Genomic DNA, 72,089 nt, shown 5'->3' on the forward strand with positions numbered 1-72,089 from the left:
TTCATGAGGCGTGTGCTAGGCAAGTTCTTGCAATGAAGGTTTCTATACCTTATGCCTGTTGATCTTTCACAGTGCAGAATAAGCACTAAAGGGGGTAGGGGTGTGGCAGGTGAGGGGGGATTAGAGTAAATCTGTAATATCCTTTTCAAATACATCATAAATATTTATTTTTTACTTCACAAGGAAACATTTTTCACATGAAGATTTCCAATGCTAGTAACCTTAAACATTTTGTTTTCCTAGCCATTTTCCTCAGTTTCAATACAACTGAGTTGGGTCATCCTGTCATTACAAATATTTCATCATCATCATGATCTTTATTTCGGCAACATATGCCATAAAAGGTACAAATAACATACATCTCAAACAACTAATGCTAAAAATATAAAAAATATTAAAACATATAAGATAAATGTACAGATATAGGGACCAGCCATTAAACATACTGGTATTGTCAATGTCATAAATTTATAATTTTTACAGTTGTCATACATCTCCAACTAAAAGATATCTCCTCTTGTGCCAAACTATCCCCAAATATTTAGCTAATGCAAATACTATATGCCCAGAGAGGTCGGTCTTAAAGACTCTATATGCATGCAAACATTGAGAGAACCCCAGATTTTTACATACTGGGACAATCCATTTTCTCCGCGCCTGCACATAAGCTTTACAAAAAAACAATATCTGCAAGTCAGTTTCCTGTTCGAATTTGCACCCTGGACAATGGGTCGGGGAAGATTCGGCCCATTTACTAGTATAGGCACGTAAAGGCAAACTGCCATACCTCCATTGGAGATACAGTTTCCTAATAGTTGTTGGGAATATGACATCTAAAACAGTTTCATACCTATAGCTGTCCTTGGTTATTAAAAATGATGCCGTTAAGGTGCCTAGGGCTGTTCCTTGTAGATATACGGCAAGTTTGCTTTCCTTATACTGGGTGATGAGCTGCCTCCGTGTGACCCTGGGGCATGATGACAATGGGTCAGACCATAGGGTGGATAACCCTAACTTCCCTAGTTCTTTCTTTATGTAATTTAACCAGGGAATTTTCCCAACATTTGGGAGAGTAAGAATTTCCTGCCGTTCTAGCCTGTAATTAACTAGCTCTGGTACAGACCAAATCCTGTGCCAGAATATTAGAGGTCGTAGTCCCATGTCTTCATCAAGGGGCCTCAAGCCCAAGTCAAGTCTCATTGGCAACAGGGGGGTGCTAGAGGGAAGTGATAAGAGCTGTCTAATGAATTTATTCTCTATGGCTACTAGATCACGATTGCACATGTAGCCCCAGAGTTCACTTCCATACATGACCGCACCCTTATCCTGTGCTCTGTAGATCTCTAATGGGGGACCAACCGGCTTGGAAGAAGATTTATTTTTAGTGACCAGTTTAAAAATTCCACCTGCTATTTGGGCCAGCTTTAGTTGTGATTTCTCCCGTTGGTGCTCCCACAACATTTTTTCGTTTAGGGTGATTCCCAAGTACTCGAAGGTTCGAACCCTCTCTAGCCTGTTGGCACCAATGTACGGATTAGGGCGAGTTTTGGATGGAGGGTTGAAGACCAGATATTTTGTCTTCAGTGCATTGATCTCGAGGCCATGATCTTTACAAAATGCCTCGAAACCATTGAGAACTCGCTGAATCCCCATTGGCGACTTGGAAAGCAGCAGGGTGTCATCTGCGAACATAATCGCCGGCACCCTGCTGCCTCCAAGTTTGGGGGCGTCGCTGTTTTCAACCCCATTAAGGTGGGCAATTACCCCGTTGACGTAGAGGCAAAACAGGGTCGGTGCAAGCACACAACCCTGTCTTACCCCCCTGCCAACGGGGAATCTATTGGACAGTTTTCCCTCCCTGCCACATCTGACCTGAGCATAGTTATCAGTGTGTAATCTGACAATCATGTTTAAAATATGTTGCGGAACCCCCAGGCCAGAGAGCACGAACCAAAGTTTCCTACAAGTACAAGATCAAAAGCCGCTCGTAGGTCAACGAATACAGTATAGAGGCTGCCACCCTCCAGCTGTACCATTTTCCAAAATAAGATGGCAAGACGAAAGACTTGATCTATAGTGGATACTTTATTCCTGAAGCCGGCTTGATATGGGCTCAGGACTGAGTGGTCTAGCATCCATTCTAACAGGCGATCCAAGATCAGCCTGCAAAAATCTTTTGGGGGACGTCGATTAAGCTGATGGGCCTATAGTTGACTGGGAGAAAAGGTGAACCCCTCTTAAAGATGGGAACAATCTCTGCCCCCAGCCAAGTAATAGGCACCGGCATCCCCTCTAGAATTGCATTAAATAAGACCTGTAGGTAGGGAGCCCAAACAGTGAGTTCATTTTTAAATAAGTCACCAGGGAGTTCATCCAACCCTGGGGCTTTTTCCGTAGCAAGTCTGTCAATAGCTGCCCCAACTTCTGCCAAGGTAAATTTATCCATTTCCAGAAATGGCGTAGGGGTCAAGCCTGCCACTAGATCTTCTTGGTCCCCAGAGAGATCTAAGTTGGCCTGGATATACAGAGATCTAAAGTGATCCTCCCATGCACTGGGTGCGATATTAGCCTCTACTGCCGGAGTGGGATCGGCCGAGCCATTTTTAACAATCTGCCAGAATTTCCGGGCGTCTCGGAGCTTGAGAGCGACCGTCATATCTGTCCAGTTGTTGTTATCCCATTCGATCTTGGCATTGGAAATAAGGTATTTGTACTCCTTCCTCTTAGTTCTAACCTGAGAGATGTTGTCATGTTGCTTCATAGCCGCTAGTAGGTCGGCTTTGGCCTTTCTACAGATGGCGTTGTACCACTAGGCACACATCCCCTTACCTTTTCCTTTCTTTGCCCTCTGCACAGGGTTCAGCACATCAGCTAAGGTGCTACACAACTCCAAGTGAATTGCACCAAGTTCTCTATGGCTCTCCTCAGACGGGGTTGGTGAATGAGGTTATCAACTTTTTGCAAGACTGAAACAGTCTTTGCATACAGCCTCTGGACGTCCTTGGGGTTTGCTATAATTTTGGGCCATTGGATTCTACGCCGGTTAGTGGATAAAATCATGATCGAATCCATGGGATCATCACCGCCCTGCATAGTAACGCCCGGGACAGAAATTTTTAAAATCAGTGCGTTATGATCGCTGTCGTCTCGAGGAGTTACATTAAAATCTACAATTCTGGGTCATTCAGACATTTCCATTCACAAGTATGTAGTCCAGGCGAGAATTATGCCCCGGTTTATTAAAGGTTGATTTGGGGGGGATATCGCCACTTACCCGACCATTACAGGCCCTTAGAGAATTTGTTAGGGTCAGGCAAGTAATTTATGTCGCTAGTGGTGACCAGGACTTCGCTGGCGGGCCAGCCAGTTTAGGAATTCCCCATTGGTCATCCTACTCAGTGGTTGCACCTTCTAAAAATAGAGGGAGAGGCTCAAATTGGCAATTGAAGTCTCCCCCAACCACGTACGGGGTACCCTGGGGAATAGTTTCAAATATTTGGGAATGATCACAACGTTAAAGCTTTTGTGGTCCACATAACATTGACAATATTAACATTCCCTACTCCTAGTGACTTTCCTGCCTCTAGCTGAAGCATGGCAGCTTTTCCTTCTTTGTAAGTTGTTTATTGAGCTCTCGTTCAGTTTAAAGTTACATGCTGAAAAATACATTGTTAGGGCTAGTAACAGAGGTAACTTACACTTGTAATTTACTCCTACACATTTTAGTAACTTTACTACTTTTAGCAATTCTAAAAAACAGTGCAAAGTTACTCAAAAGTGTAGAATTACATGTTGGCCTGCTGCAAAAGGGGGCAGAGCCATGCTTAGAATGGTAAGGTACTACTGCCATAAAAGAACCAAAAGTAAGCCCAGCATCACACAAGACCAACCACTGCTACTACAACACCCTCTCATAGAAAATAAGGGAGGAAGTGACTTAAAACAAAACCCCACAAGAAAAAATAGCAAATCAAAATAAACTATTTATAATTAAAAATAAAAATATAATTTAATTTTCAAACAATGAAAAATAAAACATACTTATTGTTTAATTATAAAAGTACAGGAAACATTTAAAAAGTTTATTAAACTTGGAAAAAGTTATAATAATATTTTTATGTTAGATTTTATTAGAAATGATATGTTTCTATGTAATTCAATTATGGAACAATAAAAACAATCCTACACTTTTAACTTACTCTTGAATTACATCTTTAATTGATTTAAACATATTAAAAGATATTTAAAGTATTTTTCTGAAGTTTAAACTAAAAAGAAAATTCCCACCTAAAGTAAAATTCTGTATATGTTTTTACTATGCATAATTACATATCAAAAGCGATGTATTGCATTATTTCGATTCGTAGTCTTCATTTCGAAACAAGGTTTCATAAAAGATGCATTTAAAACATTTCATACATTAAAAACAGAGAAGAAAAAAAAGGGTATCAGTTAATTCCACATTGTTACAACTTCCATGGATAGATAACCACAAATCTTCATAAGCATGGATAGGGGCTTCGATCATTACTAAAACCATATAAATATATCAATAATTTAAAAAGGCATATAAATTAATATTTACAATTTACAATAGGGTTTCCGTTAGACTAGTATACATCAAATTTCACAGGGTACAACCCATTCACTCTAAATATTTTTCCATAGTAAATAAGCCCTTTTTTCTAGCAACTCACCCTACTCCCTCCCACATTTTCGACTAAGGGCCTGATTTCGATGCTGGGGCACCTCAAAGTCTACTTCCTACTGCCTTACTGTGTCAGAAAGGCCAGCACAGAAAGGCTGTCAGAATCCAACATTGTAATCCCTCAGGCAGAAAGAGCCGCCCTTGGGATTACTGGGCGCTTTCCGAATGGCAGACGTGCTCTCTGAGCCCGTCGGAAGGCATTCGGAAATCCAGTTTGGATTCCTTTCCGACCGACTCTATCCAAATGGGTCGGTCGGAAATTAATCGCCACTGATTACGATGCTGTACTAAATGGCTCTGACCGAGGGTTGGAGCCGTTTACTACGGCATCGTAATCGCCCTCTAAGTAGTATACTTATTTATTTATTTATGCGTTTTTATATAGTGCGGACTTTACCCGAAGGTGTCAGAGCTCTTTACAATAGGAACAGAACTGATACATGAGAACATTACAGGTGAACAAATTACTAAAGCAAACGCTAAGTTACATGAGGCAAAAGTGACAATCGTGAGCAAACAAAATACACGAGGTAGCAAACAGTGCATTACAGGAGGAAAAAGTGACATGTGTGCAGGTTACAAAAGCGTACAAAGTACAAATAGAGGTATAATACTGCAATAAATGGAGGACACTCAAACACAAGAACAAACGTTACTTAGGCAATGGTGGCACTTGTGCAAGTATCGAAAGCAAACAAAATGTAAGAGGTACTAAACAGTCTGTTACAAGAGAAAAGTGACGTGTGCATGTTACAAAAGAGTACCAAACACAGGTAAAAGGGTAGTACTGCAATAAATTGCAGACTCTCAAACCACAGGAACACACTGGGAAGGCACTTCCATAGTCATGGAGAATAGAAATGTTCTATACTAAAAGGTCTTCCTTCAGATAATAGAGAGAGCATGAATTAACGTTGGAAGTGTCTTTGAAGGAGGAGAACTTTGAGATCAGTTTTGAAGGCCTGGGAGGAGGTGGTGGTCCGGAGCTGAGGCGGAAGTGAGTTCCAGATTCTCACTGCGTTGCCTGAAAAGGATTGGGCCATCGATCTTTCCTTCTTGAAAGTGGGAGGTTCAAGCAGTAGATTTTCCGCATTTCGTGATGGTCTAGAGCCTCCAGAGAGTTTCAGTTTATTCGCCAGGTAGCAAGGAGTGGAGGAGTGCAAGGCTTTGTGGGTGATGCGACAGTCTTGTAGATAGATCTTGCCTCGATGGGAAGCCAGAGGAGGGTAGATAACATGGGTGTGATGTGGTCGCTTCTTTTGGCCCCATAAATGAAACGAGCTGCTGAATGGAGAACAGACTTAAGGGGGGACAGGTTTGGATTTGGGGAGGCCAGTAAGAAGAGAATTGCAGTAGTCCAGTCTGGAGAGGACCAGCGATTGGACCAGGGTTTTACGGTCATGCTCCAGGAAGAAGCAACGAATCCCCCAAAGAAGGCGCAGTTGGTATCGAGCAGACTTTGCAATTGAATTAATTTGGGACAATAGATTGAGTTTTGTGTCGAGTATGACACCAAGGGATTTTGCGCTGTCGACAATGATGGGTTTATTGTTCAGTAGATTCATCTGGTCCATCCATGATTGAACCGGGGGAGTAGAAAGTGAGGAGGAGAGGAGGAGGAATTCAGTTTTGGAGGGATTCAGAATCAGTTGATGCCTTGACATGCAGTTTTGAATGGAGTCCAGAGTAGAGCTTAGGACGGAGAGATCGTGAGTAGAGGCAACCTTGAGGTAGATTTGAGTGTTGTCTGCATAGAGATGATAGTGGACCCCGGATTTACTTAGGAGATTTCCCAGTGGTTCCAAGTAGAGATTGAACAATGTGGGTGCAAGTATAGAGCCTTGAGGGACACCTTGACCCACCGCCAAAGGAAATGAAAGACTGTCCGCTATTTTGATCATTTGGGATCTATCAGAGAGGAAGGAAGCAAACCATTTAAGCACAGTGCCCTCCATGCCCATTCTCTGCTGAAGAGTGTTGAGGAGGGTGTTGTGATTGACAGTGTCAAAGGCTGCAGAAAGGTCAAGGAGAATAAGAAGACAAGACCCCCCCGAATCGAGTATCCGCAGCGCGTCATCAATCACTTGCAGCAGGGCTGTTTCAGTGCTGCAATTTTGGATGCAGCAGGACTGAAAGTTGTCAAGAAGATCATTGTCCTTGATATGACGAGAGAGTTGTTTTGCAACACATATTTCTGTGTTCGTCGCAAGTAAGGGTAGGTTAGTGATGGGACGGAAATTGTTGAGGTCATTTGCATCAGCAGTGTTTTTTTTTAGCAGAGGGGTGTCCTGCCCAGTTTTGAAGGGAACAGGAAGGGAGCCTTGACAGAGTGAGAGGTTGACCAGAGTGGTCCAATAGGGAAGAGAATGGGTATAGAAGTCAATGGCAATGGCACTAGGGATGGGGTCAAGAGAATGGTTGGAGGGCTTTGTTTCGAGGATGCACTTGAGGAGGACATCTTCAGAGATGGAGTCGAAGTTCTGCCAAATGACTAGTGATTTGCGCTCCTCTGGAGGGGTAGGATGAGTGACCTGATCCACAAGTGATTTCACTTTTTAGTCGAAGAATACAGCGAAATCCGCAGCTTTCTTTGTAGAATCCTCCAACTTGGAGGTTGGGGGCGAGCAGTTAGTATTCTTGTTGGGCGCTTGCCTCCATTGTTTCTACAGGAGTCTTAGGTGCTTCCTTTCTTCAAAGAGGGATTTATTTAACCAAGGTGCTGAGGGAATGGGCCTTTTCTTTTTGCTTCGGAGAGGAGGGACATTATTGATTTCGACTGCAAGGACTGAGAGGCATTGGGAGGTGAGAACGTCAGCATCTAGGTTCGGGTCTAGCCTTGGAAGTGACAGCAAAGCTGATTCACAGAGGGAAACAGTGTCAATATTTTTAGTGCCACGGAACCAGGAGGTAGCCCTTTTCGGTTGGCCAAGAGTTATAGAGTGCGCTAGGTTAAGAGAGAATGGGATGAGGAGGTGGTCAGACCAGTCTACGTGAATGGGGGTAGCGATAGAAAGCATGCCTGCTTTAGAAATAACAAGGTCCAGGATTGAGCCCTTAGAGTGTGTTGATTCTGTGCAGTGTTGGATAAGATCGTTTGTAGAGAGGAAGGTGGCCAGCAAATTCACGGAAGAGTCTTGCAGAGAGCCCCAGTGGAGATTGAAGTCACCCACAAACGTCTGATTGTCACTTTGCGAGTATTGGTCGCTGATGAAGTCAGTGAGTTCCTCCATAAATGAAGGGCCACTGCCAGGTGGGCGGTAAATGACATGGAATCTGAGGGGTGAGTGGTGGTGTAGTTGAAGCTCAAAAGATAGACATTCAAAAGTGAGGAAGGCGCTGATGGGAGAAGCCTTAAGTTGAAGGGAGTTTCTAAAGATGACTGCAACACCTCCCCAAACTTTGATAGGTCTGTCATTCCTAAAAATAGAATGGCCTGTGGGTAATAGGAGATCAAACATAGAGTGAGAGGTATCGTTGAACCAGGTCTCTGTTAGGAAGACCATGTCACTATTGTGAAGGGTGATGGTATCAGAGATTTCGAGTTTGTGTTTTATTGCCGATCTGCAGTTGTGGAGCAGACAGCGCAGCTCTGTCGAGACTGTTTTGGTGATGGGGGCACTTGGTCTAAGAAGGGTGATAGGGATATTGTACTTATACGGGGGTGCAAGGGAGGGTTTAGGTGGATGCTTGGTTCTGACAGAAGAGATGGTGGAATAGTGTAGATAGTTGGGTTACTCGGAGATGCAGGTTGAAGAAGGGTGGCGTTCAAGGGCTTGTGTGAGTGAACGATGTTTGCAGACGACAGGTTATGCTTGGTTGTGATGGGGTGAGGGGGCGAGGTGCATCTCGTGGGAAGGTGAGAGTTTTCCAAAGGAGTTGAGGTGAATGGGAAAGTGGAAATCTTGGAGCTTAAAAGTGAAATGGAAGCTACAAGCTGGGAAATGAAGGTGATAAGAGAACCTAGCTTAATTTCAAGAGAGAGTAGGGCAGAGCACGGACGATTGGGTGTCTCGATGGCAACAGGAGGGGGTGAAATTGGTGGTGAAAGGTAGGGAGAGGTGGGGGGACAGGAGGAGAGTTGGGGTAAAGGGTTCATAGGTGAGGAAAGGTGGGGGTTGAGAGCGGAGGTTGGTGTATCTGAGGTGAAGGGAGAGTTGTCTTTGTTGGCGTTACATGAATGAAAGGAATTAAGGACATATTTAGGGGGAGATGGGTGCGGATCAAGGCGGTGGGGTTGAATGAGAGGGAGAGGGGAGGACTGTGAGGTATCATAGGAGTGTAGGAGATTTGGGAGGAAAAGAGGGGAGGTGGTTGGAGAAGTCCTGTTGGCTAGGAGAGGTGGCTGTGAGGGAACGGGCATCTGGCAGAGTGAGGGGGTTTGGGAGAAGGGGAAGTTGAAGAAAGGAGATGGTTCTGCTGGGCCCAATGGAGGGAGATGGAAAGGGTTACCAAGGGGGGAAAGGAGGTAGCACAGCATTGCTGGCGAAGTGGGGGATGGAGAGAGATGCAATGGGATTGTGGAGAAATTGGGGTAAGAAGGGGGTAAAGGGGAGGAGGGGGTAAAGAAGAGGGGTAAAATGTAAAATGGAACTTTGAAAAATGCATTTTAGTGCATTTTTCTAAGTTTTTGCAAATTACCATCAAGTACAAATTGATGGTAATTTGCGACTCCTATTACCAAAATCGCTAGATTTTTTTACTTTAGTAAATTGCATTTAAGGAATCTCAATTTGCAATTTCTTAAATGCAATCACAATTTAAGTAATCGCAATTTAGAGATTACTTAAATTGCGATTTTTGCATTTGGAATGATGCATACCAAATGGAAAAATATCGGTTCCAAAGGGGCAGATTCTGAGAATCTTCCCGTTTGCGACTGATTTAGTTTTGATGCATGTGGCCCATCATCTGTTTGTGACATGGGTAGTCATTAAAGGTGAAGGAGAAATTCACACAAGCGCTGAACAATTGAATCGAACTGCTTCTAGGCACTGAGGGAGAGATACAGGATGGAAACAAGCATCAATGGGCCCTAGTTCATAAAAGGCTGACTCCCTGGCATAGATGCAGGTTTTCACAAATGTTTCCAAGATGACTTCTATGAACTATGCTTGGTGCAGATTTCTGGCGGAAAGAATTGATTGGGCGCTCCTGATATCGCGTGAAGTCTGATACCAGGAGGCCGCAAATCAGGAGTTGAGCAGCAGAAGTGCCCTGCTTGTGAAATGATTATTATATAAGGGGCGGGTTTACCATCAGTGTAGTGTTGATCGAAGTTAGTGAATTGCACAGAAATACATGTTTGTAGGTGTTCCCAATATCAACTCCCCACCTCTGGAAAAGGAGTTACTCATACATAAACTTACAGCTGGGGAACAGTATGCATTAGTAAATCCCTTTACAAGTGCAAATATCCCTGGTGAACTACCAAAGTGAATTTCTACTTGTGAATGGAGTCATTTGCACATGTTAGTTGAATGCCTTTGTGAATCGGGTCCTGAATTCTTGCCTGTAAGCTGTCCACTTCTCCTCCTCTGAGGTTTGAAAGACAGTTGCGTATGGTGCTCAATTTGAGCCGGTGGTTGCGGGTCAGGCTCGCTGGCCCTATTTTTTTGGGGACCAGCACTTATTTTCCTCATCAAACTTTGACACAAATGGCAAAAAAAACACAAGGAGTAAAGCAGAAAGAGCGAAACAGAAAGTTTGTGACAAAAGGAGAAAGCAGGAACCCGCAAGGTGAGCTAAATGGGCAGAGAGCTTCTGGTAGTAGATTAAAAAGGCCTAAGGTTGTATTGGCACCCCTCCCATTCATGGGCCCATCTGCGCACCTCCATGCAAAACTTTGAGCCCCAGCACTTATTCTTTTACAAATTAAGCACTAGTTGTGTTGTGTGTACAGCGCCTTCTTGCACTGCAGTCAAGGCAACTGCTAATGTACATTCAGTACAGGCAGTCTTTGACATTTTGTTCTATAAAGACAGAGTCAGGACAATGTGGCCACGGTGATTTATAGGGAGACATTATTTAATAACAAAAAAAATAAAGTCACCACAAGGCAACTGTGTGTCATAAAAGTGACGGGTTAATTGCAGTGCTAAGGGAGGTTGACACAAGGAAACAATGGAGAAAATGGCGCTGCTGTCAAGAGAGGCAGTTCTGTCATGAATGCCCTGGATATCAAGTTTTGAGAGGAGACGGCTTGAATTAATAGCCCATTGGAACCATCACCATCGAGCACGAAATCAAACATCACGTGCCACACGCTCTTCATTTCCCAGCGCCCAGAGTGCACATGCCAAGTAGCACCTAGGTCTGGCATTTCACAGAACGCTACGTTGAATCCATTGACATTTGCATAAGCAATATCCCGTGCTTCACAGTGCGCGCGCGATAAGCCGTCTTCTTTCCTGCGCGGACATTGCCATGCATTTTGACGTGGTGCTACATTTATGTATTTGAAATGCAGCTGCATTTGAAATACAGAAGCAAAGAATCTGGGGTGCTAGAAGGACATATCTAGCTGCCACCTTTCCTTGGAATACAGCTGGAGTGGATCCCCAGACTTTCACTTCGATTCCTGATACTCTTTCTGCTGTCATTATCCTGCCCTGTTTTGTTGAATTTACTATTTTTTCTCTCTAACACTCTCTAACACTTCTTCCGGGTGAATTTTCTTTCTCATGATCAATGGTTCCTAATGTCACTAATTTATAAGCTACTTATGCCCCTCCGGTTTTATATTTATTTATTTTAGTTATTGTTTTACTTTTGCATAGAGTCAAATTATATCGATTTGTTGACATTTTATTGTGTCTATCAGATCAGGGCCAGAGCTACAGGGGATGGATAGACCTGATAATCCTCTGGGTTATTTATACAGCAATATCTGCTCTAGGGTGTGGTCTTTTTGTAAGAGGACCCTGTGCCTGGAAAATGGGAAGTGGGTTTCCAAAGAGGTAGATTTTAAGGTATTTTCTGAATCTGAGGTGTTGAGATGTGTACCACAAACAAGGGTCGAGGTCATTTCAGATGCGGGCCCATAACTTTGAGAGCTCTTCTCCATTCTTTAAATGTTTGGGATTGGTTTAGCAGTAGCAGCATGGATTCTTGAACCTTAAGTTAATCAGAGGTTGATACAGGGAGACCAGATTTTGCATTTAGAAGACTCCTTTACCCTGGAAGGCCTTGCGCTTGGAACACAGTAGCTAAAAGGGGATCATTTGTGGCCCTGGAACCCAGAGAAGGGGCAGCAGAGCGGGGGGTCACATGGTCATGTTTATTTAGATTTAAACTTACTCTGGAAGCCTGGATTTTGATTTTTTGAACTTTTCAGATATGCATCGAGTGCACAATGGCATTAATCTAATTTAGACAAGACTGTCGCTCTTATCAGCTTAATGGGGTGGTAGGTCTGGTGAAGCGGGCAGGCTTTTTACTTAGCATACATAGTTGAAGATTAGTATTTTCACCTCAGGGTTAACATGAGGAACATAGGACTACTCCATATCAAGAGTATTCACAAATATTTTGCTTTATGTGTTTTGGTTGGGGCTTGTCACAGCACAGGCGCCATTTAAATCATAATGGTGGGTTAGTGTTTACATATTTCCAAAATATCATGATCTCAGTTTTATATCCTTTTGGGCACATAAAACCTACATCCAACCACAAGAATATATGTTCTACAGTCTTCTGAGTCTTTCTCAGGCCATAGGTAGATCTGAGTGTCATCAGCATGCATCTGGAACTGAAGCGATATAGGTCGAAAATGCTTACAATATATAGACAATATATATGTGATCTGGAGAGGCTCTAGGTCTGGTCTAGAATCTTTTCACAAAATGGCTGAACAAACAAAACACAAATCTACTACTAAGATTTTCTTTTTTAACCTGTCGATTCAAGAAGATTAGGGGTCCTCTACATGTGCTTGTATACTAATCTTGCAGCTGGCTGTTCATCACTCAGATACAACAGTCATCACCATCTTAACCTCAGGGACAAACTACCATTTGGCCAGTTTCTACATATTTTTATGCAACTGTCCCAAACAAATGGACAATTTTGAAGAGGCTAAAATTCTATATATATGATAGCTAGGGATACCCAACAACCTGGTTAAAAAGTAATTTAAAAGAATATGGCACAATGATCGTGGGTCAAGTAATTGAAAAGAATATGGCGCAATGATCGTGGGTCTCCACTCAGAGTAAAACAAAAAAACAAAGACCTGCGTGTAGTGTCTTGTGAGTTAGAGATGAAAGGACACTTTTGGTTCCTGATGGGCCCATAGAACAGGGACGTAAGTGTGTGGGTATGAGCAACAGAATTCATGATATGAAGGGTTCAGTTCACGGTTACATGCTGATAATTAGAGACGTGTAATACCAAGCTCCATGTGTGGCGTGATCATTTACAAGTACTTGGGCTGAGGCAGGATGCTACAACCGGCAACGAGATAGGGGATTAGGTAAATGCTGTGACCCGAAGAACTGAGAGGGCTCTCCCAAAGAGTTTGCCATGGTCCAGTGAACTGCTCATGCGTGCCACATGTGCCTCAGTCATAGTGAAAATCAACGGTTGGCGTATGTGGAGTCATAGTGCCACTCCAGCCTGTGCTTGGCCTGGGTAGAAAGTCAAGGCCTTACAGAAAGCGTGTTTGCCTTTGACTTATGTCATCTTGAAAATGCCCTTACACATGGCATTTTGAGCCTGTTGGCAGTAAAAAAAGGAACTACAGCAAAAGTCGGTCAGTCAGGGCCTGGGAACCTTTACTCCATTGGTCAGAGAGAAACAAGAAGTATTTTAGGGTGTCCCTGCCTATAAGCTGATGCACCCTTCAAAGCTAGATCCTCGCTCAGCCTTCCTCAGACCACTGCTGGACTTGCACTTGACACCTGTGACTCGTGAGAAGGACATGAGGAGGATGGACCCCCTTCCACTTGAAATCCAAAGACAGAAAGATCTCCAAGGATAATAAGGCTGATCCCTGGGTGGCTCTGGGAACATAAATCTGAACAGGACATTCTTTTGAAGTATACTCTTTGACCAGTGGCAACTGGAACTAGAGTGGACTTACCCTGTTCCAGACACCCTGGGAATGCCTAAGTTCTACCTGTGAGGTCCTAAGGTCCTTGGAAGTATAGCCGAGTGGTTGGTTGGGTATTAAAAGAAGTTTGTTAACTTTTAAAAACATTTGCTCCAGAGCTTCAAGAAGACCAACAGCGAAAAGTAGCCACATGGCAGCTCCACGTCATTGGAATGAATTTCAAGTTTGTCCTGTGGGGAGAAATTGTTTTCTTAAAAAAAAAAAAAAAAGTATTTTTTCAGTTTGCGATTTAGAAACGTTTTCGAGCTTCCCTACTTACTAGGCTGACCATGATCAATCTACCCAGTCCATACCCGGTCCATCTGACCTTCGCTCTATCACTTTTCTGTATAATTTTTTGTATACGTCAGAGCCACCTCGACCAGTGACCACAATTAGCACTTTGTGCTTCTTGGCACTATTTTCTCTCAAATCTTTACAACATTTATATCAGCTGTTCCCCTTATTGGAATTTTTTTATTTTAGTGTCATTTTGTTTGTCAAATGTTACCCATTTTAAAAATTGTGTTATGTTTTCGATGTTGTGGTGTTTCAAAATGATTTACACATTTCCTCTAACTTAAGCCTTTCTGCTCTCTGCCACAGCTACTGAGGGGTTAAACTCAAGGTTAAATTATTGAAACCTTTGACTGAACCTACCAAGACAGTGACTTTGTTACTTATGGTGGAAACCAATCCATCCCATCTAATAAACCATTTTCTCACAGCGAACATTCCACATCAGCCTCAAGATCACCACACAGTGTATTCTGCATAGGATTATCAGGACTTTCTTAGGAAACATTTCTGGCTGAGTGGTTAGTACTCTAAGACCCCTAGTCAAGTATGAACTTTATGTAAATGACTATACAGTATGTGTTAGTATGTGCTATTAGGTTAACCCTATATATTGATATATGACCGTCCTTTATTATTTAGTATTGAAAAAATGAGTTGCTCTAATAAACTGTCTATATTTATTGTTGCCCAACACAGAGAATGCCTTTGGTATGTTTCAGGTTGGATTTGGCTAATACCAGCCCCTAAGTATTTGATTCAATATCTACTCTAAAACAGTGCTTAATTTGTAAAATATTAAGTGCCAGGGCTCTGACCAGGAGGCCACTGCAGCTTGCACCACCTATCGCCCTTTTCATTGCTGCCAAAACAACTACTAACCATCTCTCTTGCATGTAAGTGCGACATTTCAGATTATTCCAAGTCCTCAAAGCTAAAGGAGTGGCGGAGGGGGGGAAGGAATTAGCATTTTTTTAAATGTATATTGCTTTCCTAAACAACTTATACTGCTCATTTCTAAATTACAGAGCAGCGCCACCTTGTGGCAGACTGCCCTAAGTGTGGTGTTGACAATTAGATGTGGGTGCCGAGCACCAGAAACCAAGTAAGTGCCGGTGCTCAGCACCGGAAAGCACCGGCTCAAATTAAGCACTGCAACAGTACTCCTTCAGGAGCTCCTTGTATGTTAATATGTTCATTCCTAAACTCCTGGGGTAAAACTGGGTTTCCCTATTTTGTGTATAGCATATTTGTGGTCTCAAGCTGGACTTTTAGTCACGAAGGAGGCTAATATTTTCCAAGTGCATTTTTAGTTTTTTAGTGACTTAATTTTGCAGAAATGAGTATTCATTCCTTAAACTTCTCATTGGGGATTCATGATCTTCTGGAAGTTTGTGTAAAAGTTATGCTCAGTTGGTTCTGCAGTTTTCATGTATATGTAATTTCGCTGAAAATAGCTGTGCTGAATAACACAGGTTATTTGGAACAGTGTAGCAACAAATACAGATTGAGTCCTTTGGAATTATACTGTGAAGGTAAAATTATTTGTTATTACAACACTACCCTATAGCTGACACTACAGCTCGAAAGTAGAGGCAATCAATAATCACTGTTTCCGACTTGCGTCACCTTCAGCCCTGCAGTAACTCAGAGAAATTCTGAGTTACATGCATGCATGCACGCTAGGCACTACAAACGCATACAAACAGTCACTCGGCTCTGCTCTGAGCAAACAAAACTGTTCATGATATGGCTTCTGAGCTTCTTCTGATGCTCCCCCTTGTGCCACTGCCATTTCCAGCACTCACTCTGTGAACCTGGGCAGACACTTTTTCAATAGATGTCTTCTCATGCATGTGCATGTAAATGCAGCTGCAATGAAAACGAAGAAGCAGGCAACATCCATGTTGTAAAATGATGTATGGGAACACTCTACTGAATCCATCATGCTAGCAGTTCAGGATGAACTAAGAAAGGGAGCAGACCAAGACATCTCGCAGGCCCTAGTGCTCCTGGATTTGTCGGCAGCTTTTGACACCGTCGACCACAACCTACTGGTTGAAGGGGTCGAGAGCACCGGCATCCAGGGCATTCCCCCAAAATGGATCTCCTCCTTCCTCAGCAACCGCCACCAAGCTGTTCGCCTCTCTGACTTCTCCTCCGAAAAAAAGAGACTCACTTGTGGGGTTCCCCAGGGGTCCTCTCTCTCCACGCTCCTATTCAACCTGTACATCCTACCGCTGATCTCTGATCTACGGAAGAGATACGTAGCTATTTTTAACTACGCCGATGACATCCAGCTGGTCTTTACCATTGACTCTTCCTCACACGCAATGGAAACCTTCCAATCCACCATGACGTTCATCAGAAATTGGATGAATCTAAGCCAATTAAAATTAAATCCAGATAAGACCGAGCTGGTTCTCACCAGGTCCTCAGTTAACCCTTGGAACCTCAACTTCTGGCCACCCACTTTGGGCCCTCCTCCCTCCCCAGTCAGCGCGGTCAAAAGCCTCGGTGTCACAATTAGCAGCGATCTCACCTTAAAGACTCAGATCAATACAGTAGTCTCCTCCTGCTTTTTCCATTTACGCAGGATTCGGAAAATAAGTAGATTTCTCTCCTTTGAGGCCCTTGTTCAGGTCACTTTGGCCTTAGTCATGTCACGCATCGATTATGCCAACTCACTATACGCCGGAATCCCCGCCTACCAACTACAAAGGCTCCAACTGGTGCAGAACCAAGCGTCCAGACGGATACACGGGCAACCTAGGTCGCATCACGTAAAACCCCTGCTTAAAAGCCTTCACTGGCTCCCAGTCGCCCAACGCTGTCTCTTCAAATTGGGCTGTCTGATTCACAGAGCCATAGCATCTCATGGGCCTGTCTTCATAGCCAACAGAATTTAGCGCTATGTCCCCCGCCGCGCCCTTCTTTCTGCCAGTTTCAATCTGTTGACCCCTCACTCCTTTAAATGGAAGAAACTGGGCGGACTTCAATTTACGTTTTTGGCACCTCAGTTCTGGAACACACTTCCTCCTGAACTACGTCAAATCGATTCATATCCCATGTTTAGAAAATCTCTTAAAACTTGGCTATTCTCTCAGGCCTCCGATCATTTCCCAATCAGCGCCAAGAAACCGTTGGTGAACGAGCACTCTAGAAATACCTGTTATCATATCATATCATCATATCATATCATATCATGGGCCACAGGCTCCACTGCATCATTTCAATATTTGGATAGTAACTCTCAGAACCCTAGAGGATGTAATCGACCTCCAATGCCTGCTGAAGTAAGAGGGCACAAGTGCATTCAGGCATGAGACAGGCATCTCTATCTCCCCAGTGCTGAAAGCAGCATGCAGAGACCCCGACCTAACAAAGAACATCCCACTGTCCCAGAAGACCAGTCCAGCCCAGGACAGCAGCATTAATGATCATTACCTCCCTGTCCGTCTTCCTGGATGCAGCCCTTACACATGAGATACTTTTCCTTTCTGGCAGAACTAATTCCCTAGCTGAAACCCAAAAAGTTCCCCTAGGATGGCCCCCATTACCCAGGAGCCACCACAAAAGGGAGGAACCACCGAAGCACTTCCTGTAACATACCACGCCAAAAAGGCAACAGGAAAACAGGAAATAGTCAACAGCCATGCCTGGGCGGGAGGGCGAGACTCAGGACTGAATCCAGGAAGACCAGGACTCAGATAATGAAGATTACCAGTAAGTATTGGGGCATTACCGATGAGCTGAAGGTCAGTATGATGGTTTGACCCATTCTCCTGCTTCAGGCTGCAGTCAGGCAACAGAGCTGGTCGTGCTTTACTGCTGAAGGAGGCCGCATGGCCAGAGTTCCACTGGCGAGAGCTGTGCCAAGACAGCGTACAGAGCTGCTGGCACTGGACATCCAGGTGCAGTACGAGGATGGTGGAGACGGGCTGCCAGTGAAGCAGGAGCTCTGGAAACTGGGAGCACGGCCCATGGATCTGGAAGTAGTGGGGCACATCAGGCGTTGATTCCGGTCTGCCGGAACGGAGCCAGGAAGCACACGGGTTCTGCAGGATGGCTGCAGAGGTTGCCACAGAACCTGATACAAATACCACGGAGGTTTTTGCCGAGATGTAGAGCAGCAGCATGCTTCTGAATATGGAGCACAAAGGAGGAAGGCAGCAAATGAACCAAGTATGCAGAGCACTTCTTAGAAGGAAGCTTCCCAGCACGGCTGTTACAATGTAATAGCACAGTGTCAGCACAGTTAGTAGTTCTGTAATGCTTGTAATTTGATGATACATTCTGTCATGCTTTTAATGGGACGATGTACATCCTTTTATAGCACGGCATGACATTTCTCTGTAGAGCTGCACTTCTCTGTACTTTTAATGAAACACCACTGCCACTTCTCAGCAGCACATTTAAAATGACAGTACGCATCGTCTGAGCTTGCCAGCTAAAGCTTTCTTTCATAGGACCACAAGACCTTGCTCAGCAGAGCTGCTGTTCATGAGATGGGATAGAATCCTCCCTTCATTGCAGGTTATTTTTCAGCAGGGCGCCAAGTAACGAGGCAGCAGCAGAACATCTCAGAAGGGGGCATTAATGGCTCAGCTGTGCCGCTTGTCAGGGGTCTGAAAAAAATAAGCCAACAATGGGGCCTGTACTGTTCTTGGACTAGACGCTCCTGCAAAGGTGTGAACCACACATGTGCTAGGTGCACAGCACAACAAAACAAATTCCCTTCAAGCTACCTGTCCAGGTTGTTCATGCCCGAATGAGTCCTTACCGCACTTTTTATTTGCCTGCAAAGCATATAAGGGGAATAGAAGAAGATGGCTGAAACCACTATGTAAAGAGCTGGGAGTCAGACAAGACAGGATGGCATTACGCATCCCTACAACAGATACAACATCCCTAACCATTGTATGTGGGGTTGCAAAGTACCTGGGAAGGGCCTGGCTGATACGTACTAAGCTGTTAAAGAGTAAAATGAGCTAGATAACTGTATTTTTGTCAGATCATATGTGCTTGACCATTTTGCCACAGCACTTTAGGCTTCCGCTGTTCTTCTTTTTATTGTAAATAAGTCTTTTTTAACGCTTTTATTGTCTGTAAATTGGATACATGAATTTTTTATAATTGTTTTATGATCGGAAATGTTTTTACTTTTATGATAACATTTATCGAATAAAGTATTACAACAACAAAACAATACACATTCCTTTCACAGCTCTAACAGGAATGAGATTGTTCCAACTAATCGTGCAGCTAGGGACAGCGTAACCACTGATTTAGGGTTCTTCCTGCCTTTCATGAATTTTTCATTTGGGCATAAACATAGGGACGGATTCCAAAACACTTTTCCGGGTGTGAAGTGGTCTTAAACCAGAAAACGTAATGATGTATTTATGGTGACATGACTATATTACACAAAAGAAAGTAAAAGTGCAAATTGTACATAACCGATGCGTGTGTACATTACAATATTACTCCTCTACGCAACTGGGTTCACAGGCAAATGATTGTGAAGACAACCTTTGAAGGGAAACGGGCTCCCTCAGTCTCTAGCTTGAGACAAAGAGCAGCATGGGGAGACATAGGAAACAAAGTGGATGTGAGGTCTAAAATGGCCCTCAAAAAGGTAAGTAATGAAACTAGCCAAATGCTGAGATTAAACGTGCTGATCTTCTGAAGAAAGCTTTCTATGGAAGAAGGCTTCAGTACATCATCCCAAATCTACCCTGACTTCTCCAATTGTGTAAGCACCATGGCCCAAGGTAGGCAGTCGTGGAGGAATGCTATAAACGATTAAGTAGCTGCTAATCACTTGTCTGCAAGAACTACTTTCATATACTTTAGGCTTCTCATGGTTTTGAACTATACCCAGTGGCGTAGCAAGGGGGGGGGGGCAGCGGGGAACCTGCGTCTCGAGGTGGCAATGGCCACCCTCCCACTCTAATGTGGCCAGCGTGGGGCGGCAATGGCAATCAGAGCAATTGCCAGCACCCCTCCGCTCTTCAATGCTGCCATGGGGCAGCAAACAGAGGGACCGCCATGGGCGGCCAATGGTCTAGCTACGCCACTGGCTATACCAAAGCCTAACAGCCACTGGCATGTGCTGTGGTCACGCATTGCTAGAAAGGTTGGGCTCTCGAAGTTTATGCCACTATAAAGCATACTGCACATTTTTAGTTACATTACCATCTAAGGTCAGTGTGGAGAGATCTACTGAAAGTAATTAACTTTGATTACCTCACTTTGGCAATGTTCTGATGTAGCTACCTACTGCAAGAAATTACTCTTGTTGGTGTCCTTGTCCATAATTGTTGCCTTTATTTAAAGTTGGCTCAAATTCTTCCACCTGCCATGCTTGTGGCAGTTTTGTTGCCTGGTTTCAACCAATTTCCATTTTGTCTTACAATATTGGTAATATTAGTTTACAGATCATGGAAAGAGCAGAAACACGATATGGCTTGGTGGTGTACCCACCCCCCAATAATCATTGTGCAAGACTAGTCTCAAACATGCTGGGAAAATAGTTTGGCGTTGAGCCTACACCCAAAGTAGGTAAGATATTGGGAATGGGCCATCATGGTAATTCAGTCTCTCTTTTGGATATCAGTGTTGCTGCTCCTGTGGTGTCTCCAGTTTCTGACTAGTTCTCCGGAAGTGTCCAATTGCCAATCCTCCGTTGATTAGGTCTATCTTACTCTTCTACCATTTTACTTGATCGAACAGAATTGGGATCAGCATGTGGTTGTGAACATGACAACTCTAGGGCTCTAGCCCATCCTAAACTGCTACTGCAGCTGACGTCTGCTACAACTCAGGTTGAACATTGTATGTTGGCAGTAGGCATTGTAGGGTCCAGGGTGGCAGCTTGTATCATATTGTTCCAAGCCAGAACCTAATTATGCTTTGTGGAAGTGAATTTATCTTGTGGCATGCTTTGGGAGCTATTGTCCTGGTCATGACACAAAGAAAATCACAGGGGCTATTGTAAAGCAGACTGAAGTGGATAGCACACATATATTCCAAGGGTCATCTAATTTGGTCTGTCATCAGAGCAATACAGGTTGACACATTACAATGGCCGCAGGATCACAGTTCCCATACTTTTTTATGCACTTTGACTGCTGTAAATAAGAACAGCCTGAAAGTGTGAGAAATAGGCAAGGTTGCCTTCCAGGCCATCTTTGTTTACAAATACTTAGGGAGGCATTTGAACCCTCCTAGGAATACAGGCATGGAACCCCAAAGGGCCACTCCCCACAATTTAAAGACCTGTGCCCTTAAAGAAGTTTAGATCTCAAGAAAATATCTTTAGTTTAAAGAAATATTACTGGATCTGTCATGGGGGAGCTAAAGAATTATACTCTTAGGAAATAAGACAACAGCTCTTTTAAATATCAGATTGCCTTAGTGTTAGAAATGGGGGTCTCTTGTTGGCAGAGGCATGTACCTTTGTCCAAGTAAGGACTCTTGCTTCTAGTCAGGGTAAGGGGGGTACATACTCTAGATAACCACTGCTCACCCTCTTGGTAGCTTGGCACGAGCAGAAAGGCTTATCCCGAAGACAATGTGTAAAGTATATGTACTCAAAACATGCAGTAATACAGTGATAACACCACAAAGGGACACCACACCAGTTTAGAAAGATAAAGTATCTTTATTTAAACTTCATCTAAACTCAACAAGACCAAAACAACAAAAATCCAACATACAGGTAACCAAATATGAATTTTTGAACAGTAATTCCAAGAATAAAGCATGTAGAAAACATTTAGCTCCACCTGGGGCTATTGCAATGTCATGACAGCAAAAAATCCGAAGTATGCTGCTGACCGCGAGGAGAGTGGTGTAGGGCCAGGATTCACATGGACCCCCCCAAACAAACAGTACCTTGGAACCGAAGTCTATGATGATGCACCGCGTCGTAGAAGTGAGATGTCGGTGCTGAAGACAACCCCAGCTCCCTGTCTGCAACGGGGGAGGCGAGGCATTGTGTCTGCAAGGAGGCGATGTGTTGAGTCCAGGACAGGGGAAAACAGTTGCGTCAGAGGTGACGCGTCGGTTCCGGTGAGGGTGCGAAGTTCGTGGAGTCACCCTCAGTGGTTATCGGCGGCACGATAACAGGATGCAGGCGCTGGCGGTTACTAAGTCAGTGCGCACGCTGATGTTGGGAATGCCGATAACTGCAGGTGTTGACAGACATCAGCAGGCGTTGGAGCTGCGATGCAGCCCAGGCGGTGTGTTGTGCACTCCACGAGCGGAGACCCTGGCCTCGGTGAAGTTCACGGCATCACAGCGGTGTCACTGACGGCGTCGGAGACAGGTTTGCTTTCTTCTGTTAGGTTTCTTCCAGCTCCCAACAGCAGTAACAAACTCCACAGGCCCAAAACTGGAATAGGCACCTTGTGGTAGGTCCGAACTCTCAGCAATAGAGTTCATGGGAACTGGGGGTGAAGTCTGTGTGCCCCTGAGACTTCAGAACAGGGGGCCAGCACACACAGGCCCTTGGTGATTCTCCGTCAAGCAGGTTCACAGCAAAGTTCCAGTCTTTGTCCTTTCCTTGGCAGATGCAGCAACTGCAGGCCAAACGCCACACAGCACACAACAAAGGGGCAGTACTCCTCCTCACAGCGCTCCAGCTCTTCTCCTTGGCAAAGATCCTGAAGTGATCTAAAGTTCAGGGGTATTAGGTCCACTACTTATACCCCATTTTGTCTTTGTTCTCTTGGTGCAAGAGTCTCTTAGCCCAGTCCAAACCAGTTCTGTCCTCACTGGTGCAGTATGACCACAGGGGGTGGAGACAGCATTGCGCAAGGGAGACAGGCCCTATTCAGGTGCAAGGAAAGCTCGTCTCACTACTCTAAATGCAGCCACGCCCTATTCAGTACAGCTCTGAGTCAGCCAGGAAGGGTTAGGCACACCTCACCCCCAATTCCCCAGTGGCTGTCTAAAGTAAATGCACATCCCCAGCTCCTGTCACTCCAAAACCAGACAGTCAATCCACAAACAGGCAGAATGGTTGAACAAGAAAATGCATACTTTCTAAAAATATAATTTTCAAACACACAATTTAAAACCATCTTTACTGTAAGATGTGTTATTAAATTCTGAGTTCAGAGAGCCTAAACTGTATTCTTCTATCTTGTCCCAATGGGAAGTTATCCATCTAAGTAAGATGTTACAAAGTATCTTCAATTCTATCCTATGGGACAGGTAGCCTTTCAATGGTGAAAAATGAAATTGGCAGTATGTTTTATTTTTTCTATTTTAGTTACCATTTCAGTGTTACAGCAATGCAAACATGAAAACTCGCTGTCGCTGTCATTGTTACATTGTTACATTATCTGGATCACGCAATGCACCATAATAGCTTGCATACGGAGATTTGGAAACAGGTGACTGTGATACCCAGGCCGGTCAGCCCACTCTGGTCGGGACTATACCTTGTTCGAGTTGGGATCCAGTAGTTTGGAGTTTGACCCCCGTGTAAGCCCTGAAAGGCCCCGAAATTTCATTGGGGCGTGAGGTGTGTGGCAATGTAGTGGAGTATATTTCGCTGTTAGTGTTGCAAAATGCTAGGCTGTTTAGTCAACTTTGTAACGTGGGAACTGTTTTACGGCCCCAATGTAATGTGATTTCCCTTTTAGCCAGTAATAAACTAAGGGAGACAAACCTCCGGAGTCCTTTGGGGAAGTTTACCACATACCCTAATAAGGCAATCTCAGGCATGGGGATAAGGATAAAATTGCCAGTATTTCACTATCAGGGCATGTCACACCCTACTTTTCACATACACTGGACCCATTCATGGAGGTACCTTGGCCTACCAAGGGGTGCCATACATGTAAGAAAAGGGAAAGTGAGGGCCAGGCAAGTGGGTGTACTTGCCAGATCGACATGGTAGTTCAAAACTGCACACAGACACTGCAGTGGCAGTTCTGAGATGTCTTTTTAGGACAACTCATGTGGGTGGCACAATCAATGCTGCGGGCCTACAAGTAGCATTTGATTTACATACCCTGGCATACTCAGTGCACTTTACTAGAGACTTGCCAGTAAACCAACTATGCCAATCAGGGAGAACCAATTGGAATCACAATTTACACAGGGTGCACTTACACTTTGACACTGACAGCAGTGGCAAGGTGCCCAAAGCATCTAATCCAGCAAAAACTAAATCCAGCACAGTATCAGAAATACAGGAGGCAAAGGCAAAAGGTCAGGGGAAACAACGCCAAAAATGCCAAGTCTAACACTCATCATATGGATAGGTTTCTTCAAGAACAGCAAGAGCAACGTCAATAGAAACAAGCAAACATTTCTCTGATTGACTGTGTGCTGCAGAAATGATGTTCAGTGAAGACGCAGGAGGAGATATCCATTTTGAACAAGATGGTGTTAGGGCTTAAATCAAGATATAGTCAACATAAGCCAGAAAAAATTACTTCTATAAGTGATAGCAAGTTTGTTTCAAGTGCAATAGTGGTTATGTAACCTAATGAATAAATGCGTTATTTACTTATTGTATTTCGTTACTAGAAAATGCTTGAAAATTAGAGTACTGTACACTCTGATCCCACAACCAAAGAGAGCAACATGTTTCCGCACAAATATGCTATATTTGTTAGTCTTCACACAGAATCCTCACTGGACAAGTACTGAAGACTAGCAAAACAGGGCTAGAGGCATAACTGGGTCATAGGTCAGGGAGGAACTTCTCCGGGGCTCTCCCACTCTGCATAGGCACACGAACCAAACCATGCTCAACAGCTTGTTGCTTTGGGACAGAATACCTCCAGCTCCTCTGGAGGAGGTGGAGAGATAAGTCACCCCATTTGTATGTACCTGAGTCTCTATGCATTAGTGAGGGTATACTCCAGCACCTGGCAGCAGACAAGATGGTACATTGAAAAACTGTTGCATGGTGATGAAGGAGAAAAGGACTCATAGAGCTGTGATCAGGTGTGCATGGTAAGTCAGCTAGACTCATGGACGCATTATTACCTCTATTTTCTTGTATTGTAAACATTGCCATGTATGAGTGTTTCACCGCTTATGGTTCCTTACATTTAAGTTAGCTTTTTTCCATCCCCCACATTAGCTATTTGTACATTTTTCTGTCTGGGTAATTGATTCATTTTAGTGCTGGGGCCATTTATGCATATTGCTGTCGGTTGAAGCTTGATATAAAGTACCATTTGGTGCCATTGATGCAAAGCACAACATATTCATGTCTGGGCCAATGCTGTAAATAATTGCTGGAGATATGAAAGCAAATTATTTCCTGAATCATATAGCTGCATGAGACCACTGATTTCTGATGCTGTCAAATGTCAGTGATGCACATTACCGCCTGGCGTCCTTGTTGCATACTGGTGTTTGAGGTTTTTGGTGCAAATGAATGTCTGGGGCCATTAATATATTATTGCTGGGATCACGCCCCAAACTTGCAGTGCCTTCACAGGAACTGCCGTGGCAGGCACATAAATCATTGCTAAGTGGTTGGTGATCTCTAAAAATGGCGGCCTTCTGTCCATCAGCATGATGCACGTAACGTTCTCTGCCACCTTGACAAAGCAAAATAACCCTAAGTCCTAGGTCAGGCCCCTGGTGATAATTTCCAGGATAGTGATGGAGCAAGAACTCGTAGAAAAGAGACTCACTCGAACCCAATTCTCTCATGTAACTTTTAATCCTGTATTAACTTTATTTCGTATAAATTAATATGCACAACATTACATTTATGAGAAAAAGAAGCTTGCCTATGTGTTTTACTTACCAGTAACTCAAGCGTGATTCTAAAATGGCCGCTAACTTAAAATCGTTAGTACGCATGTGTCTACTGCATTTACGTAGTATGAAGTACTTTGCTTGGAGGTAAATACTTGCGCTTGCGCGAATGCTAACAAAAAGGTTGCTTTGAAACTCACATGTTCAGCATCTGCTTTGCTGAAAACGAAAACACGTTATTTTACTAATGCTAACGCAGGGAAAGCATTAATAAGTAAATGAGGTTAGAATAGAAATCGGTGGTATACAGTGAAATTCTTTATTTTTTAAAATAACATTTGGTTTTTTGACTTTATTATTAGTACGTCTTTGGGCCTCCCAAGCTTGACAGAAGTAAGCAGAATCACGTGATTGAAAGATTCATCCTCGCATGCCCATTGAGAGTGAATCCAGAACGATGACTACAAACTTGAATACAAGCCAAGGCCACTGAGTGTCCTGGCCTGGGAACCAAGTGGTGAAGTGTTCACCAGGATGGAAGAAACTGTGAAAGCTATTATAAATGTTGCAAAATAATGTGAATGCAGGTGGGAAATAAGGTTTGAATAAAAAATTAAGGGGATGGGTTTATTAACAAAGGGCTAACTGAAAAGAGTAATATGTAAGCATGGAGTGATGATCACCTTCCCTTGCCTGTCCAATCAGAGTTAGGAGTTTCATGATATTGAAACATTTTTGGGAGGTATGTGAATATTGTAGGGTATAATTGAGGTAGTTCTTAGTTAGTTTGAGAGACGTTGATGCTGAATGCTGCAGAGACCGAGATGCTGTCGGAGTGACGAGGGATGCTGAAGAAGAATAAAATTGTAGAACCATATATCTTAAGCTAATTAATTTAGAAGAAGATTTTGAAAGAATCTCGAGGAGGAAGAGAGTGTCAGAGAGGGGTGCAACGCAAGAGTCGGAGATAGAGAGGTCATCTGTCCTGTTCTGATTCCTGTCCTGAAGCGGTTGGTCACCAGATCTTTCCTTGGGGACCCTTCCCAGCCCCTTGGCCAGGAGGTTGGTTTTCAAACCATACTTGGTAAAAATAAATATTTGTCCGTTTATGTACCTATGTACTTTTCTCTCTATCCTCTCCTTTCATGCATCGATATTGCGTAGTAAAATTAAATGTATTTGATAATTGAATTATTGAATCATCCTTCCATGAATAGTCGGAGACTGTTCTGTACTTTGTAAGTGATTCACATGAAATTAATCTCTTAGATAAAGATTTAAAATACTTCCTGACTCTATGATCATTTAAAATTTGCCAGTGAGTTGATTTATGTCATTTCACCATCGACTAATTCAACTAATTTGGTCCATTGACCAGAGGAAAGAACTTTTTGATCAAGTGTAATATTAGTTAGGAGCCAGAAATAACTAGTCTTGGTATGGTAAGAAATTCATAAGTCAATTGACCCCAGTGGATTTATTTATTTATTTTATTGATTTATACCATTTGTAGAGCGCACTGTAACCCTGCGGGCATCCTGGCACTAAGGCAGCATACGGATCGGAATACTAGACAGATCAGCTGGATGGGCGCCACTGGTATAGAATTGAAGACTCAGGGAACAGACTTTGGGAACGAGCCAGGTCTTTACTTTCTTACGAAATGGCATTAGGTTCTGTGTGCTCCTAATTTTCAAGGGAAGGCTGTTCCAAAGGCGGGCAGCCGCCACACTAAAGGCTCTTCCCCCCATGGTTGCTCTCTTTGTCTTTGGTATCCTGACCGCATAGGCAGATGCAGATCGAAGGTTACAAGTGGGTACGTACCATTGAAATCTGGCTTGGATCGGCTTTGTTCCTTGTCCATGAAGTGCTTTAAACGTTAGGCACAAGGATTTAAACAAGATCCTTTGCGCTACTGGGAGCCAATGAAGCTCCGCTAAGGCCTGTGTTGTCATAGGAGTGATGTGGGCAGCTCAGCGCAAGCTTGGCTGCAGGTGTCTGGACACTCTGGAGTCTGGCGATCAGATACCCCGGGGATTCCAGAAGAAAGGCATTACAGTAATCTAGATGGCTTAAAATAATGCTCCTGACTACTGTGGTTCTTGCCTGGACAGGCAGCAAAGGTAGTATTTTCCGCAGTACTCGAATGAGAGTAAAGCAAGCTCCTACTACTTTGATTACGTGGGACTCCAAGTTCATTTTTACATTAAAGCTGACCCCAGATTGCGTACAGAGCTTACTGGTGCCAGCGAGCCGTTTTCATTTGTTGGCCAGAAATCATTTGGCAATCCTCGAGAGATCTTTCCCACTTTGCAGTGCAGAATCTCTGTCTTTTCCCTGTTGAATTGAAGCGAGTTGCCCTTCAGCCATTTTGCCATTTCAGACATGCAGGCATGAAAGCTTTCCAATGAATCTGCTTGGTCGCCGTCCAGGGACACAATGAGCTGGGTGTCATCGGCGTAATTAATCACACTGATATTATACATTTTGATGATCCCCAGCAATGGTCGCAAGTACACATTAAACAGAATCGGGCTGATGGAAGACCCCTGTGGAACTCCATATTCAGGAGGGAGCGCTACTGCTTGCCACCTGTCAGATAGATAGGAGCACATCCACCCTAGTGCCACCCCTGTCACTCCTGAGGATACCAGCCTTGTCAGAAGAATATCATGGTTGACCGTGTCGAATGCGGCGGACAGATCTTGCAGTACTAAAGTTGCCGATTGCCCCCTGCCCGCCCGAGATTGTCCAAGACGGTCACCAAGGCTGTCTCAGTTCCATGACCCGGTCTAAACCCAAATTGCTCCTCAGCCAGTTTATTATTTCTCTCCAAAAAGAGAGACAATGCCCTGCTGACCAGACACTGCACTATCTTGGTCAGATAAGGCAAGAGGGAGATGGGCCTATAGTTCTTATAGCATCCAGGATCTAGTGTGGGTTTTTTCAGAAGTGGCGTGATAATGCCCTGCTTCCAGCTGGACGGAACCAATCCGTTGATGAGCGATTGGCAGCACAGCTGATGCAGAATGGGGAACAGCTCTGATCCGAGTTCTTTCAGTATCTTATGGGGTCCAAGGGTGACCCAGATGAAATTCCCAGGGCAGTTCAAGTGAATTCCTCTTTCGAGGGTATCGGAAAAATATCCATGATGGCCGTAGATACTACTGGGCAGATGTCCTCGTACCATTTATCACAACTGTCACCCTTCATCTGGTCTGGCTGCCTGGGTGGGGTCGTATCTTTCAGACCTTCCATGATCGTGTTGATTTTTCTTGGAAGAAGAGGTTCAAACCATCACACAGCTCCTGCGTAGGTTTGATTTTACTGTTAATAGAGTCAGGGTGGGTCATATCTCTTACAATCCTAAAGATATCCCGGAATTTATTGGCACTTTTGAGGATAGTAGAGGCGAAGTATTCTGCTTTTGTAGTGGCTATTTCACTTTTGTATTTTATTAAAGCAAGCCTCCAGCTGGCTTTATCTCTTTCTCCATAGTTCTTCCTCCACTGTCTTTCAGCCATTTTGCAGGCCAGTTTCAGATTCCTGCGGTTTTCCGAGTACCAGGGAGCTGAGGAGTTCCCTCTTTTTCTAATATCTTTTAAAGGTGCAATTTCGTCAATCTTCCTGGTAAGCTGCTTACAGAGAGCTGTATAGTTTTCTGTGACTTGTTTCTCCTGGTTAACCAGGGATCCTAGATCGAACAGAGGGCCCGTTTTTGCCTTTCTCAGCAATCCTTTCCAGTCTCGACCACGGAAAGCCCTTTCATGCCCCTTAGCGCGCCTCATCTGATTTAGGATATGCATACTAAAGTTAACCAGATGATGGTCCGTCCATCCCACTAACAGGGTATTCCCCATGGTAATCAGGTCTTCCTCCGCAAATACCATGTCCAAGATGTGCCCCTCCGTGTGTGTTGGTCCGGATACCCATTGTCTCAGGCTCAGATTATCGCAGGACTGAATAAGGTTGTTAAATGCTGTATCCAGCCTACCATTGGCCCACAGATTGCAATCTCCCAGGACCATAAGTCTGGTATGGGTGAGGGCCATATTATTAATTACATTGATCAGCTCATGCTGTTGTTGCGCGTTCATTACTCCCGGTGGTCTGTACCAGACCATACCCATGAGGGGCTGTCCTGTCGGCTCTTTAACGGAAAAACCTAGGAGCTCCGTGCCAGAGACATCATCAATGTCTAATGGGGAAATATCCAGGGTTTCTTTAAAGATAATTCCAGTCCTACCTCCCCCTGGATCTAGGTTTATGAAAGGCTCTGTATCCCACTGGGCATGCTGGATCAAGGTCCATCTCCAGCCCTTCCGTGGTCCAGGTCTCCGTCATAAACAGAATGTCTAGACTATGCGTCTCTACCAACAGTTGTATATCTGTGGAGTGCTTAGGGAGAGATCTCACATTGAGCAGACCACAGTTAAGAGCATCATGTCCCCGTGGGCCGGGCACCATCCCAACCACGTTGCCTGGTAGTGTGAATGTGTGTTTATGGGCCCAGGTGAGCATATGGTATTAGAGTAGCTGTTGCTGGTAACCCGCTGGATCAATAGGAAAGGGTCTATTCTGAATTTTGGAATTCCCACAAGCATAATGATTTATTATATTAATACTTGGGTTTGTATAGCATGGTGAATCACCTGTGAGAGTCTGTGGGCGCTATCCGTAGGCACGGGGAAATTAAGAGCCAGATGTACGACCAATTTTAGCATGTGCAAACGGGTTAGCGACCCATTTGAACATGCTAAAATTGAACTTGCCATGTACTAAAAAATTGTGCTCATCGCAAATGAATTGCGACTCGCAAAAAAGTGTTTAGAGACTCGCTATTTCAAAGGGGTATTCCCTACCAAATAGCGACTCTCCAACCCATGTACGAATGTTTTGCGACCGCAATTGCGGTCGCAAAACACTCGTAAATTACCATCCTTTTGGTAATGGAGTCACAAATGGGAAGGGGTCCCTAAGGGACCCCTTCCCATTTGTGACAGGCTCTGAAAATATTTTTTAGGGGCAGGCAGTGGTCCCAGGGACCACTACCTGCTCTTAAAAATTGAAACTAAAAAGTTTTTATTTTATTTAAATGCATCCCGTTTTCCTTTAACCCCTCGAGCGCTGTGCTGGTGACGGAGTGGTTTCGTCACGGCACGCCTGCCCGCCCACGCTACCGTGATTCCGCACCTGCGTGGTGGTTTTATTGAGCGGGCGGGGCCGTGACAGAACCACTCCGTCACAAGCAGAGCGTGCCCGTGGCTCGTGACGGAGTGGTTCCGTCACGAGCATGGCGGCGCTGTGCGCCCCCCCTTTCCTCCAGCGCCACGGTAAAATTACCACCGCGGCCAAGGGGTCAAAGAAAACAGGCTGCATTAAAAAAATAAAATCGGCTACATTTAAAAGCAGTCCTAGACATGGTGGTCTGCTGAGCCCAGCAGGCCACCATACCTGGGAGGGCCAGCAAATTCCCAATGGGATCGCAAATTGCGAGAGGCTCATTAATATTCATGAGCCCCGCAATTTGGGACCCCATTGGGAATCGTAAACAGTGTTAAACACACTGTTGTACATCCAGTTTTGCGAGTCGCAAAATTGCTGGTCGTACATCTGGCCCTAAGTGATTTGCCCAGAATCACATGATGTTAACCCAACGCCGAGACTTGAATCTGGATCCTCAGCTCCGCTGTCAGCAGCACTGGCCTTTACACCACACCCCCCTAAAGTTGTTTTAGACTTCCAGGAACACCATGCATTGTGAGTGTCAGTGGGACACCCATATTTTAATTCTATTTTAGATTCCTGGAATGCATAAATAGAGGTAAACACGTTTGTAGCTGAAAATTTGTTCAAACATAGAGGCCAAAATCTGTTTTTATTATTTAGATGCAGACGTCGAAGTACCAATGTCAAAAGGGACACAGGACAGAGAAAGGGTGGAAAATGATTAGCAAGATCCCATAGTTTAGTCTACGCAGCAATAATATGTAATTTCTTTATTCAATGTATCAACACTTTATGAACTGACTCTTTCAATATTCCCTCTGATAACGCGGGATTTCTGGTCTATTGTTATCTTACCAGATCCCAGCTCAGGTCGACTGAATCGTTGGTACCTGTCATTGAGTAAAAGGCAATCCACTACTAGGTTAATCAAGAAAGAACTTACACCACTCTAAAGAACCACTTACCACTGGAAAAGGTTAAAAAGTTTAATTTAAAGCCAAAGGTATCTGGAGATACAAACATCTCAGAATAAGATTCAAAAGATATACAGGTATCAATATAAAAAGGTACTCTCTGAATGCTCTCAATCGACAAAAGGAAATTATCAAAAATATCTCAAATACCATGAGAGTTGCAAGAATCGCTGTGAGTTGCAACTTGAGAGTCATTTACAGAAAAGAAAATACAAGTTAGTCTGTCCCTACACTAGACTAAGTGACATCCCTACTTAACAAGATCTTTACCTAAAAAGGTGTCAGCAGTGGTGACTTCCAAAGAAGATCACACACTTCTCTAAGTCTTTGTCTCAAAGTCGAAGTCTTTCAGCTCTCTATCTGCCTACCCATCCGCTCTCTTAAGCTCCTCAGATCATCTGCTCTAACTCCAACCCGGGGTGCTTTCCCTAATACAAAATCACATTTCCAATAGGAACGCCCATGCAGACGCCTCTCACGTGGTGCAGTTTTGAGCGGCTAATTCCGTGCTGGTGCTCCTCTGGACTCTTCATTAAAGTTGACCTTGCTTCCCAGGCTTCTCTCCGACCAAGCGGTACCCCCTAAAATTCCCGAAGACTCCTACAGGCCTGTGCCTGGCGCCTCTGAACAAAAGCCTATTCATTATTACTGATTTAAGTTCCCCTTGCACCTGCAAACAGACACTCTCTCGGTAGGCCCCAAATTCCAGCCTCTACCATATCTAAAAGTCATGAAACATCTTGAACAGACCTATCGTTCGTGCTCTGTGCGACCTCTCCTTAACGAGCTCATGCAGATGAAAGAAGCGACTTTATCTATTCAGGCCTACTAGAATCACATGAAACGGGCCTCTGCAATATGCACATTTAATTTCTTTGTTTAAACAATATTTTAACTAACACACATATATTAAAATATAACACATCTATGTAAAACATATACTTCAATACTATGCCTAATAATATATTTGCAGTAAAATGACATTAGAATCCAAGTCACTAAAAGTATAGCAGCATCTTTCGTTTCTTGTGAAATGCCATGTGGGCTACACATTTTCATGGTTTGCAGAATTACATTTCGTTTCACTTAGCCATCTAACGTGTGACTCCAACGTCATTTTAACATTTCTACAACCTCTACATTAGTTTTTCACACTTGTATATGCATCTCTATTTTAATTAAACACTCATATAATTTCCTCTATATAAGTTGACACTCTTGTATATATTCCACACTAAACTAATACTACGTGCTTGTAAATATGGTGCACTTCTACATTTTCAGATTTATGCTCTCTCAATCCCCCCTTTGCTGACTTACAGTAGTCATCATCATCACAACACCCTTCTAAGGTACAGAGTATCAAACTGAAGTCGTTGCAACCTTCCCTCGTTTCATCTCCTCTAGAGCCCTCAGACTCCTGTACTGATTCTCCTGCATCGCAGCTAATCCCCTTCCCTGCTCGCGCATAGATTTTTGCAACCTGTTTGCTCTATACCATTTGTACAGTTTCACCAATCCCCACAAAGAGATTATACAAATCACTATTATGATGATAGGTTTCAATATGTACCAAATGATATTCTTTCCCAGATTAGCAAACCAACCTCCAACTTTACCCATTCCTTGACCTACCTTTTCCCACACTGTTACCTTAGTCAAATCTTCTATCTCATTGTGTATTTCAGTAATGTTTCGAATGTACTTTTCGAGAGGTTTTGAATTGTCTGGAATGTAAGTGCAACATTCCTGGACCTTCAAAGCCTTACAGACTCCGCCCTCTTTGGCCAACAGAACGTCTAGAGCAAGTCGGTTCTGAAGAACCATTGCCCTTATCGATTGCATCTCTCCCTCCACCAGCATTAAAGATCTAGCAGTACTGGCGGACAACCTATCTACAACTGTTGCCAATCTTCTTATCTTAACATCATTTAGTGCTATCCCTAGAATAGGAAACATTGCACCAAACACATCTCCAACTACCTCCTCAGCGCTTACATCCCTTCTCCCTCTAGCTGATGTTTCTCTCTTTTTGGTCTCTAAGTCCTCAGCATGGTATATTTTGGGGAAGACAATTGCTAAGTAACATGATCCATACCAATTATCTGGTAGTTTCACATATGCATTTCTTCCACAGACAAAATATACATTTGGGATCACCTGCCTTTCTTTCAGGAAATCCTTAGAATAGTACTCTAATTGGAAAGCATGTTCACAATGAACTTCTCCCACAAACACATTCTCATAATATGTTCGACTTCTGTGTATACATAGCTCTCCCCTTTTCTCCCGGTCTAAAGCTATTGGACCACTGCTACCCTTTCTTTGGTGTTCTCTTTCTTCCCGGGTCCAATCTGTTTTCCATTGTCCCGAAGCTTTTAGGATCTTTTGTCTTCTATATCGATCATCCACCTGCCCTATAAACTTTTTCTCAATTTCTGACACTTTACAAGTCAAATTATTTCTTCGGGCATGTGAAGTATCTAATGTTTTCCATGGAATGAAGAATTTCTGTAACCTGTCCTCACACTTATAATAATCCCACTTGTTTAGATGTTTATAATTCGGCACCTCTGGCAGTACCGAATCGAAGTTCGAAAAATAATACTCAAACCCCTCTCGTTCATAAAATATACTCAGCAACAAACTACATGAGATTCCATAGGTCAATGGAAGATGATGGTATCTGATGCCTTCATCTACAGAAGCTGGCAACTGCATACAGACGTAGCAGTTCTTCGCCTCCATGACATCAATATATTCATAAAGCAATTTGGCATAAGCATTCGTTTTAAAATTCCCCTGTGACTCATCTGCATGTAATCTTTTTATTTCAGCATCTAACAAAGCTTTCTCTTTCGCTGTATTTTCCCCCTGTTTACCAATCGTAGGAGGCTTCTGTGTTGGTACACTTTTTGCTTCTTTTTCTGCTTTCACATCATTTTCATGTCCCACTATATAAGATACAGTAACTACTAAAACTATAAGAGAAATCACTACCCCTAAAAGTGTGCCTATTATGCATTTTGCCCTGCGGTTCGGGTTGCCAGCCTCCATGGTCTCAAAACAGTGTAGTTCTGGTTTTCTTTCTCAGCACAGGCTTCTCCAATCTTTTGAACCACACCTGGAAGCTGAAAAATCCTCTCCGCAAAAACAGTCTCTGAGTTCTGTAGCAATAGACAGCCCTAGCCCTTCTCCATCCACTAAAAGGGAAGTCCCTAATTCTTTCTTCTTCCACTCGGCGCTAGGTTATCTTTCAATCAATATTTACAAAGTTCTTTACAAAGTCTTTAATAGTCCGAGACTATGCGTGTTCCCAGAGCTTCCACCACTAGCTCAAATATTTCCATACGAAGAAGGACTCCCTCCAGTATTGGACACCTTGAACAGCAACACGGAAATTCAACAGTCTCAAAGATCAATTTTCTTATTCCGCTCAGGAGAGGAGGATAGACGATGTTGAGTGTCAGCAGTCTTTCGACCTCCAATCCTGGCAACAGGAACCTCACTTCCACTGTGATGATTGGGTCAGTTCTGGTCAGGGTCACTTCCCTCACCCTCCCAGTTCTGCGTCCCGCTGAGGACATCTGTAGCGAGGTAGGTCCACTCAGGAGTAGCGTATCTTCTGCAAGGCACTCGCACCCTCCTTGATCTTCTCGGACCTTTCTGCTCTTGTCCTTGTGCACTTTCTTCTGGATCTGAGTCTTCGGATATAGGAGCAAGAGTTTCCTCTCGAGCTGGCTTCAAGCTTGGCCTCCTTTTTCTTTCAGGCCAGGTAGCCGCTCCACGCCTTGTTCTCCTATTTCTCGTCCGTTCACTCAGTTCTTGATCACTCAACTTGCTCTGTCTCTGAGTTGGTTTCACAACAGCTTTCTCCCTCAGTGGCAACTTCAGTTTCACTGCCGTCCTGTTTTCCTTCCTCTTCTGGATCTGTGACACTCCCAACTTCTTCAGACACCCCCACAGCTTGACTGACCCCCTCTTGTGATTCTTCCTCCGCCACTGGATTTTCGTCTGTGAGAGGAGCTGTTTCTTCCAGGGGTGCTGGAACTCTTCGAGTATGGGAAGCGTGGATCCAATTTGGCAGTCCTCCGCACTTCACGGCAGTGTTCGTGATTAGGACTATCTGGAAAGGCCCCTTCCAGCGCACGTCCAAGCAGTTCTTCCGGACGTGCTTCTTCACCAGCACCCAGTCTCCTGGGCACAGGTCGTGGCACTGATTTCTTGAAGCTGGAACTTCTGCGGCCTGTACCTGAAGAGACACAGAATGAATGGCGTCAGATAACCCCTTGCAGTAATCCAGGATCAGGTCATCTGTAATGTTTAGCAATGCAGCTGTGGGGATAGTTGGAAGTCTCATTGCCCTCCCCATCAACACCTCATGTGGAGAGAGACCTGTCCTCCTGTCGGGTGTGCTACGCATGCTCATAAGGACCAAAGGAAGAGCATCAGGCCAACTTAGGGAAGTTGATGAACACACTTTAGCAATCCGACATTTCAACATCCCATTTATCTGTTCCACGATACCTGAAGCCTCTGGTCGATAGCTACAATGCAATTTCTGATCAATGTTCAATGCAGAGCAAAGCATCTTCACAACTTCGCTGTTAAAATGTGTCCCTCTGTCCGATTCCAGAGAGGCAGGCACCCCGAAGCGCGGTATCAACTCTCTAAGCAACAACTTTGCTACTGTGAGTGTATCGCACCTGCGTGTCGGGTACGCTTCAACCCATCTGGAAAATATGCATACTACCACCAGAACATACCTAAGGCGGTTGACCCTTGACATTTCGATAAAATCCAATTGCATTCTGTTGAAAGGCCCCCCAGACCTCCCAATGTGACTCAGTGTAACCGGTGTTCTTTTCCCTATGTTCAACTGCTGATAAGTGACACATCGTTTACACACTGCTTCTGCTGCAATCCTAAACTTTGGGCAATACCAAGTCTGCCTGAACACCCTCAGCATGGCATCCCTTCCCAAATGCACTGGGCCATGTATCTGTCGTGCCATTGGGCTCGCTAACTCCTCAGGTAACACAGCCCTTCCATCTGCTGAAATCCAAAAATCCATTTCGCTTCTCACACACCCTGCTGTATCCCACGCCTGCTTCTCAGATTCAGGTGCATTGTCTTGCATTTGTTTCAAATCTTCCCAAGTATCGACTGTTTCTAACATCATGCTTAATTCTGTCCTTTCCTGAGCCCCACTTACTTCCACCTCCGTGAAAGAGTAATTATGCTCCGCACAATAGCGGGCAACTTCATCCGCATATCTGTTTCCCTGTGACACAAAATCCGAATTTTTCGTATGAGCTACACAATTTACAACGGCTATTGCAGTTGGACCCTGTAAGGCTTCTAACAACAGCCGCACAAATTCTCCATTTCTGATTGGCGAACCAGAGGAGGTCATGTAACCCCTCTGAGACCACAATTGCCCGAAATCATGAACTACACCGAAACCGTATTGGCTATCAGTATAGATGGTGACTCAAATTTTCTTGCCTGCTGTACAGGCACGTGTCAATGCAATAATTTCTGCTACCTGAGCGGAGTGTACTCCTTCCAGGCAAGCGGCTTCCACAACTCCAGTAATGGTGCAAACGGCATAAGCTGCTCTCAACCGACCAGTATCGTCCCTTAAACATGAACCATCGACAAAGTAAATTTCATCGGGGTCGATCAATGGTTCATACACAATATCTGGTCTGGGCTTCGTGCATAGTTCAGTCACATCAAGGCAATCGTGATCTTCACAGTCTTCGCTTTCTATGTCATTAGGAAGTGGCATCAGAGTAGCAGGATTCAAGACAGAGCACCTCTTACGGGTCACGTTCTCTGCAGCAAGAATAACTTGCTCATAGCGCGTGAGCCTACTGTTGGTCAAGTGCTGGGTCTTGGTCCTGGTCATTAACAGTTCCACAGAATGAGGTACATACACCACTAACTGGTGTCCCATCACTTTGCTTTCACAACGCTCAATGCTGACACCTGTTGCAGCAACGGATTTGAGACATCCGGGCAACGCTGCGGCTACTGGATCTAAGGTAGCCGAAAAGTATGCAACTGGTCTACGGGCATTCCCATGTACTTGCACTAAAACTGACAAAGCACAGCCCTCCCTTTCGCAGCAATAGAGGGAAAATGGCTTTTCATAATCCGGCATCCCCAAAGCCGGAGCACGACACAAGTCATCTCTCAGCTGTAGGAACGCCATCAAGCACTCGTTGTCCCATGGTACCGGATCACTCACCTCCTTGTGCGTCTGTTTCTGTAAGGGTTTTGCTTTCAGTGAAAAGTTAGCTATCCACTGTCGGCAATAACCAACCATTCCTAGAAACATCCTAACTTCTCTCTGTGTTGTAGGCGAGTTCATTTTCATTATCGCCTCTATTCTATCTGGTGACACTTTACGCTTTCCCTTTTCTATCCGATGACCCAAGTACTGTACTTCTGTCAGACAGTTCTGCAATTTACTCGGAGATACCTTGTGTCCATTTTCAGCTAAATGGTTCAGCAAGGCGATGGTGTCTTCCTTGCAAGCCTCTTCTGTTCCTGACGCAACAAGTAGGTCGTCTATGTACTGGACCAGAACCGAATTCTGGGGCAGTACCAGACTTTCAAGATTCTTTTTCAGTAAATGATTAAAGATTGATGGGCTATCTGTGAACCCTTGTGGGATTCTACACCATGTTAAGACGCGATTCTCCATTTTAAACGCGAAAAGATACTGGCTCTCTTCGTCTAATGGGATTGAAAAGAAAGCCTGACAAAGATCTATCACTGTGAACCACTCAGCTTGGAATGGTATCTGAAACAATATTACTGATGGATTCGGTACCACTGGACAACATGAAACAACAATGTTATTAATTTTTCGTAGGTCCTGTACTATTCTAAATTTCCCACTAGGTTTCTGCAAACCCATAATCGGGGAGTTGCATGGACTTCCCACGATTTCTTTCAGTATTCCCTGTTTAATCATAGATCACGGGTTTTATTCCTGCCATCGTCTCTTGGGACAACTTGTATTGTGGCGTTCTTGGATAATCAACATTTGGTTTCACTATGATCTTCACTGGCTCTACCCCTTTGACTAATCCTATCTCTTCTCCTGTAAAATCCCATACTTCTGATGATACTGCTTCGCGTAAGTCCCAAGTATGATCCTCCACAGTTAGAGTAGGATACAGTTCTATGCATGTTCTGGAGTTCACAATTTTGAAGGTAGCATCATCATCTGTCGTTTCTACCTCTACTCCCTGAGGCGTGCAGTATATGGTACAATTTAGTTTGCACAATAAGTCCCTTCCTAACAAACACACAGGGCTTGAATCACATACTACAAACTGATGTTCATTCATGTAATTTCCGATTTTTACTGACACTGGTTCCGTCAAAGGGCTAGTCATTCTCTTGTTTGCGACTCCTACCACCTGAATTGTTTCCCCCGACATTGGTAGATCCGGAACCACTGCTGACCTCAAAGTTGATCGAGTAGCTCCAGTATCCACCAAGAATGTCATAGGACACCCTGCCACTTCAGCCTCAACAAAAGGTCCCCTTTGATCCACTTCCAGAACTGCCCCGAGGGTACAGTCCTCTTCTTTGCTTACTCGTTGGCCAGTCAATGGATCAATGTAATACCCTTTTTCTTCATCTATGAAAAGAGGCATTTGTCTAAAAACCTTTCCCCCGGTCGAAATCTTTGGTGGCTGCGGAAACTGAGCTCGTGGAGCCAAAGTCCCCCCTTTGGCCACCTTGATTCTCGCCACTGGTACCCCTTGAACTGGAACCTCTGGAACCTCTTCCTCTTGCTCTAGTTCTCCATTCTCAGAGTTATAGGGACACTCGCGTCTCCAATGCCCCACCTGCTGACACTGGTGGCACTTTGTCGTTTTCTTTAACGTAGCAATGTCAACTCTAGGTCCCACGCTTTCCTCACTGTTCTTATTCTGATTGCTTGATTTCCGTCTCATTGTCCCTGTACCCTGCTGCTGCTGTCCACCCTTTCCAGCTGACTGCATCTGCACTACCATCAGCTTCTCTTTTAGCTTCTTTGCTTTGGAATCTATTTCGTCACTGCAGTACCTGGCATACCTCAAAATCTCATCTAATGGTCTGTTTGGCCAACAAATCAAATGTTGCTGAATCATCAAACAAATATCAGGTCTCAACCCCAATACAAACTTTGACACAAACTGCCCTATATCCTTGGGGTCCATTACATCGAGTCCACTGTATTGTTTGAATGTTTTCAGCAATCTCTCATAAAACTCATGAACTGTCTCCTTGGGTTCTTGTCTTGTTCGGTCTATTTTTACCCAATCTATGTCTTGTGGTGGGACCTTTTCCTTCAGCCAAGTTATTACTCTTTCATATTTCAACATTACAGTTTCGGACGGTCCATTTGTGGCAACATCCCTTTCGGGTTCTACCGTTGGCCACTCGACACTAGTCTTGCATGCTGTCCACAAATCTCCTGGCACCACAATGTCAAACAAGGTGTTTAAATCAATCCACAATACCTTCGATATTTTCACAAACCTTTCTACCTGCTTATACCACTCAACAGGATTGTCCCTTAACTTCGGAAATGAGTTGGTAAATGCAGCCAAATCTCCCCTACTCCAGGGCACATGCACATAGTTCCCATTCGATATTTCTCTCAAAGGAAATGCCTCCATCTGCATTACCCTTCCTTCCGGAGACATCACACTCGTGCTCCTCCTGACAGTACCCCTTTTGGACCACCTCTCTTCCCACTTGTCCAGATCTCTCCACACTCTTATTCCTATTATCAATTCCCTTATGTGCGTTTTTAACCCTGTAGTTCTCTTCTCATCTAAGTCTTGATCTGAATACTGCAACCTATGGTTACTCTGTAATGTCCTCGTTCTGGACAGGTCTACCATATACTTGTCTGCCAGTCCAGACAGTTTCTCATGAATTGCTCTTGCCTTTCGGGTAATATCTTTTGCTATGAACAGTAACTCATCTTGTTCGTACAGGTCAATCCTTTCTAAGGGCAACGTTCCATCTATTATCTCATCCAGGTCAGATTTTAAGCTAGTGACATCAAGTCTTTTGGCCTTTACTGCAGCTCTCAGTATGCTAGTTCTAGGGGGTCCATTCACATCTCTCCCATCCCAGCTCCGAGTCCTACGTCTAGGCTCAGGTGAGTTATGGGGAGTCCTCCCTTGTTCCCACCTCTCCAGGTCCCATGCCGTTCCATCCTCTCTGGGTGTATGGTGAAACACTTTCCCATTTCTCGTAATCCCACCAGTCCCATCCTGCATGATTTCCCTAGATGCATGGTATGACATTCCGTTATTCCCCCTTTCCTCGTCATTTGCCGGTGGTCCCTGATCTCTCGACCCATGGCAAGATCCTTCACTGTTCCCCGTGCTCCCACGACTCCAGTGCTGTACATTCTCATTAGGTGCATGGTGAGTACATCTAAACCTCTCTCTGTATTCTTGGGTCCGCTGGTCTCCATCGCTTTGAATGAGACGAGACGTCTCCCCACATCTTGTACTTCTCTCACGTCTCTCCTGCTCATTCCCACCGTCTGTGTGACGTATAACTCCTCTACTCTCTGGCCTGTTACCATCCCACTCCTGACTACTTGCACTAGCCCCGCAGTGAGACAATGTTCCGTTGCCTCGGCTTCCCCATTCTGCTTCTGTTCTCGGCCTGCTGGTTGGTGCTTCTGTGGACCCATCCCATTCTCTCAAATCGACCCTCAATTCCTTAAAGGATTTCGGCCGTGGTCCCCTCAGGTCCATCGGTCCTCTCTGACCCCCCTGTTCTGCTGCGGGACCCACTGCTGGATCAAATGGGGTGCTCCACGTCACTGGTCCTGGCAATTGTCTCCAGGCATTTGTCGTGTTATTTCTCCTTTCCATTTCTGCTCTCTCTCTATCTAACCTCATCTGTTCTTCCTCTCTGTCTCTCTCGGGGTTGTAAATCGATACTATAGGACCTATGGTAACGGGTACTTGTAGAGCGTCTGGCAACCCATAGGACTCAACTCTCTCTGTTTCCGGTACCTTCTGCACCACAAACCTTCCGACTACTGTCGGTACTGTACTAGGCTGAGGTGTCTCCTCACCTTTGGGCGATGTCCACTCTGATATAGGAAGTGGTACATATCCCTCTATGGCAGGCCCATCATCCCTTGCGAGTCCCCTATCCTCCATTCTCCCAACGTTCGGAGGCGGTCTATCTATTAGCAACCTATTTATCAAGTTGTCCTCCGACTCGCTCTCTTCATCCTCTTCCATGAGCCTCTGTTCTCCTGTCACCTCTCTCACTGGGTATAACTTATCCACCTCAATAGCCTGTACCCTCCATCTCTTAGCGTCCGCGTCCCATTTGGCATCTCGCACTGCCCTTACTGATCGCTTCAACCTGTCTTGGCGCCTGTTCATATTTCTGTCGTGTGCCGCCCTAAGCCACGCATTAAGGGCCTCAAACTGGGTTGGTCTAGGCGGAGGGTTCAATGAGGACATAATTGATTTCAACCGATGTAACGCCTCTAATTTGAACGTTCCATACTTAGGAAACGTCAGTTCTTCATTCCCTTCCGAAATCTTATTTCATTCACAAATCCATAGTATCGTATGCAAGCCAACATTCGCTGCCATATAGTAAGCTGGTGTACCCTCTGGCGGTGCCTCTTCCCCGTAATAAGAGTTCCTTCTTTTTCTCTTAAAAATCTCTCTCAAACATTTAAAACACTTCATGTTCAAAACCTACAATATTTCTATTTTCTCCGCGTTTGTTTACTTCCCGAAGACAGTCCACCAATCTCAGCTCGGTTCTCGCTAACTGGCCTATCAGAACGCGACTTCTCACTGACGTCACCCCAGCCGCCCAATCTCTGCGCGGCTTTTGCCGACGTCACACCAACCGTCCTATCACGTCGCGGCTCCTCACTAACCGCCCTATCTCAGCGCGACTCTTGTCGACGTCACTCGTCCCCCTTGCAGCATTTCCCCTCCTTTCTCAGCTCGTCTCCGCGTTTATGCATGCGTCCCATTCATACTCCAAAAAATGATTACTTCCGTCCAAGCGATCACTTTTCTTTGACTGTACACCCACAGTCAATCTGTAATTGTCACCTCAACTGGCGAAATGTCTTTCCGTTTACGTCCAGACAATCGCCTTCTCTGATAGGTTACTTACACACAGTAACTTTCGACCAGCGTCCGTTACTCACACACTCACTCTTACACTCCCCCTATCTCGGTCCTGCGGCGGTCAATGGTACCTCATGACCCCCTTACTCTGGTCGACAATTACTCTGGATGTTCGATACACCCGAACCATTTAAGCTCTACCCCGAACTTAAGATTTTACCAGGTTGCGCGCGCTCACAACCTTCTCACAATCACGCTACAGGCATTCAACTCCGCAAGACATTACAATACAAATACAACACAAAACACCGCAATCTGTCCACGCATGACCCTTGTTATACTCACTCTCGTCCGATACTGCTGCTTTTCTCTCTCCGTCAGCGCCTTCTTCGGCAGGCCACCTCTCGAACTCTAGGGACCTTGGGGTAAACTAACCTAGTCTAGATTACCTTCCTCAAGAAGATAACCATCCTCTGCTACCAACTGATAAAGCGGGATTTCTGGTCTATTGTTATCTTACCAGATCCCAGCTCAGGTCGACTGAATCGTTGGTACCTGTCTTTGAGTAAAAGGCAATCCACTACTAGGTTAATCAAGAAAGAACTTACACCACTCTAAAGAACCACTTATCACTGGAAAAGGTTAAAAAGTTTAATTTAAAGCCAAAAGTATCTGGAGATACAAACATCTCAGAATAAGATTCAAAAGATATACAGGTATCAATATAAAAAGGTACTCTCTGAATGCTCTCAATCGACAAAAGGAAATTATCAAAAATATCTCAAATACCATGAGAGTTGCAAGAATCGCTGTGAGTTGCAACTTGAGAGTCATTTACAGAAAAGAAAATACAAGTTAGTCTGTCCCTACACTAGACTAAGTGACATCCCTACTTAACAAGATCTTTACCTAAAAAGGTGTCAGCAGTGGTGACTTCCAAAGAAGATCACACACTTCTCTAAGTCTTTGTCTCAAAGTCGAAGTCTTTCAGCTCTCTATCTGCCTACCCATCCGCTCTCTTAAGCTCCTCAGATCATCTGCTCTAACTCCAACCCGGGGTGCTTTCCCTAATACAAAATCACATTTCCAATAGGAACGCCCATGTAGACGCCTCTCACGTGGTGCAGTTTTGAGCGGCAAATTCCGTGCTGGTGCTCCTCTGGACTCTTCATTAAAGTTGACCTTGCTTCCCAGGCTTCTCTCCGACCAAGCGGTACCCCCTAAAATTCCTGAAGACTCCTACAGGCCTGTGCCTGGCGCCTTTGAACAAAAGCCTATTCATTATTACTGATTTAAGTTCCCCTTGCACCTGCAAACAGACACTCTCTCGGTAGGCCCCAAATTCCAGCCTCTACCATATCTAAAAGTCATAAAACATCTTGAACAGACCTATCGTTCGTGCTCTGTGCGACCTCTCCTTAACGAGCTCATGCAGATCAAAGAAGCGACTTTATCTATTCAGGCCTACTAGAATCACATGAAACGGGCCTCTGCAATATGCACATTTAATTTCTTTGTTTAAACAATATTTTAACTAACACACATATATTAAAATATAACACATCTATGTAAAACATATACTTCAATACTATGCCTAATAATATATTTGCAGTAAAATGACATTAGAATCCAAGTCACTAAAAGTATAGCAGCATCTTTCGTTTCTTGTGAAATGCCATGTGGCCTACACATTTTCATGGTTTGCAGAATTACATTTCGTTTCACTTAGCCATCTAACGTGTGACTCCAACGTCATTTTAACATTTCTACAACCTCTACATTAGTTTTTCACACTTATATATGCATCTCTATTTTAATTAAACACTCATATAATTTCCTCTATATAAGTTGACACTCTTGTATATATTCCACACTAAACTAATACTACGTGCTTGTAAATATGGTGCACTTCTACATTTTCAGATTTATGCTCTCTCACCTCTGACCTTTGTAAATTGCCAGCATCGTGACTCAGATACAGCGCTTGTCCTGTTCTGACCCAGGGGCTATGACCCTGGAGCACAAGTTGAAGATATTACATAACTTCCTGCATCCAGGGGTTAAACATGAATTGAAGGAGAGAAGTACAGGCTAGGATGAAGAAGGATCTGCATTGTAAGAAGGCCAGCACCGCTAAATGTAGGTAACAGACAGAATTCAAGGCTTTGTGATTATATCACTTGTAAAGCTCAGTCATTTACATGCACGTTCACTCTGAGGGAGTGAGCATGACTGGGTGAAACATTTCTAGAGTGCAGGGACTCACGCATAAGGATATTGGTGCTCAAACAGGATGAAGGAAAAAAAGAAAAAAGTTAGACTATGCCCAAAAAAAACAAATGGGATTTTGAAGTGCTGCTAACCTAATAATCATGATTGGCTGTTTCGTGTAGGGCGAAGGGGTACCCTATTCCATTGCTGGAGAGAATTTGAATGAAGAATGACCTGCCTCCAAGTCTTAACTGGGAGTCACTAGACGATGCAACTGTAAAGGAGTACATCAGACGCGTTTGGTGCGGATTCAAGAGAGACAGTGGTTCGCCCGAATTAGCAGCCCTATTTTTCAGGTGCAGTTGCATTCCACACATTAGACAGGGGTGCAATGTCACTAACAAAATTGCTCTTTCGCATCACCTTTAAACTCAGAGAGCTAAACATTCCTAAGCCAGACACAAAAATAATATTGAAAAAACATGCAAGAGTTACAATTACATCATCTGGAAAGAAATGCGACCTGCCCGCACCTCTAGAGAGCTATTCTGGGGGAAACCTGCTGATGGCTCCTGCCTCCGTCTGCTCAGGTCTGTCTAGATTGGGTGTTGCCTCGTTTTACACATAAAAAGCTCTCCAGTTTAAGGACGGGATTAGGCCCGTTTCCACAAGCAGTTAGTGCTGCCCGAGACAGGAAGAAAAGGGCTAATGGAAGCCCTATACTTAGCTCAGACTGGCGCTTAACACAGCTGTGACTAACAAAGAACACAGAGACGGAAAAGTAGGCCCTGCTTTCATTTATTTCTAAATAAAATCAGATTTCAGGACCATAGATAATTAATTACTGGTCTCTGTGTAAATACTTGTAAAGATATAAGGTATGTTAAGAGTGGTTCACATTGTGAAATCGAAACAAACCGCACATGTGGTAGATTTAATGTGGCCATCCGGAAAATGATGTCACAATTGGTCTAAAAACCCAAGCACACATAATCAAACAACGGAACATTACAGAATGGCAATACTTCGCTATTGGTGATTATCACTCACGCTGGACTAGGTAAAGAGACCTGTTTTTGTTTACACTGGATGGTTCCTTTAAGTTGAGCATCCCTACAGTTAACATTGACAGAGGACTCTAGATATGAGGCGTAAGAAGGCAACCTTGCGTGAGCTCTCCAGTTTGACAATTGTTAATTCTGTTGGTAAAGATAGAATTATTTTTAAGCACCCCCTTTTATAACAATCTAACTGCTTATAGTATTCTCACATTATCCGCATCCTGCTGATAGCCACTGTGCTATAATTATTAATCTGTGCACTACATGTCACAAATGGATCTCTGGAATAGTGCAAATTCTACTGATCTATATCATTAGAAAAAAACACGTGACCTGCATGGTACACTCGGCAGTGGATACTTTAACCCATAGGTACTCACAAACATTTTTTCGGGGGCCAAAATATCAGTCTTGCTTGTGGCCGAGGGCCGCACACATGGGCCTGCACCGTGGGGGCGGTGGGAGGGGCGGGATTACGAGGGGCGGGGCTACAGGGGTAAAAAAAATCACCCCCTTTTACCAAAACATTACTAGACCATGCTGTATTTCGAAATGTTATAGATGTATCTGTGTGTTTCTGACCATAGTTTTCCATCTTTGCCTTGTTTTGAGACACCTAGTCCAAGCTCTAAGGAACTCTGTAGCGTAGACACTTGGACACAGCCTTTATTTGTCTCTCAGAAGACAATTAAAACCCCTATGTCTCTTAAACTCGCTCCGAACAACCCTTAATGGCCCTGTTGAGAGTTTACAGTACCAAGCCCCAAGATCATCCAGCAAAACTCAGAAGCGTACATGCAAAATGCATTGACAGAGATAGGTTTCCTGTGCTCTATCCAGCCCGCTGTGCACACCTAAGCTCATGAAACTTACCACATGCATGTAACCCCAGCCAATAAAAGCAATACAAGCATCATTGACACCGGCTGCCATATTCTTAATAGACGCAGACAGTACATGCATAAATGGTCCCATGCTGTAATGTGCATGCATGGGCTCACACAACATGTGCATTCATGTACTCAGGCTGTAATGCACATTTACAACGGCACAATGACCGGGATGATGGGCAAGAGATCTCCTGCCTTCTCACGCTGCCTTCTCCTAGTCAATGAGCTTGTTCAACAATGCAGCAGAGGTATTGTAGTGTCATCTCTAAAATGGCCATCATCTCAGGTAGGTGCATGTCATTTCATAATAATGCATGTATCAGCCAGCATGTCTACTACCAATCGTCCCTGAGCCCTACACTCAATGACTATGCTCATAGGGTCCGCTATGTTCCTATGCATTCACTCTAACCCTGAGCTCTAACTCGGACCCTACCTATGACTGTTTCATGCTTGCCATATTTCTCTACTTTACCCCCTTATCCTACCTCTACACATCACTTTGACATTAATAATTTACTTTTTTCCTGACCCGTCCCACAGCCTGGCACTCTGTCACTTTACTCTTCTCCTATTATTCTACCCTCAATGTACACCACTCCTTATACCTCTCCCCCTACCTATGGTTCTTTCCTTATCTCATAAATGCCTCTCACACTGTCCCTACCCCCACTTTCTATTTCTAGAATCTCATTATTCTACCCCTCTTCACTCTGCTTATACTCATTTCCTGGTCCTTCTATTTCACTATGCTCTTAGCCTGTCATTTTGCACCTACTTTGGCCTCAACTTCTTATACTGCGTTCACTCTCTGCACACCTTGAATTTGTAATGGTACTTCTGCTCTCTCCATCACAGTCTACCCTTATCTGTCTACACCTTTTCGGTGCCACACTTGTCTACCTTATTCAGCATTATTTCTCTCACTCTCTTCATACCCTATCAAACTGCCTACCCTCTTATTGTGCCCTAACACCTCCTCCTACGCCTAACCTCTCATTGCATGTTAATGCACCACTCTACGCCTACCATCTCGTGCGCCCTACTGTGTCACTCAGCGCCTACCCACTCATTGTGCCTGTACATCTTCACTCTACTGAAGGTTTACTCTACTGATAAGCCAGTCCCTTTGTCCTTCCTCCAGTTCTGCTTTATACCTTCGCTGCTTCCCTTCACTTTGCTGCTGGCCCATAACTGTTGTTTCCATTATTGTGTCGCACCCTTCACAATTTCCTTGCCCATGTTCTGACATAGCACTCACCTTCCATATATATCACTCCATATAGTCCTTACGTGTAAAGCAGCCTAATCTTCCTGTCCTTACTCTGTTCCTGCCCCCTGACACTCCTCATAGCCTGCTATACCCTTACTCCCTGCTCATATTTCACATTGCTCCCACTCCCTCGCTCTCTTCTGTTAACCCCTAACCTTTACGTACCTCCTCACTGCGCTTCTCATTCTGCTTTTATGCCTTACTCATACGGAGTCTGCCAGTCCCTCTGTTTTTCCTTTCTCTGTCCCTTCCCCTTACCGCTGCCATTTCATTCTCCCTCTGCCTATTCATCTCTAGGTGCACACTGTGCGCTTGTCCCCTCAACTCTGACTCTTCCTAATGTGTGCCAAAACTAATAAATATTTGCTGTTCAATTCTGCAGCATAAAAGACCTGATGCTATATCTGTGACATGACTCAGACGGGTAGTGCGGTAGTGCTGGATGACTAAAAAGTAATACACTTTGTAAAGCAATGCACAAAGCAAGCTGAATTGCCTGTACAAAAATGTTACTAATATTTTTCACAACACAGGCATATACACGTTTCTCTCAGAATCACACAGTTAAATAAAGTGGGGAAGCTGGGATTTATACACAATTATCCTGCTGGGATGCCTCTGAGGCATTTCATTTTGTGTATAAACTGCACAAGGCTCGAGTCGGGGGTACACGCAGTTACACGGCGTCCCCCCACTCTTTTGACAGGGTGGACGCCGTCCCATCTGCAGAAGCTGGGCCCCAAAGAAATATGCGTAACGGGATCCCGGTGTAATTTTCAGACACCGGGACTCATTCAGCACGTGAGGTTATTTGCATATTGTCAGTCCCCCCACTTCTTTTTATAGGACTTGTGCCCTGAAACTGCATCTCCCCCAATTTCACCTATAAACGTTCCATAGCACCACTGTTATGAAACAAGAGCAATTTTATCATCCAATGCACCTAAAGTGAAGTCACGCCATGAAACAAAAGGCTAGGCGCAGCCCACGGATCCATTTGAGGACTTTACTGGATTCTTATTTTATTTATTCTGTTTACACCACTTGTCTGCTCTGAGACCATGAGGAAGAAAATTCCGGGCTCGGCTGAAACCCTAACCCTGGGCCTTAAATTTAACTACAGAGACAGCTCTGTTTTAGTGGCACAAATTCAGAGATTAAAGAGGCCACACTGTCTGTGACAAGCACTTACAAGCAGGCGTGCAACACCCATGGCTCAAATGGCTTAAGCCCCCCCCCGTCGTGTGTGGCAGCCCGGGATCAGACAGCTTCCCGGGCACACACACAGCAGCACCCGAGCACTTCACAGGTCTTTAAAAGACCATTTGAATGTTAATGAGGCCTTGCTGTTGTTTCACCCCTTCTAAGAGCCCTTCTAAGAGCCCCTGCAGCTCCACTCCATGTTGCCTAAAGATTCAGCCCCCCCCCCGAAATGTGTTATTAGCCCCCCCAAAATTTGGCTCTAGTTGCGCCTCTGCTTACAAGTAGCACAGCCAAGGTACTCAGTGGCAGGGCGAGCGAGTGACGCCACAGAGACAGGTGGGGGCGGGGCTATGGGTGAGCATGCGAGACAATGGTTGCCATCGCAGGACCCTTTCAGCTTTTCCCGGCAAATGCGGCCCGCCGAGGAATTACAACAGGCAGAAATGGTGCCTGCTGATTTTCATGGGGGCTGCATGGAATGACTTGGCGGGCCGCAAGAGGCCCGTGGGCCGTACTTTGAGTACCACCGCTTTAACCAGTTAAGCATTCCCTATGAAATCACTGGTTACAGACATACCTCTGCTATGGGCATGAGCACTAAGATTAGAACGTACAACATGCAGTATGCACACATATTCATTCAGGAACCAGGTATATTAAACCAGAGATGTAACTGAGCTCTCTTTGGTTAGAACTGATGTCCTGTGTTATGTTTCTTTAATAGTTTGTATACCTCGTGCAGTAGCACGAGGAATGTATTATGCATTGCATCATTTATCATTTAAGTGTAGGTTCTATTCTTCTGCCGTTCTCCCGAACAGCCGGCATTCTTTGCTGCGGTTGCCAGAGAGAGAAGGACTGAAGGAGACCTGCTGTATCGATGTTCATTTTACTGGAATAAATCCTTAATCATCCGATTCTGGTGTCCACACTTCTTAACAAAATTTGCGACGATTTGAACATCGAGCCTATGAACCCACGGATTCATTTTCAATCGTATTATGATTTTTCTGCATTCATTTTTTTTTATTTGCGTTGGATTAAAATCTATAATTACTGCTGGCTTCCTACAACAGCGCCACCCACGTGGTAAGACTTTCTCATGAAAGATTTTCAACTATTCTATCTTTTTACTCACTTTTGTTGACTTGCATCTTTCAAACGCCTTGGATAGCGCATGGCGATAGAATCCTTGCGAGCCAAATGCAGGAACGCAGCTGTTTTCCTTTACTGCGCGCTGATGCGTATTTGGTCATTACGCAAGCGTGCATCTTCGTCAGAGGTCACGTATGAGGGCAATTACGTGCCGCCATCTTGGATTTTAAAAAAAATACATCGGAAACCTATTCAATACTGATGAATATGTTTCAGCTCTTAGACTTATTGCTGATGACTGAAAATTTGACCATTTGGAAGATCAGTTAATAAGGGACCAAGTGGTTATGCACACCAGGGATTCATCTATCCAAGACCGTTTATGGATAAATGGCTACTCTGATTTGTAAGATATCCTAGCGCTTGTGAGAAAAGCAGAACTTTCCAGCCGCAGTGCAAAGGCTTTAAAGAATGATAGTAAAGTAGATGACTAAACTGATATCACTGTCAGCAAAATTAAGGATAAATCGGCTGACAACAGCAAGAAATCTAATTCCAAATCGTTAAAGTATGATTAATTTAAAAAGAATGAAAATGTGAAGTGTTATTGTTGTGGCAGTATTTCACATTTAGCCCCTAGCAAATCTTGTCCTGCTTTGAAACAAAAATGCTCTAGTTGTAATATTGTTGGCCATTTCGCTAAAGTGTGTCATAGAAAAAAGTCTGTAAAATTATAAGGTGTTGATGATGAGGAGTCTAGTGCAGATGAAGAAGATCATTTAGTCAGGAGACTCTCTTTGCATACCGTTACAGACACTGAAATTTCTAGCAGTTGCAATTATGATTCCAGAGAGCTATTCCTATTAAATATCATTGATAAAAAGGGGGACAAGAAAAAGAAACCGCTATGTTAATTGTCTTTAGGTGGTGTTAATATCCAAATATACGCAGACTCTGGATCCCATACATAATTGTGAATGAAGAGGTTTGGAAAAGTAAATTTGCTAGTAATGAATTACTCCCTCCTGAAATCCATCCTGAAGGGTTTTCAGGAGAAACAATAGTTATGGTTGTATATCGTTCTCTACTTTTCAGATTCAAAGGAAGGGAATCATTTGGTAAATTATATTTGTCTAGAAAATGCCCTTCAGTATTGGGGTGGAGAAATCAAGGCAACCTTGGCATAATACTCAACCCCAATAGTGATGATCCTGCCATGCTTGTAGATGACAATACTGATTTCTGCAGAGAAATTTTCGATTCCTTACCTAAAGTTTTCAGCAAAGAAATTGGTAAGTTGAATGATTTTAAACATCAAATAATATTAAAGACTGATGCCTGTCATAAAATTCATAAAGTCAGAAATATACCCATACTGTTGAGAAAAGAAGTAGATATCAAACTTGAAAAACTTGTCAAAGCAAACATTACTGAACCGATTGAATCCTCACAATGGATTTCTCCGATTGTCGTTGCGCGCCGCAGAAATGGTAATTTAAGGTTGTGTATTGATCTGAGACATTTAAATAATAACATTGTGGTGGATAAGTTCCCATTACCGAAAATTTCAGAAATGTTGAATTTAACCAAAGATGCTAATTGGTTTTCCAGAATAGACCTATCCGCTGCCTATCATCAAATTTCTCTCAGAAATGACAGCAAACCTTAGACAGCATTCATAACTCCTTCAGGGTGTTATTAATACAAACGATTACCCTTTGGTCTCGCCTCTGCGGCAGCGATTTTTTAGAGAATAATGCATCAACATTTAGGAAGTTTGATAAGGTACGTTGTTTCCAGGATGATATCCTAATTTTTGGAAAAGAGAAACAAGAACACAATGGTACTCTCAAAGAAGTTTTAGGCATTCTGGAGCATAAAGGTTTAACCGTTGAGCACGCAAAATGTAAATTTGCGGTGAAGTCCATTACATATTTAGGACATGTCATTAGTGGGGAGGGGATTTCTACTAAACCTGCTCTGGTAGATTTTGTGTTGAATGCTCCTCATCCAAAAAACAGAGATGAAGTAAGATCTTTTGTTGGATTAGTTGCGTTTTACTCAAAATTTGTGCGAACATTTTCGAGTGAAATTTTCAACATACGTCAGTTACTTAAAAAGAAAAACAAATTTAATTGGTCGGTGGAATGCAAAGAAGAATTTGAAAACATTAAGAAAGCAATTTCTGATGCACCAGCTTTGAGTGCATTTGACCCTGAACTTGAGAATTTTATTACTGTAGATGCCAGTAATAAAGGTTTGGGTGGTGTTCTTTCCCAAATTAATCAAGAAGGGAAGGGATTCATTATTGCTTATGTCTCCCGCGCTTTTTTCACCCACTGAAGAGAAGTTCTCAGGGATTGAGAAAGAAACATTAGCATGTATTTGGTCACTTGAACATTTCAGGGCATTTGTTTGGGGCAAACCGTGCATTATCAGAACTGATCATAAACCTTTGGTAAGATTGCTGACCACAGAGGGATTATTCAATGCGTCTCCTAGGATTGCTAGAATGTCCTTAAGATTACAAGACTACATTTACAAAAAAATGTATGTACCAGGCAAGGAGAATGTAGTCGCCGAGTTTTTTATCACAAATGCCAACTAATCTAACAGACAGTTCTGATCACAAATGGGAGAATATTTAAGTCACATTGGTTCATGATCATGGCTTACTAGGTTTGATAAGAATGGAAAATGGTGTGTGAGAAAGATGACATTATTAAGAAAATGTTCTTATTTGTTACCAGTGGTTGGCCATCTAAAAGTAGTTTACCAGAAGATTTTAAACAATTGTGGGAAGTTTGTAATGGACTTTCTATATCTAATGGGAATATCATGAGGAATGATAAAGTTATCCCTCCGACAAAACTTAGAGAAACTATAGTTAAAATGTGTCACGGAGGCCATGGTGGTATTGTCAAGGCCAAACAAAGGATAAAACAGTGGTACTGGTGCCGGGGATGGTTTTATTTATTGAGAGGTTTATTAGAAATTGTGTCTGGTGTGCTAACTCAGATAAAACTCTTATTACTCTCAAACCTCCCATGGCAGAACCTATAATCCCAAAATCTCCATGACATACTGTAGCAATTGATATAATGGGACCTATTGGTTCTCAGAACAAGTATGTATTAGCTGTGATTGATCTCTTCTCAAGGTGGCCTGTTTTGAAAATTGTTGAAAAGGTCAATTCAGAAGTAGTTATTAAATTCCTTGATTGTGTTTTTGTTGGTGAAGGACTTCCTGCTCTATTAGTTAGTGACAATGGTGTCCAATTTACCTCAAATATTGCCAAGGATTATTTTGACAAAGTGGGAATAAGGCACTGTACCATATCCCTATACAACCCAAGCTGGAATGGCATGATTGAGAGTTTCAACAGAGTATTAAAAAATGCTATACAATCTGCCATCTGTAATAACTGTGATTGGGAGTTTCAATTGTTCAAAACTATTTGGATGTATACAACTTCTCCACATGATGTTTTGGGTGTGTCACCTTTTGAAGTCCTGTTCGCACTAAATGTAATCCAGAATGTATGTTTTATGTTGATAAACCCAGCATTCTCATTGATGTTTTAAGGCCTAGAATTGAGAATAAGCATCTTAAAAACAAAGAAACTTATGACCTGAAACATAATACCAAATTTTATGACGTTAGAGTAGGTTCTTGGGTTAAAGTAAAAAAAAAACTGGAAACTAAAGAAAGGAGAAAGTCAATTTTCTGAACCTCTAAAAGTTGAAAAAATCTTTCGCAATGCTGTTCAACTAAGTGATGGGAAGGTATGGGATTTGAAACATATTGCAATACTTAAAAGTGAAATTCATTTGTATAAGAAAAGTAAAGATTCTGGTTTATCAAGGAAAGCATGTCAGTATTTTATTATTGAAGATGATCCTATTTATACTGATATCACCAAAATGTATGAGTTGGTTGTTCATGATGGTACTATGAATGTTGATCATCCTAATAAAGAGTCCTCTATTGTTGACACTAATGAACACCCTGCTGTTGAATCTTCCACTGTGAAGAGCAGCATGCCTGATACTTGTGTTAATGTTGGGACATCTGGAGCAGTAGTTGATGTTAATATTCCGTTAGATACAACAAAAACTCATAAAGATATTTATGGTACACAAGCAGTCACAATGGAAGAAAGGAACAATGATGTTAGTGACCGTTCTGTGCGTACTCGCATTAAACCTAAGTGGTTAAAAGATTTTGTTTGTGATGAACAATCAAATTGAATCACAATTTCTTTTTATGCTATGTTGATATATATTATTCTGTATTATCTTACTGTTTATATTTTTGTGTTAAGGGGAAGATGTGTTATGTTTTTAATAGTTTGTATACCTCGTGCAGTAGCGCGAGGAATGTATTATGCATTGCATCATTTGTTATCATTTAAATGTAGGTTCTATTCTTCTGCCATTCTCCTTGACAGCCTGGCATTCTTTGCTGCGGATGCCAGAGAGAGAAGGACTGAAGGAGACTTGCTGTATCGATGTTCATTTTACTGGAACAAATCCTTAATCATCTGATTCTGGTGTCCACACTTCTTAACATCCTGCAGTTACATATAGGTGTCTAGGATTGCAAGTAATTTGTGGTGTTAACAGGTTTGAAGTAGTCCCAATGTTTCATGTAACAGACGATAAAACATCTAAGTAGTGATCAAAGTCACAGCAAGAAAGCAGATTTTCCACAGTATTATTGGGTAGATGGTGGGCTATTGGTAGGGGCAAATGTAGGCCTGCCACTGACAATAAGGCCACTAACACATGATAGGACTCAGCATATGTCTTGGAAAATTATTCCTATGCTCAACCCTTCATAACGTGATGTAATGTTCTCACTTATCTCCCTGCATTAGAATGCTTTTGTAATGTTCTCATTTATCTTTGTTAAATCATCCAATCCTTTGTTAAACCCAGGGCACTGGAGTTAGAAGTAACCTCTTCCCCATCCCTGTGCGACAATATCGCAAATTATTTTAATGATAAAATCATAAGGGTCTACGATTCATTTCGGGCCCCTGAGGCCACGGTAAAAGAGGACAAATCCTCACCCCGAGAGGAGAGACCCAGACTTACCAAATTCACCCCTATCTTGTCACAGGAGGCCTTAATAGAAATTCAGAGATGTCACTCTGGAGCCCCAGATGACCCATGCCCCCCCAAACTCTGGAAGGTGGTAGCACCAGTACTGGTGGATGGGCTGTCACATATTTGGAATACCTCCCTGATAACTGGCATTTTTCCAGACAAATGGAAGCATGCAACGCTACTCCCACTGAAAAAAAGCAAAATGGAGACCCGGGCGATTAAAAAAATCTACGCCCCATCTCACTTCTACCTGCCCCAGGCAAAATGCTGGAAAAACTGGTTCAACGTCAACTGACGAGTTACATTGAACTAAATGGAATCCTGCATGATACTCACTCAGGTTTCCGAGCAGGATTTAGTACAGAGTCTGCCCTATTGGAGGTGGATGTGTCGATTAGAAGGTCATTGAATTCAGGGGCTCCGGCGTTGCTGGTGCTCCTGGATCTGTGTGCCGCGTTTGATACGGTTGACCACACTATCCTGGGTATTCGCCTAAAAGAAGCCGGAGTGGAAGGAACTTCTTTCACATGGCTCACCTCCTACCTGAGTGGATGCACTTAGAAAGTCACCCTTATGTCACATGAATCTCAAACGAAACCACTTTGGTGCGGGGTACCCCAGGGCTCAGCACAAGCCCTCTACTCTTCAACATCTACCTAGCTCCTCTGTTTTCTTTGATTGCAAATTGGGGAGTGAAGGCTATTTCTTATGCTGACGACACCCAGCTTGTTTTCTCCTTCAAAGAGCAGACAGTGGATAGATTCAAAAACTTTAAGGGGGCCTACGCGTTATAGCCATATGGATGAACACCAATAAACTAATGTTAAATGCGGAGAAAAGAGAGGTGCTGTTTTTTGGGTAAGGAAATGTGCCTAAATCAGACTTGTGGTGGCCAGCAGAAATGGGCTCCCCACCATCCCCTGCTACCTCGATTCGTAACCTAGGAGTAAAATGGGAAGCAAATCTGACTTTTTTGGCTCAAATCCAACAAGTCTCTGCGACCTGTTTTTGCAAGCTAAAAAATCTTCGAAAAATGTTGCACTTTCTGCCGGATGACTGCCGAGAAACAGTGGTTCACACGACAGTTACATCAAAGCTAGACTATGCCAACGCGCTGTACCTCGGCCTTCCAAAATATGTAATAAATCGCCTCCAGATGATTCAAAATGCGGCGGCCAGACCGGTTTGTAAGACGCCGTTTAGACAACATATCTCCCCGCATTTGAGAAAGCTTCGTTGGCTATCAGTGGAGAGAAGAATCATGTTTAAGGCCTTGACTTTAGCCTATCGGGCCTTAAATGGTAATTGCCCGGTGTATTTGAAAGAGAGACTTCGCCCGTACAAACAAAATCGGGTGTTACGCTCCAACTTCCTCAATCTGCTGCAGACCGCGCGCTTTCAGAGAGCACGGTTGGGAGGTAGAGCCTTCACGGTAAAAACCGCAGCACTGTGGAACTCCCTCCCAGCATCACTGCGAAACACCAAATCGGAAGCATGTTTTAAAAAGGACTTGAAGACATGGCTCCTCAAGACAGTAGCATCTTAGTTCGAAGAAAACACCCGCTATTACGGACGCATCTACCTGGGTTTTTTAGCGCCGGGACACCCCTGTGTTGGGGGTAGCTGTCGCGCTCAATAAATGACACTTATTATTATTATTATTATCTTCATGCATAAGAATGTTATTCAAGTTACTAGGCTACACTGTTTAGTATGTGGAACCATCATCTTATGAAAGGATTGTAAGCAGCAGTTCAGTTAGCAGCTGCAGGACTTTGATGCTGGATGAGGCCTTATGTACTCCTTTGTACCTAATAAACCTACTACTTGACTTACTACTACTGGAAGGCTGTACTTCATTACATTTGGCAATGCTTGGAAGAAGATATTAACCCCACGTGTGTTGGATTTCTACTGCACATTGAAAAACCTCAAAGCATCATCTTTACCTTAGTTTGGAGTCCTGATGTGTGACCTGCTCAAGCAACTTCGGGATAGGAGCGGGGCGCAGGAGAGAGTTGTTCACACTTTTGTGATTCCTGCTGCCGTGACTCTCCTTTGCTACTCGTTTGTGCCATGCTCCGGAGGTTTTCAGCTTTGGTCGAGTGATTTCTGCTGCAGTGCCTCTCTGATTTCCCTGCTGGTTCCGTGAGTAGAGGCAATGTTTTTTTTGTTGTTTTAATTTTGGTATCTTTAATTTATAAACTTGAAGTGTTTTCTCGCGAGCTCGAGTGCAAAGCCTTACACGAGCACGAATACGCTTCACCAAAGTTTGTAGTCTCGAGCAGAAGCACATGACCAAGCGCGTGCATGTTACTCGCAAACTCGAGCGCGAGCACGCTTCACCAACGTTTGTAGTCTCGAGCAGAAGCGCATGACCAAGTCCGTGAATGTTACTTTGACGCTCCAGACTTTAGATCACGTTACCTCATCACGTTTCCTCGCTGTCAACAATGCTTCATACATCTGATAGATAGAAGCACGGAACAGCTGATTTTAATTGCAGCGAATACTGAGACACGCTTCAGCTGACATTCTTTTTCTACTCTGATACGCACCACCACAATGTGCTTCAGCTGATCCTTTGTTTCTAGGGGTCGGCGTAATTTGCGTAATTGCATTACGCAAATCTCTGCGAAATGGTAAAAAATCTCCGCGATCACGAAGAAATTTCACGAACACGTGGAATTGTTTGTTTGCGATGCTTTTTTCCTGTTCGCAATCGCAGTCGGGGGAAATATTTCGCTAACACACATTTTGAGAACCCGAACAAGCAAAAAATTTCGCAAAGTTGCAGAACGTAGAATTTTGGGCAATTTCGCGTTCTCCGCGGAACGCAAATTTACCCAAATTCCGCAACTTCCACGAGCGGAACGGAATTTACCACCCAGGCCTATTTGTTTCACCGCTGATACTCACAGCCTACATTAAAACTAAATTGATGCTTGTCAATAAAATCTCGTTACGCTGATACGCACAGCCAATTGAAAATCAAAATAAGAGCGTGTTTGTGGAACTTCATTACAGCGCTGATGTGCTCAACATATTTACTGACACGCACAGTTGTTGTAAATTGTTGTTTAAGTGTGTCAGATCATACCCTTTACAGCGCTGATACACGCAGCTTACTTCAATATTATACATCATACTTTGCTGACAACTGCCTAACATCGCTGATATGCTCAGCTTATTTTTTTAACATATGCACTGACACACACATTTCTTGCAAATATTATCCGTCAAAGTGTGTCAGCTTATCTTTTTTTACAGCGCTGATACATACAGCTTTCTTCAATATTATAAAGTAATTTTACTTACAGCTCCAACCTCTCAAGATGCAAAATGTTCCTGCACCAACCTTTTTCTTATCATCTCCTGGCGAACCTACTCTCTCTTTGCTCAAGCGGAAAAAGGTTTTCTCTACCTATGTCAGAGTTTGCGGTACTTTCCTTAGCGCAGAAAGGAGAACAACTCTCTTAATGCATTGTCTGGGAGCAGCAGGACAGGAGATTTATGAACATCTTCCTGATCTTCCTGAAAATGAGTCTTCCACTCTCAATGAGTATGAAATTGTAATAAAAAAAACTTAGACTTGCATTATTTGCCAAAACTAAGCACAGTTCTTGAGAGGTACCAATTTGTTCGACGTATGCAAAAAGAAGAAACTGTTGAGCAGTATATTACAGAACTTAGAAAATTAGCATCAACATGCAATTTTGGGGCATCCTTGGAAGAACATCTGCATGATCAAATGATGTTGGGCTGTAATGTTGATAAAGCAAGAGATAATCTCTGGCAGAAAGACAATCCTTCTTTCATGAAGTGATTACGATTGCGAAAACTTATGAGCACTCCAAAGTTTGTTTAGACACTATACATAAAACGTCTCAAGGTGAAAAGGAACATTCTTCTGTTATGAAAGTAAACTATAGCAAGGACCGTAATGACAAGGAGAAGGAAAATAATATTATTCAATCTCCAGCTCAACCCAGTACTTCCAAAAATTTAAAAAGTAACTTTCGTATTCAATCCAGTTCCATGAAATATTTTTCTGGCAAGTGTTATAGATGTGGAAATGCAGGTCATATGGCAAATTTCAAACATTGTCCTGGGTGGAAGGCATCTTGCACTTCTTGTGGATGAAAAGGCCATTTTACCAGGTGCTGCAGATCGGGTAAAGGTCAACGAAACGTAAAGGAGGTAGATCTGTTTGAAGAGGTAACATTTATCAAATCAAAAAATCAGAGGGTGATGCTCCAATTGATGTGGTTATGGTCAATGATGCTCCGGTGAAGATGCTTTTTGATTCTGGGGCAAAAATCACCTTGATACCTAAAATTTATTATGATCAATTGCTTTCAAAGAACATTGTCTTATCAAAACCTGACATAAGTCCGAGAGGATATGGTGGAGAGGTGATACATCTGTTGTGTTGGTTCTGGGGTACAATTAATTATAAAAGCAGTGTTGTTCCAGGTAAGATCTACGTATCCATGAAAGGTGACTCTTTGCTGAGTTGGTTTCATCAACGGGATCTTCATGTTTTCTTAGATCCCAACCGATCACCTTCAGTCTGCCTGGGAGATTTACCCGCTGTCAGTCAAGTTGGGAAAGATTCCAAATCCTGGGTCAACCGTTTTCCACAGGTTTTTTAAAAAGAACAGGGTTGTCTCAAGAACTATATGCATCAGATCAAAATAATTTCTGGTTATCAACCAAAAGCATCACAGGTCAGAGGGGTTCCTTTTGCAATGAGGGACAAGATGAAACTTGAACTAGATCAATTTAAAGCAAATAAAATGATAGAGGAAGTTGAAGCTACTGAAAGGCTTTCTCTCATAGTTATGGCCCGCAAGGCCAATGGAGAGGCCAGGCTATGTGTAGATCTTAGAGAGCTAAATAAAGCAGTGGTTGTGGATCATTATCCACTCCCGAACATCAGTGAGATCTAATGCTCACTTGGTGGTGCCAAACATTTTTCTTCGCTGGACTTGACCTCAGCCTACCACCAAGTGAGGCTACATCCTTCTTCTCAAGATCTAACTTCTTTTATAACGCCCTTCGGTACCTTTACGTTTTTAAGAATGCCCTTTGGTCTGATTTCGGCGGCCTCTGTGCTTCAAAGAGTTATGGAACACATCCTTGAAGGTGTCGAAGGCGTAAAAATATACCAAGACAATGTTTTGGTATTTAGTTCCAACTCTATGGAGCATGATCACAGAATATGTTCAGTCTTGAGAAGAATGAGTGATGCCGGATTAACATTGCGAGCAGACAAATGCAAGTTTGATGTATCTGAAATTGAATATTTGGGTCATCATATATCTTCGAATGGGATCAGACCTAAGTCTGCTTTGGTGGAGTCTATTTCAAAACTCAACACTCCTGAAAATAAAGAAGAACAAGTGAAATTCTTGGGAATGGCAATGTTCTATCATGAGTTTGTTCCAAATGTTGCTAGTTCGACAAGCAATCTTAGGGATCTATTAAAGAAGGGCTGTGAGTTTACTTGGTCGAAGGAGTGTGAGAAGGAATTTAATCACTTAAACATGTGTCTCAACAAAGCTCGAGATCTCAGCAGCTTTGACCCAAAGTATAAATTCTATTTGATGAAGAAAGCCAGCTCCATAGGTTTTGGGATAGTTTTGCTCCAAAAACCTGAAGGATCTGAGAAAGTAGTGTTATTTATGTCAAGGCCTTTAAGAGGTGTGGAGTGTAGCTATTCAGTGATGGAGAGAGAAGCTTTGGCCATTTATTGGGCTATCCAGAAATTAAGAAAGTTTCTTTGGGGAGGTGATTTTGAAGTTTTAATAGAGCACAAGCCTTTGAAGGAACTATTCGAAAAGAAAGGTATTGATTTTGTATCACACCCTATTCGTAAATTGGTGGTTGCCTTGCAGGAATTTAATTTTGTTGTTTCATATTTGCCAGGTGTTAGTAATATTTTGGCAGATTGCTTGTCCAGGTTGGCTGGTATCAATGAAGAAACTCCAGAGGGTGATTATTTTGGTGGTGATGATTGTGATGATGGTGTAGATGTCTGTATTATTAGTGAAGGTGTTATTCATGAGGATGAATGGAGAAGAGCTCTAGGGAAGGATGTTGTTTTAAAGAAAGTGGTAGAGATGGTGGTGAATGGCTGGTGTGATAAGAAGGTGTGTGATCAGACATTGATAGGCTATTGGCAAGTCAAGGATCAACTTACAGTGGTAGATGGAATACTCTTGAGGGGAACCAGACTGATTCCTTTAAATGTTTTAGGGGTCAAAATTATTAAGCCATGCTCATGCGAGTCATATGGGGATTGGTAAAATGAAAGAAAGGTTGAGGAAAGCCTATTGGTGGCCGGGATTGGATGTCTGGATTGAAAGAGAAGTTCAGAATTGCCATGAATGTGCATGCTGTGACAAGAGATTAAAATGTCCGTGGATGGATGTGGCCATAGATATTATGGGTCCAATCAAGTTAAGATCTAGAGATGCTTATGTTCTAGTGTGTATGGACATGTATTCCCGTTGCCCAGAGATTAGGGTTGTGAATACTGTAGTTTCATCTGTGGTTATTGAATTTGCGGACTCTCTTTTTGAAAGAGAAGGCTTCCCTAAGTCTCTGTTATCAGATAATGGGGTACAATTTGCTTCCTCTATAGTGGAAGAGTTTTTGTCTGTGAGAGGAATCAAACACAAGAATGCAGTTCTATACCACCCAGAGAGCAATGGAGATGTTGAAAGGTTTGTAAAGGTTCTGAAAGAAGCTTTGCAGCAGGCTGTTGCATCTGGTGCTGATTGGGAAGCTGCCTTGAGGAGGAAAGTGAGAGAATACAGGTTTACTTCGCACTCGACTACTGGTGTTTCTCGTTTCCAGTTGTTTAAGAAAATAATTCCTTCCACAGAGGTATGTCCCTCTTGGGTTTGTGCAAAGAGGATGTTTGTTGGCAAAAATGCAATTGCTACTGGTGATTGGAAAGAAAGGGAGAGAATGGTCAAGGAGCAGAGGAAATGTAGGTTCGATGTAAGGAAAGCTGTTAAAAAACAAATGTTTCTATAGGTGATTGGGTAAAAATAAAATCTCCCCGCTTAGGCAAAGCAGGCTCAAAGTTCAGTATTTCCTTTAAAGTGATTAAAGTGTTTTCAACAATGCCATTCACACCAATGATCATAAGGTGTGGAATCTTAACAGAGTAGTTAAGGGTCAAGGAGCAGGCTCTCAACCTTACGTTGTTTCAAAGGATAAGGATATCGTGACGCCTGCTAGACCACATAGATTTATTAGAAGACCTACAAGATATCAAGATTAGGTACAATTTGGGTTTTATTAGATAATTATGTTTCTTTAGTTTAATCTATCTCTGCTATTTTGTGTTATTAAGAGGGAGGTGATGTAATGTTCTCACTTATCTCCCTGCATTAGAATGCTTTTGTAATGTTCTCATTTATCTTCATTCATAAGAATGTTATCCAACTTACCAGGCTACACTACTCAAGTTACTAGGCTACACTGTTTAGAATGTGGAACCAGCATTTTATGAAAGGATTGTAAGCAGCAGTTCAGTTAGCAGCTGCAGGACTTTGATGCTGGATGAGGTCTTATGTACTCCTTTGTACTTAATAAACCTACTACTTGACTTACTACTGCTGGAAGGCTGTACTTCATTACAATTGGCTGTGAGCAAACAGGCTTAACTTCAAAGACACGTAGGTAAAGCATTCAAAAACACCATTTCAGCAAATAATTAAGACACAACAGATAATAAAAATCCAACACCAATTTATAAAAATAGGAAATAATTTTATCTTTAAAATGACACCAAAACGAAAAAAAATCCAATGTAGGGAACAGGAGATATGAATTTTCAAAGATTTAATAAAATATAGCACTTTGAAGATTATAGCACAATATTGTGATACCTGCTCGCGATAAAGCGGGCCAAAGTCAAAGTTTCAGGCCGGGCGCGATGGAGCCCTGAGCGGCTACAGGTTGCGACAGGTCCCCGTCTCAATTTCTACCTTCACACTTAAAAACTTTTCTGGAGCTTTTTTCCTCAAGGCCCCTCGAAGCTCCCAGCCAGTCCGGATTCGGTGAGGGTTCGCCGACTTGACTAGTGACGAGGTCCCGGTCAACTTCTCTGGAGTGGACTTAGAACATTTCCCAAGATCGCTTCAGCGGGGCAACTCAGGAATCCAGGCCGGCACGTGATGGAAGGAAGGCTCTCGCGGTTGCTCCCAGTCACCTTTTCTACGAGCGGACTTTGAAACTTTTCTGGAGCTTTTTCTCGCGGGGTCTCTCGATGCTCCTCATGTAGCTGGATCCAGTGCGGGTTCGCCGGCTTCAGATTTTCTCTAGTCCTGGTCAATCTCTGGAAGTTGGAGCGATGGAGCTTTTAGCGAGATGAACCTGGTTGGCTTGGACGGCTCGCGGTTGAAGGAAGGCGGCCTGGCTGGCCAGGTTGAATCAATCCCTTTATGGAGCTTTTTTTTTTATAAAGTTGCTTCAAAGTTCTACAAACTACTTTAACTTTTCCTGAAGTTCCTCAAGGGGTCCTAAAGTATCTCAAACCCACTCCAAGGGTCTGGAAGCTCCAAGATGGTCCTTGAAAGTTGAGGACTTTAGTTCCCACAATCCACTGGTACAAGACCCTTACAAATCCACTGATGGTGTTCCAAGGTGTAGTTTTAGTTGGTGATGTTCCAGATGAGCTCTTTTAACCAGTAGCTTTCAGGGAGTCCACTCTTTATTTCTTTTCCAGCAAGATAATCCACAGGGCTGTAGGTTCAGATGGTACAGTCTCCAGAGGTCAGGCCTTGCACAGCAAAACTTCTCAACAGGGTACTTCTTGCTTCAGTGAGTTTCAAGCAGCAGATCTGGAGGGCTATGCTACTCTCAGATACTTATTCCTAATTCTCTGGGTCAAGCAGGAGATCACTTCTGACCAATGGGAGCAGGGTAACTCCTCCAATATATGACCACATCCTGTAGAGTGTGGCATTATTTTGTCCCAGATTGCATCAAATCTTCCAAATCCATAATGGCTGATTTTCCAGCAACAAAGTAAGAGCTGGCTAAACACACCCCTAGGATGGCTAATTTACTTAGACTCCCCCCTGCATCTGATCTTACCTTCCTTAATCCTACCATCTGCCTAAGGTGGGAAGTTCAGAGCTGTAAATGACAAGAGTCTCTGCTCTCCTCTTTGAAGAACATAGTTTACGACTCCTCCCCCTGGCCTGGCATTCCTATGGAACAGCACACTTCCCTGCCAGCAGAGCTGGTTCACCCCAGGGGCTCTTTATTACCTCTTCAAGGCAGCCTGGCTAATCCACTTAACTCTGACCAATCAGGGCAGACCACTGGAAGGCTGAATTTAAAATTACAAACAAGAAAGTCTTATAACTTCTTGTATGTACACTTTAGGAGAAATTCAACTATATGATATTGTTGGATTTCTTAATACCATTCTGGGAAGTCTTTCTATGGCATTTCGATCCTTATCCCATCAAGAGTTATTAATCAATAACTTCCTAGCATGTTAACAGTTGTAACAGGGGATTTGCAATAGGAAAAATGACCTGGGCAAATTTGCCAGCACCAGGACTTACCAAAACATATACCTGTTCTTCCCTATTTAGTACCCATCACCGGTATTGTGCCTTAATTTCTACCTATTAACAGAGAATTCCCCACTGTCATTAGCGCAGCAACACAACCATTGTGCCACACCTTCTATTTCTTCACCTCTCACTGAGGTCTTTTTTCACTCTTTACCGATCAAGGAAACGGAGGACCGGATAGCTCGGTGCAGCGGTTTTCCCTAGCTAGGTCTGCTGGTTTCCCTTGGCAAAAAGAGGGGGAAACCTTGTATATAACAATCCTCTCACGATGAGGATCTCTGTAATTGTACCCGATCAAGCTGACTGACGTGGCTTTTTCTGAATCTACATGCGTAGCGCTGTCCTGCTTTTCTAATCTTCTACCGAGGTAAGAAATGGCACATTCAGGCCGCCTAGTCCTTGTGCTCAGCCTTTATTTTAGCATACTGACCCTATATCATTATTATTTGTATTTCCAGAGAAACTCTCAGTGCATTGTCACTGTTAATCCACAAAGGGATTCCACAACGCTGTGGCGTAAAATGAATTGAGCCCCTCTGGCCTACCTAGATACCCCATTGGATTGACAGCCTGTCCTCACATTGAGGTAAGAACCTCGGTGAAACTTGTATTTGATTACACAAAGCGCATTGTCCGTTTATCAGTAATTGCAACATTCTTCTTTGCTTCTTTTCTCGCAATCATAGTACCCGGACGGGTCCTCATGTGAGTAAACCTTTTTCCTCTATTCTTCATGTGTGGCACATCGTTTTCACAAGGCTGCGGAATCATAAATTCAGGTGCCTTTTATCCAACAGCCCTTATTTTCCTTTTTTTCGAATTTGTGCTGGTATATGGGCCTAATGCTCTTTTTATTTCATTCCCATTTAAATGTTCCTTCATCAATAGTCCTGAAGAGACCCCACATTGTTTTGAGGGTTGAAACGCTGTTGACAAATAGAAGAAGCGTACCATTTTACCCACACATATCATAGCATATATATCTGCTGTTGACTTGGAATTATTTTGATAATGGTCTACTTGTACAAACTGTGGAAACTTTGTATATAATATTCACATTATGAATTAGGTTTAGGTTCCCTTTGTCACTTGGGACACTATGCACAAATGTTGTTTTGATGTATAATGTTTACTCCTAACTTTATTGTTTTAAATAATCCATAAAATATACTACATTGGAATTGGTGTGTATGTGGTTCCCTCGCGCTCTGCCATTATCTAACCCTCTATATTGCGATTGTGCTTATGGATCATAACCTCATAGTATATCATTTCACAAGAACCACTGTTTTTCCTATATAACAACTACCATGGTTTCTTAGTGAGTAGGGTTCCCCTGTTTCTCTTGAACCTTTGAAAAATGAAGCATCCTTGCCCAACACTCCTGAACTGGCTGCCCCACAAAATCTATCTGACATCCTTGCACAGTCCTTAAAACTCAAGGATCCCTTGTTATTTCTCTCCATTTCGAAACAAACTGAGCTAGTTTGCCTCACAATTGCACCTGAATATATTAACGGTTGTCTCTTAGATGCACCTCCTCCTCTTTTTGCTCTCCTTTCTCCTCTATTTACACATAGTCTTCCTATTTGTCTCTGTGGGAAAAAACCTCCGTGTTCCAACCTGTAACCATATCCATAGGGTCTGTAACCCCGTGAAAAAGAACTCCGAGTGATCCCTTGACCACGACCGGGGAAATGACCCCGTATTCTCCCGGCCCCTCCAAAAACCTTACGGATATCCTTCTGCACTTTTTGCAAAGAGTTGAATGCCCCTACATACTTGGAAATATCTTTCACAAATTTGTCCCCAAATATCAAACCATTGCTTTCTTCACCAAACTCTTTATTTGCCATTTCTCCTAGTTTGGGGTCTATTTTCATCAAAATGCTTTTGTGCCTTTCTATGCACAATGCCGCATTACTGTTACCCAACAAACAAATAGATGTTTGTATCCACTGAAGTATTTTTGCCAAATCAACACCAGTATTGTTTGAATGCGCTTCCTCGCACATATCAGACACTTTGGTTAATGGGCCCAAGACATCCAAGAGTCTATCCTGACATCCTTTAAGACACTTATCTAGCCCCTTCCGTGGGTCTCTTCCACTCTTGCTAAGAAAACAACATCTTTGCATCAAGTTCCGGTGTATAGGCTATCTTTGTCGACAATGTCGGTCTGGGACACTCCAACCTCATTTTTGTCATTACCTCCTTCGGTATTTCCCAACATATCCAGTATGATACATATCTAGCCACATGCTCTGCCGGACTCCATTGAGATGACAGAGGGTGCTGAATTAGTAAAGGATCAAACATTTCTTCACCCTGTGGGTCCACAAAATCACCCAACTCCAACGTAATCTTTTTTTGTCTATTTATATTCTTTCCCTTCTCACATTCATCCTCAGATTCTTCAAATGAAGAGCATGTCATAACCACATCCCCACTAGAGTACGATTCATCACAAATAACAATGGGTCCGATTCACAGAATGAACTTAAGATTCAATCCTAAACTTACTACTATTTTGGTATTCACAGAATGCACTTACTACTTTTGGCATTCACAGAATGAACTTACTACTTTTGGTATTCACAGAAGTTAGGATTTTGTCTTAAGTTTGTCTTAAACTTAAGACAGACTTAAGACAGACTTAAGACAGACTTAAGACAAAATGCTAACTTCTGTGAATACCAAAAGTAGTAAGTTCATTCTGTGAATGCCAAAAGTAGTAAGTGCATTCTGTGAATAGCAAAATAGTAGTAAGTTTAGGATTGAGTCTTAAATTCATTCTGTGAATCGGGCCCAATATTATGATTCTTAATTTTTGCTTTGCAAGCATTCCCTTTAGTCTATATAGCATTTTATGCCTCTGGAACCTTACGTCCAGACCCTTTTGTTTCTTTATGTTTCCTTTTGATTACCTTTTTCAAACTCAGTAACTTTGAACCACTTGCCACTGGTTCAATCTCTCATCCTCAGTGTTCCCTAAATCAACCTTCTCCTTCATATGTCTTTCTACACAACTATCAATCTTCTTGTCTAATCTACCAGTCCGTTATTCAAACATTTTGTCCATATATTCCTTAATCTTCTCATCAAAACTCTTTCCCTTCTCTTCTTCCATATTTGCTTTTCGTTATGTTTTTTACACCTCTTTAATATAATTCCTACACTTATCTAAAAAAAAATACTCTCCTCCGTTATATTAGCTGATTCAAATGAAGCTGACAAACACCTCACAGCGCTTACAAGAAAAGAACGGTGTTCCTAATCCCTAAAAATGTCCTCCATTTTCCTATTTAGTATACATTAAGTTTTCCCAAATCATCTAAAATGGCTGCTGCATGCAACGCAATGCAGGCGGCCTCATTTGCAAAATTGTTTTCTACACGCACTCTTCAGAAAGCACGCTTCCACCTCCACTGTGCATCAGACGACCTCTCGTGACACCGTCACAAGTCACGTCAGTGTCTCCTGTTATCAATACACAGCTGCATGCGAACCCCTAGCGCTCAGCTTGAGCTGGTAAGCATTTTTTTAAATCTCCTGCCGCTCTCCAATGTCTCTCAAACCACTGTTACACCGCAACAACCTTTTCGAAATAACAACTTATCCTGCACGAAAGCTAACAATTCATTTTAACCAAATGTAAGCAAAAAATACACAGCCCTTTGCTAACTCTAACTCTAAAAATTATGGTATCACAAAAAAGCTGTTCATTCTTCCACAATATCACCTCTAAAAACACTTAATAACTAACAAGCCCATTTCTTATATTCAAAACATACTTTCTCTGTATTCAACAAACATCAAGCTCTCTACCGCATAAGTAAACTGAAATGCTACTTATCGGTGTATGAGCAGCAACAAAAGAAGGAAGAGGGCTGCATGTTCTAGGATATTATGCATGTTGCTAGAGTTGTAGATTCTAAGATGTTCTAAAGTTCTTAGTAGTAATAAAAGAGGAATGCATAATATTCAGACTCCAGGATATTACGGCATGGATTAGCAAATTTAGCGGCACAAATATGGAAATTTAGCAGCACAAATATGGAAATTTAGCAGCATTTGTTTTGCACTTTATTTTACTCACAATCATTAATTTTCCGCCTGAAATCAATTGAAGCTTTTAGCAGAGTATTCCACTTTGAAATAGTCTTGTTTAAAGTGTCTGCAGCTCTACGGAAGCACTGCACGAGTCCTAACCTAACCTCGTGGGAGGGAGCTGTATTTATCCCTGGGATGTTCTAGTGCCATATATGCACCCCTATTGGAGCACCGCTGCCTATGGATCCGAGAGGCAGGACACCTCTTCCTCAGGCACCCTCTTTTGCCAATTGCAGGTGCCACTGATGCCCCGCAACATTGGTAGCAACATAATATTTATTTTTTTCAATTCGCTGCAAAGATATTGGTAACAGATGACAAATGTGACGGTAAATGTGTTCTAGGTTACTCAATTGGTTACATAGAGGATGCATTTTAAAATATCTTACAGGGTTAAGATACCTGTTGTAGAGGCCATTGTGTGCAGTGCAATTTCGAATGTTGAAATAAGAAAGCCCTCCTACTGCCTGCACATTGCTGCACCCAGCCAAATACAAACAACTTGCAGGCGCTGCTGAATTATCAGACACCAGGAAAAAATCAGCATCCTTCTCTGGGAAATTAGCTGCCGGAAGTGAGATCAGGTGGGTTCCTCCTACTTTCCAGCACTGGTTGCCATCTCCAAAGAAATTGATAGTTCATGTAGCCTGAAAATTGTAGTTTTCTTGTCGGTTACGTTGAACAGTGCATTCTGCGCAGACAGGAAACCTTTCGTCATGCAGCACCAAGGTTCAATGGCCACTGCCCGTCTTCCCTTTCCTTGGAATTTTGTGAGCCGAGTATTGACACCCTGAGGCCTGCAAAGCCTATCCAATAAGGCACACATACTGACATCGCAGACAGCTGTACTGTCAACACAGACCTAAAAAAATGCTGTTATTTCCATTTCAATCGTTGACTCATTCCTTCTCTCTCTTTGTTTTCTTGCTTTTCTGTTATTTTTCTCAATCCTTGTCACATTTCTTTCTTTACTCTGTTTTCATTGCCCCTTCCCTTTCTCTTCTCTTTATTTCCTTCCTCCCCTTTCTCTTTTCTCGTTTTCAGTTTCGTTCTTGCTTCCATCACTTCTCATCCCTATAATTCCCACTCCAGTGCTTCTTATCATTCTCTTTCAAATTCTCTTTCCTCCTTACTCGCCTGGTTCTCCTCTTCATTGTTTTTTCTCTCTTTTTCACTCCAATTTTCTGCCTTGATTCTTTTCAGTGCACGGCTCTTCCTTTCTTGCCTTTCCCTCCTGCTTTCAGTTTGCCCAACCTCCATCTCCGAACTACTAGCCATTTTCTCTTCTCTCCCCTCAGTATCTCTCTTCCTTTCCTTCTGTCTCTTTAACTCACCCTTCCTATCCCTGTCCCTTCTTATTCCCTCTTCTCATCTCCCTGGGTTACTTCTCTTCTTCTCCCCACGTCTCCGCCTCTCTAGCTTTCACTCTACCCCTTTTATTCCTTGTCTCAGGCGTCCCTCCTCTTCCTCTGTCTTTCATCCTTCTATACACTGTTCACTCTTTCTCGGGTCCTTTTAGTTCTCTTCCTCGCTCCTCTTTACCTTCTGGCTGTCATTTCCTCCGCAAATTTAGCTCCTTCCCTCCCCATCTTTCACTTATTCCTTCCTGCCCCGCTCACGCATTCACTTCCCGCAATTCTCCTTTGTCTTCCCATCTCTTCTATCTTTGTCTCTCATTCGTATTTCATCTCCCCACCTCTCATCCTCTTCTCTTCCCTCCTCTTTGCCTCCCTCCTCCGCTTCCGTTCTTAGTCATTTATTGTGTACAAAATGTTCAAGAATGTACTGGCATGTCCACTATCGAAAACTATGAAGATAACTTGAATTACCATAATTTACTGGTACAGGTGCTCGAAGAAAGACTATGCACTGCAGCATGATGTAAGAAAACAAATTTCACTACATCCCATGCAGTCTCATTGCCTTACATCTGGAACACTTTCTTTATTGGCCAGAACCCATTCATTCCTGAACATGCTGAATCTAGTGAAAATAGCTTAAGTGGGAACTGCATTTTCTTTGTCAGATGTATTGATAGCATGGCAAACAAGCATCTAAAAAGTTCTAAAATTCAACAAATGACAGGAGTGTGGACACGTTTTTCAAGCCACTTCAGCTCCTTCCTGGAAAGTTTCAGGATGATCTGACAAGTGGGGGTTGAGAAAAAGGGGGTCCCAAAAACGCAATTTCCCCCACAAATTACATAGAGAATTTTTGAACAGCAATACAGAGAAAACTGCTGAACTCAATTACACCAAATTTGAAAGAAAGCTAGATCTTTACTCGTAAGGTGTGCTTTTTGTGATTTGTGTAAATCTGTTAGGTAATGTTTGAGAAATTAA

This window comes from Lissotriton helveticus, chromosome 5_1 (genome assembly GCF_964261635.1).
Source record: "Lissotriton helveticus chromosome 5_1, aLisHel1.1, whole genome shotgun sequence".
NCBI classification, from domain to species: Eukaryota; Metazoa; Chordata; class Amphibia; order Caudata; family Salamandridae; genus Lissotriton; species Lissotriton helveticus.